This window comes from Poecilia reticulata, chromosome 20, assembly GCF_904066995.2.
Source record: "Poecilia reticulata chromosome 20, P_reticulata-male-v2, whole genome shotgun sequence".
In the NCBI taxonomy this organism is placed as follows: domain Eukaryota; kingdom Metazoa; phylum Chordata; class Actinopteri; order Cyprinodontiformes; family Poeciliidae; genus Poecilia; species Poecilia reticulata.
This window is the reverse complement of record NC_088849.1, coordinates 22,421,837-22,472,344: the sequence shown is the minus strand read 5'-3', so window position 1 is coordinate 22,472,344 and position 50,508 is coordinate 22,421,837. Positions and strand designations below refer to the sequence as shown.

At 39.1% G+C, this 50,508-nt stretch overlaps 3 protein-coding genes and 1 long non-coding RNA gene across 6 annotated transcripts; 3 read left to right on the top strand and 1 right to left on the bottom strand.

The window, feature by feature from the left end:
* Positions 1 to 2,105: 2,105 nt before the first annotated feature.
* Positions 2,106 to 3,870, top strand: LOC103456728 (uncharacterized). Its single transcript, XM_008396437.3, has 4 exons — positions 2,106 to 2,300; positions 2,379 to 2,487; positions 3,002 to 3,076; positions 3,240 to 3,870. The coding sequence occupies exons 1-4, from the start codon at positions 2,228 to 2,230 to the stop codon at positions 3,550 to 3,552; spliced, it is 570 nt and encodes a 189-aa protein (XP_008394659.1). The 5' UTR covers positions 2,106 to 2,227; the 3' UTR covers positions 3,553 to 3,870.
* A 3,765-nt stretch (positions 3,871 to 7,635) lies between these two features.
* On the top strand, positions 7,636 to 9,568 carry LOC103456727 (uncharacterized). The gene is made up of 4 exons (XM_008396436.2): positions 7,636 to 7,794; positions 7,878 to 7,986; positions 8,823 to 8,897; positions 8,986 to 9,568. The coding sequence occupies exons 1-4, from the start codon at positions 7,740 to 7,742 to the stop codon at positions 9,203 to 9,205; spliced, it is 459 nt and encodes a 152-aa protein (XP_008394658.1). The 5' UTR covers positions 7,636 to 7,739; the 3' UTR covers positions 9,206 to 9,568.
* Positions 9,569 to 16,524: 6,956 nt separating this feature from the next.
* Positions 16,525 to 18,627, top strand: LOC103456729 (uncharacterized). Its single transcript, XR_014085362.1, has 4 exons — positions 16,525 to 16,696; positions 17,793 to 17,919; positions 17,990 to 18,048; positions 18,136 to 18,627. It is a non-coding gene; the product is annotated as an uncharacterized LOC103456729 (long non-coding RNA).
* A 1,816-nt stretch (positions 18,628 to 20,443) lies between these two features.
* Positions 20,444 to 49,079, bottom strand: LOC103456933 (vasoactive intestinal polypeptide receptor 2-like). Of its 3 annotated transcripts, none has more exons than XM_081601393.1 (13): positions 48,689 to 49,079; positions 44,313 to 44,412; positions 41,624 to 41,731; positions 38,085 to 38,182; positions 30,474 to 30,571; positions 28,837 to 28,975; positions 27,570 to 27,720; positions 25,349 to 25,409; positions 25,198 to 25,267; positions 24,904 to 24,995; positions 22,646 to 22,784; positions 22,195 to 22,236; positions 20,444 to 22,088 (listed from the first exon to the last, which is right to left on the bottom strand). In XM_081601393.1, exons 1-13 carry the CDS (start codon positions 48,743 to 48,745, stop codon positions 21,927 to 21,929), a joined length of 1,317 nt encoding a protein of 438 aa, XP_081457519.1. In that variant the 5' UTR covers positions 48,746 to 49,079; the 3' UTR covers positions 20,444 to 21,926. The 3 variants fall into 3 exon arrangements, with proteins under 3 accessions (XP_081457519.1, XP_081457521.1, XP_081457520.1); XM_081601395.1 differs by lacking the exon at positions 48,689 to 49,079 and adding an exon at positions 45,202 to 46,365; XM_081601394.1 differs by lacking the exon at positions 48,689 to 49,079 and adding an exon at positions 45,206 to 46,365.
* Between the last annotated feature and the right edge of the window lie 1,429 nt (positions 49,080 to 50,508).

Sequence of the window (50,508 nt, the reverse complement as noted above, 5' to 3'; positions counted from 1 at the left end):
ACTTTTGCAGAGAAATCTTTCCCAACTTCGCGAAACCATCAATGACTGTTTTTCCTCTGAACTGTTCAGAGAGGAAATGATTTAATTTAATCACAATCAACAATTTCGATGAAATCCTTATTCGACAAAGTTCAATCTCAAATGAATCTGTAAGCATTTTAGCTAGAATATTGGACAGTTTGACAACCTGAATGTAAATCACGAGAACGGCTCTGCTGACCCGACGCCGAGTCATTTCCTGTCGCTTCTCTGAGGTTTTCCATTTAACCTCAGTGATGCCATTTCCTCCATTCTCCAAAGTTTCACTATGTCAGAGAGAAATAAAGGTTTTTACCTTTATTTTTACCTTTTTGCTCTTAAAAAAGAGCAAAAAGTAAAATATATCTGTAACGAACAGAAACAGGACATCAGAATGTAGCTGCAGTATTTATGTTTTTGTGGACATTTTGCAGAATAGAGAGGAAAAATAAAATTTGCAATTAAATTTTAATACTTAGGATATTTGATTCTGTTGTTTTTGACATTGATAGAATATTTATCATATTTCTTTGAGGCCTGTTTGTATGGTCATCCAGTTTTTAGCACATGCATTTGATCTCTGTAAACATGTTTTAATCGTTAAATGTTTAATTTCCTCACTAACTTGACCATAAGGATTTGTTAAATTGAGAAAATATTAGCTTAAAATTTGAAATATTGGTAAATTTATATTATTGTGGTAATATCATAACTTCATTCTCATAATATTATGATTTTATTCTTGTAATCTTATGATTTTGTTCTTGTAGGTACATTTTCTTTCTCTTAGTTTGGTCCTATATTCTGTCGTAGGGACGGGACTCTCTCATGTGAGGCTGTATTTAATTTTATGAGACATAACTATTTGATTTACTACTAAACTGCAAACCAATCCCACGTGTAAAGAAGGAAGGACTAATTTGGATTAAGAATCAGGTTTTTGGAACCAGACATAATCAGGCAATCAGCTTGGAGATCATGTTTAATAATCAAAAAGTTTCTCTACAATACTTAATAATAAATAAATGACAACAAAATATATATATTTTCTACTCATCTACAAGATAACTGAACTTTAGATGATCAGGAAACGACAGCAGCTGACTCAGGATCCTTTAGATTAGTTAGAAGAACAAGCCTGGAGAGTCACCAGTCCATCACAGAGACACTGAGACCAGAAGACACTTAGAGACCAATTAACCCAACAGAACCAGTAAAGGGAGTACCTGGAGAGAATCACCGCATGCACATGGAGACTCCCTGTATAAATACCAAAGGCTGGGATTTGAACCCGGAACCTTCTTGCTGCCTCAACGTCAAACAAAAAGGCCTAAATAAAGTAAAACAGCCATGAAATGACAGTGCTGATGAGAGTCCGACTGTTCAGCCCTAAAACTGCAACTTTTTTTTCCATCTCCAGCCGCTGTGGTTTTCTTTCTCTCTGCTGAGTCAAACCAACCTGTTCCCCTCCCCACCTGTGGGGGCGCTGCACCAAGAACCACTGAAGAAAACGACATGAAAACCTGTTCAGGAAGCGCAACTTTCAGATTTTAACGGTTGTTACTTTAGGATTTCTCTTTTGTTTTTGGTAAAAGACTAAGAACCATTTCTCCTGCTAGCGCTAGGTTAGCACGTTTGTTTTGGTTGTATTTACCCAGAATGCCCTGCTCTATGCATTCGAACCGCACCAGAGTTTACTTCAACCGAACTGAGACCGAGGTTTGTAAGACCAGATTCGATTTTTTTTGGTTCGATTACCCGTTCACACCTCCCCAAACGAACCGAATTTATGTTTCAGATAAATTATCTGGAGTTTGATTAAAGCGGACCAAGCAGGGCCAGTGTGAATGGCACCATAATTAAGTGCATGAAAGATGCTTTGACTATTTCCTAACCTCCGGTTCAAGGGTTCCTTCCACCCCCTCAGCGAGGAGCTCCCTATTTTTGACTCAACTTTCCGAATGAAACTTTCTGATGAAAGCGTTTCCGAACAGTAAAGATTTTGGGCCATTTGGTGGAATTCCCCTGAAGTCAGCATCTCCGTCCTTCACATGTCGGAATCGGAAGATGACTAACCAGGGAGCCACTTCTGCTTTCGGGCCGTTAATTAGAGGCGGTGTCCGTCCAGCCGTCAGTTCACAGCAGAGACTGACCAGAACCAGAACCAGAACCAGACACTTTCTCCTGCTTCTTCCCTCAGTCAGTGAAAATGATCCGGTTTGACGGTTTGTTGAAGGCGGCGCTGGTCACCGTCGTTTTGGTGGTCGCTTCTGGACACGCAGGTAAGACCGATTCAAAATGAAGCTGTTTGTTTTTGTGTGTGTGTTGAATTGGAAATGATTTTAAATCTTTATTTTCAGATGAGAAGTTGGCCACTTGCTGTGAAAAAGTGAACAGAAATGAGATCACAGAGCCGGTCCTGGGATTCCTGTTCCAGAAAGCCAATTATCCCTGCGTCCAGGCGATCATGTGAGTATTTTCAATCCAAAAACTACAAACTGCAAAGAAATGAGATCTTTAATGAGAGAATTTTACACTTTTTAATCAGAATATGCAAAATAATAAAAGGAGACTCAGCACTGCAAAAACATAAAACCTTAAATATTTTTTCTCTATTTTCTAGTGCAAATATTATAATACTTGAAATAATATTAAATTAACTTAAAGGTAACTTTAGAGCAAGAAATAAGAGTTTGTTTTAAGTCAATAATTTCATAAAATTGTTCCACTGGCAGATTATTTAACTTATAAGATGAAAAGCATCTTAAGTGGAACTAGTATTTATATTTAATAAACTCTTATTTCTTGGTGAAAAGTTACTTGTAAATTAATTTTGTCTTATTTTATGTGATCTAAGATATTTGCAATAAATCTAGACATAAATACTTGATCAGACGTGGTGGAATTTTAAGATGCAAACCTTCATTCTTAAATCTAATTATAAAATGTGGATTCTAATCATCTGTGTCTGTTTCCCCTGCAGCTTTCAGACAGAAAGCGGTTTGTACTGCAGCCAGCTCTCGGCTCCCTGGGTTAAAAGAAAGATCAGCAAATTCAGGTTTGTCAATCAATCAAATTTTATTTGTGTAGCACATTTCAGCAGCCAGGCATTTCAAGGTGCTTTACATTGTAACAAACACAAAGTCTTAAATAGACTTTCCTGGTGCTTATCCTTCTGTTTTACTCGTCTATAATCTGTATTTCTACGTTTCCTCTAACAGGGCAGCGAAGGCTCAGGCAAAGGCTGCGGACAGTTCCTCTCCATCAACGCCATCAACGCCATCAACGCCATCAACGCCATCTACCGTCTCCCTCCTTTCCATCATAACATCCACCGCCGCTGCTCCGCCTCCTTCCACTCTTCCTCCCTCCACTCTTCCTCCCTCCACTCTTCCTCCCTCCACCCTTCCTCCTTCCTCTTTCTCTTCTTTCTTCAGCTCCGCCTCCGGGTTTTCATCCGGCGATTCGTTTTCTGGTGAGGAGGAAGAGAGCTCCGCGACCTTCATGACCTCTGCCTCCGGCGAAAACAACTGAACATGTTTGATCAATACCGGAGCAAACAGCTTATTTATATTGAATTAATTTAGGATTTTTAGTTTCTTTCATTAGTTAAATTATTTATTTGGTAAAGCTAAATTTGCTGCTCTGACACAGTTAAGGTTAATATTTATTACCTTGTGTATTTATAAACATTTGGAGTAACTTATGAAGCAGTTCGGACATGTTGAATGTTTACTCATTTAGTTATTTGTGGAAATGTTTAGAATTTAAGAAACTTTAATGCTTGAACTTTGTACTCTGAAGGAAACATCTGGGAAAATAAGAACTTTATGCATTAATAAATATGATTTTATATAAAATATTTGTTCATTTTGGTTTCCATCTCATATTGTCAGTATCTGTTGGGTTTAAATCCCAGCCTGCACTGCAAAAACACAAAATCTTACCAAGTATTTATTGTCTAGTTTATAGTGCAAATGTCTTAGTGCATATGAAATAACAAAAAACTCACCAGTAACTTTTAGCAACATTTAAGAGCTTGTTTTATGTTAATCATTTCATTTACATAAAACAAGTACATTTAAAAAGTTCTAGTTCCACTTGAGCTCTGCTGCCTTGCAGCAAGAAGGTTCTGGGTTCGATTCCCGGCCCCGGTCTTTCTGCATGGAGTTTGCATGTTCTCCCTGTGCATGCGTGGGTTTTCTCTGGGTACTCTGGTTTCCTCCCACAGTCCAAAAACATGACTGTCAGGTTAATTGACCTCTCCAAATTGCTCCTAGGTGTGAGTGTGTGTGTGCATGGTTGTGTGTCTCTGTGATGTCTTGCGACAGACTGGTGACCTGTCCAGGTGACCTGTCCAGGTGACTCCGCCTCTTGCCTGGAACATTCGCTGCAGAGGCACCAGCACCTCCCGACCCCATTAAGGGACAAGGGTGTTAGAAAATGGATGGATGGATGGATGGATGGATGGATGGATGGATGGATGGATGGATGGATGGATGGATGGATGGATGGATGGATGGATGGATGGATGGATGGATGGATGGATGGATGGATGGATGGATAGTTCCACTTGCACGTAATTTTTCCTCCTAAAAAGGTAATTTTCTGAAAAAACAACATATTCAGAGCACTAATTAATCCAAAACTGTACAAAATATTTTTTACATTTTTAGCCAAAACCCATCAAGTTTTATAGTTTTGGGTTCACTTGGTTCAAATTCAGTACATGAAAGTAATGCTGTTGCGTTTTGGGCAATAAAAATGTACTTTTTAAATAAGAAAATAATATTTGTTTACTTGCATCTTTGTCTAATGTATTTTGAAAAGTTAAATGGAAAATCTGCTGAATGTAATTTTTTTAAAAAATTGATTAATCGTGAAAATAACTGATTACTAAAATAATGGTTCGTTGCAGCCCTAAAAATGTCTCAAACTCATTTAAAAATGTAAGTTTGTCTTAAATACAATAATCACAAGTATTAAATTTTGTCGTCACAGGAGTATTTAATATCATATATTCAGTGTAGTAGAAACGGTTTGAGTGTTGTGCAGAAAACTGCGATTTGTGACGGGAGGCAGTTGCAGCTACGATTGTCTTTTCTACATTTCTATCATTATAAAGGTCATTATAAAGATTTAATTCATAATGGTGTTAAAAAGGTTTAAAAATCTTACATTTGGGCTGGTGAAACCCACCAGGGGGCGCTGTGTGTGAGACGTTTCTATACCTAAACTTGGTACCGTTTGATGTGAGCAGTAGTTTTAAACAACCTGCTGAGGCACCGTTCGCCCTATAGAGGGCAGCACTGAGAAGATAATGTGGATATAAACGAATTTCTACAAAAATGTTAAAAGCATAAAAGATGAGTCATGAGTTAGTCGTAAGGCAGTTTGTTTATACCATATTTTCCGGACTATAAGCCGCAGGTATCTCTGCCGCTCCAGGTTTTCCACAACGATGCAGCAGCAGAGAGGGGCGGATACCCAACATTTGAGTCATAACAGGTCGATTGAATATCACATTTATTACGGTTGGAAAAGGTGCCAAGTTTAGATTTAACTGAACTGATTATGAGGGCGTCTGAGTTTGAAGAGAAGAATCTCCTTACTGTCTGCTACTAGCATGTGCTAAATGAAAATGGGCGCTTTCTTCTTCTGCTTCTTTAGATTTCAACGGCAGCTTGCATCCATTATTTCCATTATTGTTGCACTACTGCCATCTACTGGATCCTAATATCTATACCTCAAATTCTCATAATGATCTCAGTATTATTTAAAAAACAAAAAAATCTTCTTTTTCCCCTCAATGCTATTTAACCGATCAACAACATTCTCAAATTTCAATTCCCTATTAAAACCTAATTCCGTAATAATGGGCAATTTCTTCTTTTATTTCCAATTTTGACTTCCAGTCATTCACTTCCTGCTAAAGAGCCCCCTGGTGGTTGAAGAAAAATCCACATATAAGCCACAAGTTCCAAAGCTTAGGAAGAAAGTAGCAGCTTATAGTCGCTATATATACCCTATAAAATACGGTTTATATATTTAACTTTGTTTCCGTCATTTCTGCTGTAACACCTGAATTTCCCCACTATGTGACAACAAATGATATTTCTGTTCTATTGTACAATAATGATCAATGTGTGACTAATCCTGACTAGCAGGATTGTTATAGTTTTTATATCTATATATAGTTTTGCCTGAAGGTGTTCAGATATTGTGGCTTGTTTTTGTTACTGGGAGGGAAAACATTGTGACTTGTTGCATTAAGTCATGCTGAGACTTGTTGCTAAATCTGTTGAGACATAAATGCAACTTCCACAAAACAAGAACATCCTGACCTCAAAATCTTCCCTTTTTTACTTGTTTTCAACCTGAATTTAAAACACATCGAACCAAAATATAAACCAATTATTAAATAATGTTTCCTTATTGTAAGCAGTTATTACGTACGCTGATGTTGGTCCAATTAAATCAGTCCTGCTTTATTCTTTAGAGGAATTAATAACATTTGTTTAATGTTTTTGTGAAGTTGAAAAATGCATTTAAGTTGACTTCCCATTTAAAAATATTCATTTTTAGTTTATTGCCCTGGATTTTTATAAAATATGCCCTGATAAAGTTTTAGACTCATTTTGGGATTTTTTGTATAATTTATTAGCTTTACTTTTTAGTGTTAATTATAGCATGTTTATATTGATTTAAAAAAACATCCGTGAATCTCCAGTTCACGTTGGTTAGAAAACACAACCAAACACCAAATATGTCTTTATATTTACACTCAGAGACATTCAGCCAATCAGCACCAAGCAAAATAAACGCAGCTCCTGGATTGGCACCTTTGGCAGCCAATGGTAGATCAAGTAAGCCTAAATAGTTCAGCTTCCCAATCTGCATCTTGTTTTGAATATTTTAAATATATTCTATAAAAAATTCTCCAAATGGGTAAAATTTTCTGAAAATATTCTGACTTTCATTGATGCATTTAACTCTACACTGCAAAAACACAAAATCTTACAAAGTTTTTCGTCTAGAAAACATCAGTACACTTGAAATAAGACAAAACTAACTTACAAATAACTTTTTTTATCATAACATAGGTGCATATTTTAAGTCAATAATTCCTTAATATTAATTTAAAAAGTTCTTGTTCCACAGCAGATTATTTCACTTACAACAAGATGTTTTAAGTGAAATAATCTGCCAGTGGAACAAAAACGTTCTCACCAATATTAAGAAAGTATTTACTTAAAACAAGCTCCTGTATCTTCCTGTAACGTTATTTGTAAGTTAGTTTTGTCTTATTTCAAGATATTTTCACTAGAAACCCAAAACTTGTTAAGATATTGTGTTTTTGCAGTGCGTGAAGAGGTGAATCCACAGGTTCATGTCTGAACTCATGCCATCAGGTTGACCTCTTATTTCCCAGGGTTTCCATTCACCCACACAGTTTGGGATGAAATACGACAAAAACTCTAAATATAATTTAGTCACTTTGTGAAATCATCTACAAATCGTCGTCGTCTGAGTTAGTCAGACATTGAGTTGTTGCTGGATGACAAGCAGAAACTGAACTTCTGCTTTTCTCAGTTTAATAAATAGATGTTGTCTTCAGAGGGCTGTCAGTTCACCACCAGCTCTGTGGAGGGGAAGTGAGACGACTGACCGACCAGAAATACTTTCTTCTCTTTTTATTCTCCTGCTTTCTGACCATCAACATGCTGAAGATCGCGCTGGTCGCTGTCGTCATGGCGATTGTTTCTGCAAATCCAGGTCAGGTCAAACTTTAGCTGAATGTTAAGTATTAACATTTGTTCCTGTTAAAGACTAAATATTTGATTTTTTGTTGTTCTCAGGTGAGAAGTTGTTTAGTTGCTGTAAGAAAGTCAGCAAAGCTGAGATCAAAGAACCGATAATAAAGTTTGAGGTCCAGCGGCCGAATCCTCCGTGTGTGACAGCCGTCATGTACGTACCTGCAAAGTTTCTGATTCAAATGGGAACATGGAGACGACAGCTTTCAGGATCATTGTTTAGTTTACAGCTAAAAAAATAATGGTTTAGGCCAGCGGGGTCCAAAGTGCGGTCCGGGGGGCCATTTGTGTCCCTCAGGCTGACTTTGTGCGGCCATTGAAAATTATACAAATTTGTCCTGTAGATTCAGATGGAGGCTTTTAATTTGTAACCATGGTAAAAATTATTACATTTCTTACACAGAAAAAGAAAAATAGAACAGAAAAAAATGTGTCTTTTCACAACAAAGTTTGAATAAAAAGTTAAAGCAAAGCTTTTACTGAAAAGCCAAATTTCTTTCTTTTTTAAACTTGGCTAATATAGCAAACACTTTGAAACAAAGTGACCCAAATCCTGTTTTTATTAATTAAAATAAAGTTATTCAATAAAACCCAAAACAAACTTAAAACTGGATGTTTTACTTTTTACACATCAAACTTGCAGAATCTGCCGTGGCATTTTAGGGCCTTTGTGGAGAAAAAAGTAAATTTCTGACAAAAATTTGAGAGTAATCTCAGAAATTTTCTACAAAAACATATAAATTTTCAACAAAATAAAAATAGAATTTTTTTTTATTTTTCTAGAAAATTTCTGAGTCTTTGATTAAAATTTGCTAATTGTTTCCATCTGCAAGGTCCCTAATACACCCTGGGAAAAAAATCAGGATTTGGATCTACAGTGACATCAGTTTACTTAATTTGGCTGCATTTAGGTTGTTAGTGTGTTTGCTTCTGGTTTACAAAAGTTTGTACACCCCTGGTTGATGGTTTTCTTCTTTCTGTGTCCTGCAGCTTCACCACCCAGACGGGGCATTACTGCAGCCACCCTCAGGCTCCCTGGGTTTTCCAGAAGATCCAAGAACTGAGGTGAGTTTAAAACCTGAATTTATTCCTAAAAATTTCAATCTTTCATTTTTTAACTCATATTTTTATGTTTTAATTGTTTTTCCAACAGGAGAGCCAAAGCTCAGTCGTCCACTACTCAGGTTGTCGCTTCGACCCCTCCATCAACTTCATCTTCGTCTTCCGCGCTCCTCTCCATCATTACATCCTCCACTGCTCCGCCTTCATCATCGTCAGCCGGACCGTCTTCTCCCTCTTCATCTTCGTCTTCCTCCTCCTCTGCCTCCACAAACGCAGAAAGTGAGACGTTTTCTGCATCCACAGATCAGTAGATCTGCAGCTGATGCAGAAAAACAGAAAATATATTTGATTCATTTTTCTCTGTACAACTAAAAACTAAAGATAAAAATAACGAAAGAACAGAATTAAGCTAAATTACGATTCACGTTAAATATTCCGTTTTTCAGTGTTAATTTGGTAAAGTTATTTATTAAAGTATTTCACTGTGCAGGTACAGGATAAACTATATTTATATTTATTTACAAAGCTCCAAAGAGTTTAATAAATGATAAAATTGCCTGTAAAATATTTTAAGCTATCTGTCTACTTTAAGGCATTAACTTTTCACTCTGAAGTAAAACTGTAAAGACATAAAGATTGTTTTTAGAAATAAAAATATCTCATCTAAAACTTAATGTTTGGTTTTTTTCATCTTGGTTAATTTTCTGAAAATAAAAATCCAGATAAAAGTCAATGTTTTAAGTTTCATCAAACATTTTTATGGACAAAAATCATCAAACTTCAATTTAAAACAAAATAAATTCAATAAATGAAGATATTAATAAAAAGTCCAATTATTTTAGGATTTTTACCTCCAAGTTAAACATTATTAATTACCAGCAGATGTTTTAAAGCTTTTATTTCTGTTAACTATAATAATTTAAAATTAGAATATATCTTTAATGTAAAGTATGTTTAGTGTCGATTTTATGTCGATACTTTTAACCTGACAAATGAAACTCATTGGAAGTAAATTCTGATTTATTGAATTTGACTCTGCGGTATATAAATAAACTTTTCCTGGTTCAGGATTTTCTAAATCTGACTTTTAACTGACCAAGATTAAATGATATTTAACATCATGGCTTCATAAATAGCATTTAACAGCTTAATTCATAATGTTTAGTAAAAACAGAGACAGTTTCCATCATGAAAAAAGTAAAAACATAAGTTCAGGAAGGTGACTGGTCCATTGCTGGGAACCATTTCCGTGTTTCTGCAGGTGTCTAGTTAAAGTATTTGATCCGGTTTCTGGTCAGAGAGTGAAAGCAGTCCTTCGTCTCCTCAGAGTAAGAAGCCAAATGAAACTAAAACTGTTTGGTCACGATGCTGCAGCTGCAGGAAACGGGGAAGTTTGTCAAACGTTGTTGAAGAACGGCAGTGGCAGCATCATGCTGTGTTTTCTCAAAACAGATGGCATCATGGGAATAACATGTTACCCAGAAACGACATCACAAGACATCAGGTAGTGCAGTTAAAGCGGCATTAAGAAAGCTGGAAAGGATCAGGTCAGTAGGAGGAGGTCAAAGGTCAAACTAACTCCTAACCAAAACGCTCCAACTGTTTAAAGACAATCCTACCAAATATTTAACGTCTGAGTAAAAATCCACCCAAATGTTTTAGTTCTGTTGTAATGTGGTCATCTCGAGTAATTAGGAGCAGTCAGTATCTTATGTGCGTAAAGAATGAGGGAGGATTCCTGAACGAGGCGTCAAGCTAATAGCCGCCGCCGCGACTTCTGCTGATTCACAACTCAGAAATGTAACTTCCAGATCAACTACTGAAGATTTTATTGTTGTTTTATTAATTTAAAACAAAACAACAAAAGCATCAGGTCTGCTTCTGCAACAAAGTACAGGAGGAATTTACTCCAGAAGACGTTTGTGGTAGAATGAAGTAATTTTACATTTAGCAGGAAGTTTGTTTGGTTTTTAACCAAAGGAGAGGATTATGAATAACGTCTAGATAGATTATAATTCCTCCCAGAACCTTCCAAAGTTCCTACTTTTATTAACTTTACCTGTAAACATTTTGGAAGAAATATCTTATGAGTGAAATAATCTGCCAATGAAACCAGAACTTTTCATCAATACTAAGGAATTAAACAAGTTCATATATCTTGCTGAAAACTTACTTATAAGTTAGTTTTGTTTTATTTCAAGTGCACTGATATAAATAAAACCAGATAAAAATACCTGGTAATGTTTTTGTTTTTTGCAGTTTGGGGTTAAATGGATCCATGAAGGTTCAGGTTTGAACTTTATCAGGAAAACTGAACTTCCTGAAACGTTTCCTGAGCTGAAATCCTCTAAAAGTTTCGCTTTAATCTCAGAAAGCGATTCCGTTTCACAGTAAACCACATTTTAGGTTGAGAAACCAAGTGGCATTTCTTATACGTTTCCGTTTCTGCAATTTGTTACATCAGAAGCGTGTTGACATTTTGACTCAGGATGTTGTCTAACTCAATGTTTTCGTTGAACTTGTCCTAAGCTTAAAATTTCCTAATTTTCGTGCTTTAAATGTGACACGGTGTCTTCAGCCTAATGACTGACGTATTTCTTGATGCCGATCACGCCGAGTCACGGTGAAATCATTAAATTTCTCTCAGTCACATGATGCCTGAGGCGGCAGGATGTGGAAAGTTGCTGGCTAATCTTCCATTCTTCAGAAGTTGCCACAACTTCCTGATATTATAAAGCAACGCCCGTGATAAATATTGCCTGGTGAATTATTATGCTTCTGTGAACAGGTTAGGCTGCTTTATGGTCAAAACGTGACTAATACGTTTTTTTGAATAAAATCATCCTTAAACAATGAGATTTTATTCTGGTCAGTTCAGAATGAGCTGTTTTAGGGTTCTGTCACTTTAAACCTAAACAAGCTGCTGTTGGCCACGCCCACAACTCAACGTTTACAGCCACCTGTGAAAACAGACGCAAAGAGATGCAAAAATATTCAACCATACATCTTTGAAAAGCAGAAGTAGAGCCTCCTACACAACCAACAAGAATCCAGCAAATGGTTTCTGGATGTTAAGTCAACAACAAAACACTTTGTCTTTTCCAGCAGCCATTATACAGCATGAAACCGACTGACCACATATTTAATGTCAGAGGTGAATAAAGTACCCAAAAATTATATTTAACTAAGAGTAAAAAGTATCAATCCAACAGATTACTCAACAGTAAAAAAGTATTTGGTAAAAAAAAATAAAGTCCACTCAAGTACTGAATGAACAAATGATCAATCGTTTAAAATTTAAAAGTTACATCTTCAGACAGACCAAAATATGAAGTTAAGTGGAAATTTTGGTATTTTAAGGACCACCAAATTTTCAATAATTCATATAAGCAACAAAAATAAGAAAATCAGGCAAAACAAAATGTTTCAATTCAGTTTATTTCAATAAAAAACATATAAAACTTTAATAAAAACTGAAGGTGTGTGTCTGGTGGATTTTTGGTTTAAAACATCCTGAAATTTTACTCAACAGTAGAAATACTTCATAATAAAATTACTCAAGTAAAAGTAAAAAGCACAAAGAAGTAAAACTACCAAACCAACTTTATTTATAAAGCACTTTAAAACAACCACAGCTGATACAAAGTGCTGTACATTAAAACACAACATAATAAAAAAATAAAATAAAATAAAAACTTACAGTTTAAAAACAAACAAACATACAATTTAAAACTAGATCCTGCTGGAGCTGAAAGCCAAGTAAAATAGATGGTTTTAAGACGAGCTTTAAAAGTGGACAGTGAAGGGGCCCCTCTGACCTGCAAAGGCAAGTCGTTCCATAACTTTGGGCCAATGACAGAGAAGCTCTGTCCCCTCTGAGCTCCTCCTGGATCTCGGTACCTCCAAGAGCAGCTGATCTGCTGACCTGAGAGACCGACAGGGCATGTAGGGGTGAAGAAGCTCAGAGAGGTAAGCCGGGGCAAGATTATGTAGTGATTTAAAAACAATCATAAGAATTTTAAAATGAATCCTAAAATATACAAGTAGCCAGTGAAGTGAGGTCAGGACAGGGGTCACATGCTTCCCTCTTCCGAGTTCCTGTCAGAAGTCGTGCAGCAGCATCTGAACCAGCTGCAGATGTGAGAGCAGCTACTGACTGACTCCCAGATAAAGAGCGTTACAGTAATCCAATCCAGTTGAAATAAAAGCGTTGATCACTGTTTCAAAATGCTGCCTGGAAAGAAAAGATTTCACTGACGCCAATCGCCTTAAATGATAAAAGCTGGACTTAACCACGGCTCTGATTTGGCTGTCCAATTTAAAATCACTGTCCACCTTAAAACCAAGATCTGTAATAACAGGTTTAAAATATACCTCCAAAGGTCCCTAGTCAACAGAGGAGGACTCACAGGAGCCACTGGGCCCAAACACCATCACCTCTGTTTTGTTTTCATTAAAATTTTAAAAGTTCAGGGCCAACCAAACTTTAATATCACCTAGACATGCCAGGAGATGTTTGATTGAATGTACATCCTTTTGCTTCATGGGCAAATAAATCTGACAGTCATCAGCATAACAATGAAATGAGATCCCATGTTTTCTAAGTATGGAACCCAGAGGCAGTAAATAAAGAGAGAAAAGCAGTGGGCCCGGAATTGAGCCCTGAGGGACACCATAAGGCATTGAAGCAGCAGATGATTCAGAGTCACTAATTTTCACTCAAAATGTTCTCTCCTCCAGGTAAGACCTAAATCATTTAAGAACAGTACCACCAATACCTACATTGTGGTGTAATCGCGATATTAAAATGTCGTGGTCTACTGTATCAAAGGCAGCAGTTAGGTCAAGTAAAATCAGAACAACATGGTTACCAGAATCACATGCAAGAAGGATGTCATTAAAAACTCTTATTAAAGTAGATTCTGTACTATGAAGAGTTTTAAAACCTGACTGGAAAACCTCCAGAATGCCATTATCTTCTAAAAACAGTGTCAGCTGACAGAACACTATTTTTTCTAAAACCTTAGAAAGAAAAGGCAGCTTCGAAATAGGCCGATAATTTACCAGAACAGTATGATCAAGGCCAGGTTTTTTAAGCAGTGGCTGCACTACTGCATGTTTAAAACTAGCAGGGACCACACCTGAGGACAGACTGCTACTGATAATTGCAAGAACAGGCTGCCCTATGCTAGATAAAATATCTTTAAAAAATCGTGGAGGGACAGGATCACGTGGGGAACCTGTTGGCTTAATGTGGCCAACCACGTCCTCTAAAAGTGAGACAGTCACAGGCTCAAACTGAGTGAAAGCAGCAGAGCAAGGGACCGAAACAGAGGGGTCAGAGTCAGGAGCCGTGATAAGAGCCCTGGTTCTACCAACCTTTTCAATAAAGAAACACAAACAAATAATGCCTGTTTGGAAGGAGAAGCTTCCAAACAGGCATTATGTGGAATATTAAGTACAGAGTCAATGGTGTTAAATAAAACACGTGGGTTATGGCTGTTTGAGGAAATTATATTAGCCAAATATTCCCTTTTAGCCTCTTTAACCGTGCTCTGGTAGAGACGCCAACAGTCTATTAAAATCTGAAAAGTAACCTGCAATTTATCTTTTTTCCATCTGTGTTCAACACGATGACATTCCTTCCTTACAGCACGAGTTCCTTCATTAAACCAAGGCTCAGGTTTAATCCTTGGTTGCCTGGTTTTTAGTGGAGCAACCGAGTCCAGGATGGTTTGACAGGATGGTTTGCACAAAATCTTGAACCTTCGTGCATAAAACTACTGCTAAAAGTACAAAAAAAAAAGTTACTCAAGTAAATGTAACTAGTCTAATACCAGACTCTGCCAAACCAGCTGGAGCTCAACGGGGGTTGCTAGGTAACAACCTGGGCTGTGCTGGGGTTGCTAGGTAACGGGCTGGGCTTGGCTGGGGTTGCCAGGCAACATCTCATTGCCCTCTGAATGTGGCAGAGTTTTTTGAAACAGGTCGTTTCCTAGATACTAAAACCATGAACGTACTGCCTGTAAATGTCTGGATGATTTTAAAATCACTTTGGTGGCTTTTTAGAAGCAGCAGAAACTCAAAGTGGGAAATAAAAACTGAACTTTGCTTCACGTTGTGCTGCTCTTTTAGACGTGTAGGGAGGTGAACACTAACAGTGACGGGGATCCGAGTCGCCAAACCGCAGAACGTTACGAAACACAAAACTTTAGTTTCTGCAACATCGTTTTTACCTAAGAAGGAAGCGGCCTGAGCTGACCACAGCTGAGTGGTTGATGCAAACCGTTTCAGCTGTTTACCTACTGGTAGAGTTTAACATTTACAGACAGTTACAAAACCTTCACTGAGCTTTTAAAATCCTGGAAGAAAACCAGGATTTTAGCGATCAAATGTGTTCAAATGGTCTAGTCAAAGTACAAAAAAAACCCCACCAGAACAAATTTAGATGTGTTGTTCTGGAACAAAAGGTGTGAACTCATTACAGCGACTGACTGTGGGAAATCCATGTGTGACTTCCTGTGCAGTCAGAACAGGAAATCCTGAAAATGTCAAATTATAATGTTTTCCTCACTGTAGAGCATAAATCTGATTTAAAACAGAGCAACACTCTGTAACTCTGTGTTTATGCATCAGACTGAGATGACAGAGTTTCATAAATGTTTACGACTGCTGACATGAAGCATCATTTGTAAATAATGACACTTCTGATGTAAAGATGCACTAAAAGTTACATTAAAAGTGTCAACTTTGCGGGCTGCACAGTGGTGCAGTTGGTAGAGCTGTTGCCTTGCAGCAAGAAGGTTCTGGGTTTGATTCCCGGCCCTGGTCTTTCTGCATGGAGTTTGCATGTTCTCCCTGTGCATGGTGGGTTTTCTCCAGATACTCCGGTTTCCTCCCACAGTCCAAAAACATGACTGTCAGGTTAATTGGTCTCTCTAAATTGTCCCTAGGTGTGAGTGTGTGTGTGCATGGTTGTTTGTCCTGCCCAGGGTGACCCCGCCTCTCGCCCGGAACATTAGCTGAAGAGGCACCAGCACCTCCTGACCCCACTAAGGGACAAGGGTGCAAGAAAATGGATGGATGGATGGATGGTGTCAACTTTGCATTATTCAGTAAATAATGGGAATTTTAATGCAAAGATCCGTTAAAAGTTTCTTTATGGCATTTCATGTCAACAGTCATAAATATTCTTAAAGCCTCCTTCATGTTCATAAGTCATTGTGTCATGTTTATGTCAGATCCCTTCAAATAAAGAGTTACAAACTCTAAAGGTTTCTGTTTCCGCTCTGATTGGAAGTTAAAGGAAGTTTGTCGTAAGCGTCGCAGAAATGAGTCCATTTAAAAGGAGACATTTTTGTGCAAATTTGAAAAACAAACTGTTGATTATCCTCAGCCTTTGTGTTTATTAGAATTAGCCGTCAGATTGAAACAGAAATCCTGTTTTGTTGTGTGAAGTTGCCACCATGACAAAGCGAAACAGGCGACGTGTTTTCTGACGACGTGTGAAGCCGTTTCTCAGAAACATGTCACTGAGATGAAGTTTGTGGTCGGAGGGGCGAACAGCCGCTGATGTGAGGGGCGGAGGTGAGAAACGCTGACCACGAAACAATCACACCACCTGCAGAAGCATGAAGGCATGAGCGTCACGGGGCCACAGGGGCCCCGCTGATGGCACCGATAAAAACCAGAGCGGAGATCAGCTGCCGTCAGTCCGACCGATCAGCTGATGATCAAAATGAAGATCCTGCTCCTGCTGCTCCTCCTGCTCGCTGCGTGCCCATGCAGCCGCTCCTCTGCAGGTAGATTCTCCTCACCGCACATCTGCATTTCATCCATCGGCTACAGACACTTCAGTTTATTAACAGTTTATTTACCGCTGCAAAAACACAAAATATTACCAAGGGTTTTTGGTTTCTGCACTTGAAATAAGACTAAACTAACTGCAGGTTTTGTGTTTGTGCAAAGGATATTTTTGGTGTTTTGGCCAAATCTCCTGTTGGAAACCTTTAAATGATGCATCTGCTCTTGTCCTGAACTGGAAAAATTAATTCATGCTTTTGTTTCATTTCGATTATTGTAATGCATTCTGCACAAAACAAAATTCGGACCGGTTGAAGTCAAACTGTTCTCATGTGACTCCATCGACTAAAACAAATTTTAAGATCCGATACCCATACAGGCCCGTATCGCCTTGGACGAGGCATCTAAAAACCTTTTAAAGAAATATCGACACGATAAACAGAAACAACAGATAAACAAAACAAATTTATATCCATAGAACAATCATCAGAATATCTTCGTAATCGAAATTACAGAAAAAACTTTGCTTAATGAAAAGGTGCCAACTTAAACAAAACTCAAGTTTTTCAATAAAATGTTATTTTTAACATTTTATTGACATCTGGGGAAAACCTTGGATTATTTATTTATGTAACTTTACATGTAGGAGCATATTTACTTATTATTCTGGAAAACATGAAAATACTGCCAGGCGTTATCAAAAAGAGACTCTATGATGGTGCTGCATGTTTTCTAATGATTTATCACATAAACTCGTGTTTGATTTTAATTATGTTTCTTATTTAATGGAAATACTGCAATTGAGAAATTGTGTTTTTAGGACATTAGTGGAATATTGGCAAGTTTTACACACATTTGTAATGGAAACCAGTAAAACCCAACAACATGCAGGACAGAAAGATTACATTTTTTATGTCAATATTAATGAATTATTGACTTAAAAAGCTCCTGTATCTTTATGAAAAGATATTTTTATGCAATTTTTGTCCCATATCAAGTGTAGGGAGATATTTGCATTGGAAACTAGAGAGAAATACTTGTTCATGTTTTGTGTTTTTGCAGTTTAAACTCTAATCCCCTTTCTGTCGTTCGCAGCTCACTATCCAACCGGGAAGAACCGGCCGTGCTGCCTCCACGTCTCCAGGAAGAACCTCAGCCGTCAAGTCGCCGGGTCGGTTTTCCATAAGCAGCCGGCCCGGTTTCCCTGTGTGAACGCCGTGATGTGAGTTCACTCTGATTCATTTCAACACGCAGAATCACGCCATAATTAACGAGCTTGTTTACACCTCCAGATTCTACACAAAGAAAGGACCCATATGTGTTCATCCCAACAACTCCTGGGTCCAACAAGGTATGAGCTCTTCGAATGCAAACACAGGAAACAATGCAGCATTTATAAATTAACTCTGATTTTCACTTTCCTTCTTTTTCTCTTCAGTCATTGCAAATATTACGATGAAGGACTAAAGCGAACATGTGAACCCACTGCTGGACATGAAGCTTCATTTAAAATATGAATCATCCTCAGACCTGATGCTTACAGATGAGCTCTATTGGTTCTTATATTTATTTTTCTTCTACATGAAAAATAAAATATTAATTTGACTAATAAAATTGCTGCATTTGCTTTCAACACTTAAAATAATTGTATTTTTCCACTCGTCTCATTTTTGTACCTGTTTTAATGCATTATTTCCTGTGAAATGCTTTATGAAATATAAATAAAGTTGCTTACATATTCACACAAATTGTGCTGCTGAAAATTAAATAAATATATTTTTGTCAATAATTATGATTTTGAACATTTTTACACTGAATCTTCAATGCAAACGACAGAAATATAAAAATTACAGAGGTGAAATTCCAGGACTTTACTGACATCTTGTGGCCAAAGCTGGTATGAAAAACAGCGATTGGCCTAAAAGCGTTTGAATTTCTCACTGAAATCCTGATGAAGTTGTTTGTTTTTAACTGTCTGAATGCACTGACCAAAAAATAAAGTTTTATTTAGTTATTAGTATCTAATTATTGGTCATTACAAACTGAAAATGTGTTGGAAATCACATGAACATTGTCTCAAATATGAGTCAGTGACCATAAAATATATCATAACTCAGTTCAGTTCACAGAAAACCAAAACTAACCCAGTTTTTATGTCTCTATTAAGAGCCATAAGAAGTGTATTGTATAAAAGTGATAAATTATTCTTTAGTCATTTTAAAGATTCAGGATTTTATTTACTTTAAGTAGCAGTTAAAATAAATAAAGTATTTCTTCATAAAACAGATGTTTTATGCTTTCATTCTTATCTTGTTTTTAATGTCTGTATTGTTTTCATCCTTGAACTCTAAATAGAAACATGCTGTTTGTAAAATTATTGAATGTTCCCCCATTTTGCAAAGTTACAGCTTCAGCTCATCAGAATGGCCTAATCAAAGTCCAGAGCTAAACCAAACTTCTGGAGCAAGACTTCATCCAACCTGATAAAGTTTAAACAGATTTTCTTACTCTTCATGTTCAAAGTCAATAAAGAAAAACCCCAGGAGGATTTTTAGCATCAAATCATAAATCAAACCTTTCGGCTGCCCAGCGGTGCAGAAAGTCCGGATGTGTCGTTATTACAGCTGAACAGGAAAGAAAAGGAGTTCAGAAAAACTTTCATTTTCTTTGACTGAGTGCTGCTCCGGGCCGCCGGCACGATATCACCGCCTCTGATCCACACGAACACAGAGCCGCAAACCGAACCGAACCGAACCGCACTGATAGGGCACAAAACTCGATGCACACAGAAACTGCGGATCTGATCCACAGAAGGCCCAACTGAGCGGACAACGACACACACACACACACACACACACACACACACACACACACACACACACACACACACACACACACACACACACACTTATATGTCAACAAATTATAATAAATAATTAAGACAGGGGAGCAAATTAGCCTACCCGTGTGAGGAGGTCGCTGATTCCAGAGGACGTGAAGCGACATTTGCTTCATTTCTTCTCTGTGTGACAAACATTTGACCAGATTTTACTGTTTAACTCTCCGAGTCCAGCGTGACGCTGAGGAAGAGCGCGGAAGATGCCAGTGGAGAATCTCTGAGGTGTCAGTTCCCGGAACCACACACACACACACACACACACACACACACACACACACACACACACACACACACACACACACACACACACACACACACACACACACACACACACACACACACACAGCATATAACTGCGTCAGGGTTAAAGGTCCAGTAATAAACAAAACGGACCAACATTCAGGTTTAGGATGGACACCGTCCAGTCACAGGTTCACACAGATGAGAGCTACAACACAAAAGACCATTTTTATTTTTTCCCACAATTTTGTAAACAGCAAATGGGGAAAATAATAAAAAGTACAATAACTCATTCTTTTAAGTCTGAGGAAAATTTCACAGCAGCTGCAGGCGCCCTGATGCTAACAGTTAGCACCACGGATACAGTGACTGGTCTGATGTGAAAGTCTAATAATTATTAAAATTCAAAAATAAGCTGAAATATCAACTCTGTGTAAAAAGAATCTCTAAAAAAAATGAGCTAAAATGGCCAAACAGAAGTATTTTAGATTAAAAATCATTTCAGAACATATTTAATCATATTCAATCTGAAATCAGATTGTTTTCAAACATTACATTTTACAAAGCTTCAGTAATCGTCATAAAGTGAAAAACAGTTAAACAGAAAGAGACTTTATATTAAGTTTTTATTTTTTTAAAATCCAGATGTTTACATTGTGTCTAAAAGCTTCCATATTTTTATACATCCATGTTTAATATGATGCAGATAAAAATATTATAAACAGTGAGTCCATTTTACAAAGAAGGAAAATAATTTTCATTTATTTAAATAAAAACGAGCCATAAGCTTGAAAAATTATATAAAAATATAAAACCTGGCTGTAGTAATCGGCCCCTCAGACACTCAGAGGAAGCAATTTAAAATAAAACTTATGAAAAATAAATCAAACATAACAGACGCCATAAACAAAGCAGGTTCTATGAATCTCTGATGCTTAAATGTGGTAATAACTTCATATCGGCTGCAGTTTGGAGGATTTTTCTATCATGTTTTCCAGTAAATTAAATTCATTTTTTGAAACATGATTTTTACATCCTGAATTTTTAAAACGCTGCTGGTTTATACTGGATTTAATGCATAAAAAGCTAAACAATAACGGGAGCTGTTTTCACCAGTAAAACCTAAAATGGCCACTAGGAGGAGGATTTCTTAAATTCTGGATGTATCAAAATATTTGAAATAAAATGATTTAAGATCCTGGAATCAGAGACAATTTGCAGCATTTAAACCTGAAAGGTAAAGTTTTGTTTCATTCTGTGGTTTAAAAAAAGGAAACAAGTCAAACGTTTGTTCAGAAACAGGAATTACAATCAACCTGGAAGGAGAAACAAGCCCACAGCACCACAGATCCTCCACCATGCCTGATGTGTTTCCTTCCCCCATTAGTGGAGTTTTGCATTGCGTGGTTTCTGTTCCACCAGGTGCAGCGCATTTTCACCATTTCCATATTTTTGTGCAGCTGAAGGAGCCGAGAGCAGACTGAGTGAGAGTTAGTGAGATTTAAAGGTAAACGAATCAAACTATTGTTCCCTCACATAGATATATGAGCTCAGATCAGTCTGACTGTGCGCTCCGCCTGCTGCTGGGGCAGGTTTCATCCTCCGTAACGACCCGTTGACCAGTAACCTCGCTCCTCCTCCGGCCTTCTCTCACGTTTAATAATCGCTCCTTCTGCAGATATGAAGTTTCAGAGGAGCAGCTGTTTCTGTACTTGTGTAGGAATAGATACAATTTATACAAGTTATATCTCGCTTTTCTTCTCCATGAGGAATTATACAATCTTCTATATTTTTACTGTAATTTTATTCTGTTGAAACTAAACATTCATTCATTTTCAAACATTTTTACAGTGACGTTAAGTGAGGAGGGATCTGCTGGGAGCTGAAGTGTCCAGGTGGGAAAAACCTTCCAGAGGTTAAAGGTCAATGCAAACCGGTGTTTCCATGTTTGGCACTTTCTTGGTTTTTCTTCCAGTCAGTTTCTTTCAATCTGTTTCTCTCTGATTAACATGTGGTTTCTTCCCCAGCTGGGGGCGCTGTGGCAGAACCCGGCTGTTGGTTTAAATGTTTGAGTTTCCAGCCGGTTCTGGTCAGAGCATGGTGGTCTCAGTCTGCAGGATGGACTGGGCCCGGGTGTTTCTGGGAAACTGAGTGCCGGTGTGGTTTGTTGACAGGCGGCGGAGACTGTAGTCCTGCAACACGCAGCGCTTCGTCGATAAACTCCTCCATGTTCTACGCAGCTCTGCCTGAACCTGCAGAGAGGAGGAGGTAGAGGAGGAGGAAGAGGAAGAGGAAGACGAGACGAGAGAATTGCTGACTGAATCGTTTCCACAGACAGAAATGGTCAGGAAGTCTCACCTCGCTGTTGAGGAAGCAGTAGAGGACGGCGACGATGAGGCCCTGAAACACACAGAACAACACAATTATAAACCTGCAGACGTAAGTTTTAAGCCCCGGTCTGTCAGTCAAACCTTCATCACTGAACAGCAAAAGAGGACAGTGGTTGATTCTTAGATCAAGATGGATAAGATCGGCTTCATGTGTAAAAATCGGCAGATCACCGATCTCCTAAAATCAAGGAAATCTGCATCGATAAATCAGGTGGCTGACAAATCGGTGCACCCGTAGTTAGTTACATTTTATTTTCTGTCTGTTTTCTGCTCCTGATGTCCAGCTGAACACAGTCAACAGTTAAAACGAAATTCATAAATTGTTAAAACAAAAAAACAATTAACAATAAAAAATGTTAATGAGTTCAAATCAGCTCCAGTTATTTAGATTCTAAAAGGTTCTGAAAACGTTTCCTGACCTGGAAGGAGCCGAGTCCGAGGTCGAAGAAGATCTTGATCTGCTTCAGCGTTTCATCGTCCGGCTCCATCAGGTAGAAGAAAACTACGTAGTTTACTCCGAACAGAGGGATCAGCAGCAGCGTGGACTTGGCCAACCGCCTGGACAGCAGGTCAGAAACAAGGAAACTACAGCAGGAACTACAGCAAGAACTACAACAAGAACTACAGCAAGAACTACAGCTGGAACTACAGCAAGAACTACAACAAAAACTACAGCTGGAACTACAGCAAGAACTACAACAAAAACTACAGCAGGAACTACAGCAAGAACTACAACAAGAACTACAGCAGGAACTACAGCAGGAACTACAGCAGGAACTACAACAGAAACTACAGCTGGAACTACAGCAAGAACTACAACAAAAACTACAGCAGGAACTACAGCAAGAACTACAACAAGAACTACAGCAGGAACTACAGCTGGAACTACAGCAAGAACTACAACAAAAACTACAGCTGGAACTACAACAAAAACTACAGCTGGAACTACAGCAAGAACTACAACAGGAACTACAACAGGAACTACAGCAAGAACTACAACAAAAACTACAGCAGGAACTACAGCAAGAACTACAACAAGAACTACAGCAAGAACTACAGCAAGAACTACAACAAGAACTACAGCAGGAACTACAGCTGGAACTACAGCAAGAACTACAACAAAAACTACAGCTGGAACTACAACAAAAACTACAGCAGGAACTACAGCAAGAACTACAACAGGAACTACAACAGGAACTACAGCAAGAACTACAACAAGAACTACAGCAGGAACTACAGCAAGAACTACAACAAGAACTACAGCAAGAACTACAGCTGGAACTACAACAAAAACTACAGCAGGAACTACAGCAAGAACTACAACAGGAACTACAACAGGAACTACAGCAAGAACTACAACAAGAACTACAGCAGGAACTACAGCAAGAACTACAACAAGAACTACAGCAAGAACTACAGCAAGAACTACAACAAGAACTACAGCAGGAACTACAGCAAGAACTACAACAGGAACTACAACATAAACTACAGCAGGAACTACAACAAGAACTACAACAGGAACTACAGCAGGAACTACAACAGGAACTACAACAGGAACTACAGCAGAAACTACAGCAAGAACTACAGCAGGAACTACAACAGGAACTACAACAGGAACTACAGCAAGAACTACAGCAGGAACTACAGCAGGAACTACAACAGGAACTACAACAGGAACTACAGCAGAAACTACAGCAAGAACTACAACAGGAACTACAACAGGAACTACAACAGGGACTACAACAGGAACTACAGCAAGAACTACAGCAGAAACTACAGCAAGAACTACAGCAGGAACTACAGCAAGAACTACAACAAGAACTACAGCAAGAACTACAGCTGGAACTACAACAAAAACTACAGCAGGAACTACAGCAAGAACTACAACAGGAACTACAACAGGAACTACAGCAAGAACTACAACAAGAACTACAGCAGGAACTACAGCAAGAACTACAACAAGAACTACAGCAAGAACTACAGCAAGAACTACAACAAGAACTACAGCAGGAACTACAGCAAGAACTACAACAGGAACTACAACATAAACTACAGCAGGAACTACAACAAGAACTACAACAGGAACTACAGCAGGAACTACAACAGGAACTACAACAGGAACTACAGCAGAAACTACAGCAAGAACTACAGCAGGAACTACAACAGGAACTACAACAGGAACTACAGCAAGAACTACAGCAGGAACTACAGCAGGAACTACAACAGGAACTACAACAGGAACTACAGCAGAAACTACAGCAAGAACTACAACAGGAACTACAACAGGAACTACAACAGGGACTACAACAGGAACTACAGCAAGAACTACAGCAGGAACTACAACAGGAACTACAACAGGAACTACAGCAGAAACTACAGCAAGAACTACAACAGGAACTACAACAGGAACTACAACAGGAACTACAACAGGAACTACAGCAAGAACTACAGCAGGAACTACAACAGGAACTACAACAGGAACTACAGCAAGAACTACAGCAGGAACTACAACAGGAACTACAACAGGAACTACAGCAGGAACTACAGCAGGAACTACAGCAGGAACTACAGCAGGAACTACAACAGGAACTACAGCAGGAACTACAACACTGACAGGACAAACTCAGAACAATGAAATCCAGCTGAGTTTAACGATAAAAATGATTTTTTACAGTACCTGTACTGTGATTGGTCGTTTCCTCCGATGTGTGAGCTGCGTAGTTTCTGCACCAGGATCCGAATGATGCTGATGAACAGCAGGAAGTTTATCTTCAGGGGAAACAGAGCAGACACAAACGGAGCTTTTATTACATAAATAAGTAATTTTTTATAGTGCAAAATATAAATAAATACAGTTTTTAAGAGAACAAAAGCAGACATTTAACAGTGCAGGAGGAGCGCTGACAGAAAACACATTTCAACCAGGTAAAGGTCTAAAAACCTTTAAAACAGATAAATAAATAAATCTCACGATGACGGACGCCATGATGGGCCAGTTGATCAGCCGGTCAGGAACAGGATTATCGTTTATCTCCCAGCACCTGACAACAAATACAAACCGTTTTCAAATCTTCCCTGAAGTCAAATTCATTTCACCAGGTGTGATGGCCGTCCAAACCCACCTGGTGTCCTCCAGGTTGATCCGGCTGACGATCCAGGCCACGGTGAAGACAGACGGGATCCCTGAGAGAGAGAGAGAGAGGGAGGGGGAGAGAGAGAGAGAGAGAGGGAGAGAGAGAGAGGGGGAGGAGAGAGAGAGACAGAGGGAGAGAGAGAGAGAGGGGGAGAGAGAGAGAGACAGAAGGAGAGAGAGGGAGAGAGGGAGGGAGGGAGACAGAGGGAGAGAGCGAGAGGGAGGGTGGGTGGGGGAGAGAGAGAGAGAGACAGAGGGAGGGAGAGAGACAGAAGGAGAGAGAGGGGAAGAGAGAGAGACAGAAGGAGAGAGAGAGAGAGAGAGAGAGGGAGGGAGAGAGAGGGAGGGTGGGTGGGGGAGAGAGAGAGAGAGACAGAGAGAGAGACAGAGGGAGGGAGAGAGACAGAAGGAGAGAGAGGGGAAGAGAGAGAGAGAAGGAGAGAGAGAGAGGGGAAGAGAGAGAGACAGAGAAAGAGAAAAGGAAAGAGAAAGAGAGAGAGAGAGGGAGGGGGAGAGAGAGAGAGAGTGGTTCTGTTCAGGTTCTGCCAGATGGAGAGCGTCTCACCGTGGTGCGTTCAGGAAGCGCAGCGTTTAACAGGGCTGGTGATGCATCGGCTGCTGGGGACGTTTTGATAGATGGAGGAACGGAGAACGGAGCAGCCGGAACAAAACGGACCGGGAGGCATGGGAATGTTTACAGGATGACGCACCGTCTGCGGCTCCGCCGTAAGACGGCCTATTTAAAGGCTGTTTGGCGATGTATTCACCCCAGGAAGCAAAGGAGAGAGCTGACCCAGGAGATTAGAACAAAAATTATAGACTAGCACACTGCAAAAACACAAAATCATGAAAATTATTTTTGGTCTATTGCAAATATCTCAGTAAATTTGAAATAAGACAAAACTAACTTATAAGTAACTTTTCATCAAGACATCAGAGCTTAAGTCACTAATTCCTTAACATTGATGAAAAGGTAAAAATTCCACTAATAAATTACAACAACATGAGAAAAATATCTCATCATTAGTGAAATAATCTGCCAGTTTAACTAGTTCTATTTTTTTAATTATTGACATAAAACCAGCTCTTATAACTTGCTGAAAGGTTACGTGTAAGTTAGTTTTGTCTTTTTAAGCGTACTAAGATATTCCCACCATAAACTAAATTTAAAAAAATCCTTGGCAGGTTTTTGTGTGTTTGCAGTGCAGCTCTTCAGGAAACAGAAAGTTCACGATGAGAGGAATGTAAACATTTCGACAGAACCACGAAATAAAAACGTCATCGTTTGTGGAGGAATGGCAGAAAGCCAAGAGTTTGAACAGAAATAGTTGGAAATCAGCCGAGGATCCCTGAGCTGCTGGTCCAGCAGTTCATCACCGAGGAGAGAAAACCTTCAGGTTTATAACTTTACATCCAGACGTAAAGTCAAACACGACACAGAGACGCTTCAGGGCCGATCAGAATGATTTCCTCCCTTAAACCAGAAATTCCAGAAGATGGAATTTATTCAGGGCTGCACAGTGGCGCAGTTGGTAGAGCTGTTGCCTTGCAGCAAGAAGGTTCTGGGTTCGATTCCCGGCCTGGGGTCTTTCTGCATGGAGTTTGCATGTTCTCCCTGTGCATGCGTGGGTTTTCTCTGGGTACTCCGGTTTCCTCCCACAGTCCAAAAACATGACTGTCAGGTTAATTGGCCTCTCTAAATTGCCCCTAGTTGTGAGTGTGTGTGTGCATGGTTGTGTGTCTCTGTGTTGCCCTGCGACAGACTGGCGACCTGTCCAGGGTGACCCCGCCTCTCGCCCGAAACGTCAGCTGGAGATAGGCACCAGCACCCCTCCCGACCCCATTAAGGGACAAGGGTGCAAGAAAATGGATGGATGGAATTTATTCAGAAATTATTTAACTCCAATAAATAAATACAACTTTTGAGAGGAACTTACAGTCGGGTTCAAAATATATGTTTAAAGTAAAACTCCTAAAATTTGCATCAGAGAACCTATTTAGTTTTTTAAAAAGCTCCTATTTCTCACTTTTAAGTTAGTTGTGTCTTTTTTAAAGTGTACTGAGATGTTTCCAACATAAACTAGACTAAAATACTTGGCTAGACTTTGTGTTTTTGCAGGGTAGATCTTCTCTGACCACCCTGGACTACATGGAGCTGATCGTTCAGCCGGTGCGGTCCACTGGGACGGACGGACGTACGTCCAGCTCACCCCAGCCAATCAGCATGTAGACGGAGAGGTGGCCGCAGTAGGTCCAGATGACCAGCAGCAGCATGTGCAGGTACAGACCCTCCACCAGCAGCCAGAAGAAGTTCGCCATGACGAAGTAGTTGAAGAAAACCAGGCTGGCCTTACAGCCCACCTGGAACAGAAACCAGGACACGAATACGGAGGTGAAAAACTGAAAAACATTTACCTGCTTTATTATTTTTAGTTTTTTACCTTCAATGCAAATTATCTGCTTTGTTCAATCATAAACACTGTTAAACCATTAAGCACAGCAACGCTCTCACTTCCGCCAACACCTACGCTGTTTATGCTAAGCTAAGCTAAAAGACTTTAAGCTAAACCAAAAAGACACAAGCCCATCCTCCATGTTGGAGCAGCTGAACAGAAAACACCCGATAAACACATCAAACTTGTCCAACAGGCATCATTTATGTTCCCTTTGCAACACAATCTTAGCTAAATGTGTGAAAATCTGCTGCAGATTAACAATGAGGCATATTTTGCTGAACGCTACATGTAAACTCCTCGTAAAGATACCTCGAAGGATATTAGGTAACAGTCAGTATGTTGAGCCAAAAAAACTTACTTTTACCAAATACTCAATAGACAACGATGAAGCACTTGGTGCTAATGTGTCAAATAAAGAGTAAAGCACAGGAACAAAATGGCGGCATGAGAAGAGTCACATTTATTAGTTTCTCTGCTTCGATCCTGACTTAAATGAGATACAAATAGTAAATATTTCTAATAACATTTTTGCTAGATGAAAACAGATTCATAATTGTCTTCTAGTGAAGAGCAAAAACTGGGCAGAAAGTCGATAAAAAGAAGCCAAAGTCCAAAGATAAACTTCAGAAAAATTTCCAGAAAACTGAAGAACAGTTTGAAGGAGTAAACAAAGTTTAAAGAACTGAATCGAGACTTTTAGAGTCAAAAACTCTGAGATCAAAATGAGAACTTCTTCTAACATACCGGGGTAAATGAGACCCAAGAGTGTTTTCTATATGTTTTCTGTGAGTTTAGTGTTTTGTGTTTTCCATCTGTTCTGTGTGTTATCCATCTGTTCTGTGTGTTATCCATCTGTTTTCTGTGTGTTATCCATCTGTTTTCTGTGTGTTTTCCATCTGTTTTCTGTGTTTTCTCTGTGTTTTATTTTTTCTGTGTTTTCCATCTGTTTTCTGTCTGCTTTCCATCTGTTTTCTGTGTGTTTTCTATCTGTTTTCTGTGTGTTTTCCGTGTGTGGAGTCACCAGAGACGGCTGTGTGCTGCAGTCGGTGCTCTGGTCCTCTGAGAAGAGCAGAGTGTCTTTGGTCAGCACGGCCACGGCTCGCAGCATGAAGGACACAAACAGGTTCAGATGGATGTAGTTCCTCATGCAGTGGAGCCTCCTGCCCACACACACACACACACACACACACACACACACACACACGCACACACACGGAGTGTCAGGAGGAGTGTTTAAAGGGAGAGTCGACCCGGTGGGTGACATGTTGTCCAAACAGCAGCTGAAGTTCCTCCTAACCGAGTCACACACACCAACACGGCGAGCTGCTTCGACTCACTGGGAAACGAAGGATCCCAGTTTAGAACTTCTGCTGTTAATTGGTTCATCTTATCTCCATGTTCCTGAGTTTCTTCACAGAGAAACCGTTCTGGGAGTAAACGCTGAGACTCCCACATGCTGGACGCGTCGTCATAAATGTCTACACTATAAATAAAACCTCTTAAGAAGATAAATGCAGATTTAATAAACTGTGCAGCGACCTAACATGATTTATAAACCCTCTGTTTTTAGAGGATTTTCCCAGAAATGTTTCAAATTCCAAAAATATTTTCATGCTTGGACAAACGGAAAAGTGAAAACATAAACTTCATGTTTTTGCTGCATAAAAACGCTGCATGAGTCAAAACAGCATCTCTGGTGAAGACAAATTAAACATCCAGATGTGTGTAGATTCTTACAAAATCTGCATTTATGGGCAGAAAATGATTTAAACACATAAAAATCATCCAGTTAAAAGAACAGGAGGGCCAAAAAGTTCATTTTAACCTATTTATAATGAGCTAAGCTCGTAATATTTTTATTAAACAAAGTAGTCAGATTTAGGAATGTGTCAATTATTCTAGATCCAAAACTTATCAAGTTTCTGTAGATCTGCGTTATTAGAAGTAATTTTCCAGATTTTCTAGGTATTAATTGGGAAAAAGAACAATTTTAGTCACTTCTGATCAATGAAATCAGGATTTCAGTCACACTTTCTTTGAAAATGCTTGCTGCATTTTGCCAAATTAATTAAAAGCATTTGAAAGCAGCAAAGCAAAGTTTGGTTTGGAGTGAAAATCACGGGGAAAATCTGACTTATCTGTCATCGTTTTGCCCTAATTAGAAATAGAAAGTCTCCATTTATCAAATTTGTATTATTCTTAAACTGAAGAAGTCAGGGCCACACACAGTCAGTGAGGGGCCACAAATGGCCCCCTGGCCACACTTTGGACACCCTGAACTCGACCAAAATACTTGGTAAGATGAAAATGTCCAGCATTTCTTCATTAATGTTATTAGAAAAGATTATTTTCTCATCTTTGCAGCCACATAAAACTGAATGAACAGCAGGTCGTGATGGAACATCTGCTGGAAGGCAGACGACCCGATTCTGGTCCAGACCTTCTCATCCCGAAAACGTTCATCAGGTTATCCAACAAAACAATCAGATTAAACTGGCACTGAGCAGAAGAAGAAGAAAAATTTTCTTCTTCTTCTGCAGCTTTCAACAGGCTGCTGGTCCAAAATATCCCATTTCAGCTTTTATTTGAGTTTTTATGAGCTGCAGACTCAGAGTGTTGAATGTAAACAGGAGATGTGATGCTTTGGCAGCGCTGTACCTGAAGGAGCAGATGATGGCGGTGCTGGTGATCAGAGCGCCGAGCGACAGGCTGTGACCCAGAGTGGACAGGATGTGGACCACTCTGTAGAAGACCAGCTGCACACAGACATCACTGGATGAGGAACAATGAGGCCGTTCATCAAAGCCGCTCATAAAACACGAGGCGCAGCTGGGCTGGCCTCCGTTGAACCGCATTATCTTTCATAAACACAAGTGAAAATGGATTACGAGACGCAAACCGAGGCCAGCGCCGCTGTTTATAAAAAACAGATTCTTCTGTTCAAATAAATCTCATCTGAGTGCAAAAATGTTTATGAGAAAAGACACAAATTCAACCAAATATTTGTGAAGACTGAAGAAGAATAAGGAGGTTTCACAAAGCGCTGAACAATGCAACGTTTTTACTGAAGCAGCTTAAAAAACACAAACGTTCTCTTGTTTTAAACGAGATGTGAAGCAGAGGAACGTTTCCCTCCTCAAGACAGGAAAGACGATAGAACATGTAAGACAACATGATGATTTGGAAACAGAATTACTCATTTAAATCAGCAGAGGTAGCTAAAAATATACTGAGGTGAGAGTAGAACTACTTCAACTACGACTAGAGTAAAAGTAAAGAAGTTACTCAAGAGTAACAAAGTATTTGGTCTATTCAAGTACTGCGTAACTGATCAAATTATCAATCAGTTAATATTTAAAAATTACATCATCAGATGGAGAAAAATTTTAAATTAAGTGGAAATTTTGGTATTTTAAGAACCGAAATGACATTAATTCATATAAGTAACAAAAAAATAAAGGAAAATGTTTCCGAATCTGTTTTTTTTCAATAAAAAACTTATGAAACTTTAACAGAAACTGCAGGTCTGTGTCTGTCTGGTGAGTTTCTGGTTAAAACATGTTTGTTTTTCATTCAGAGGGAAGAAAATACAGAAAATTTACTCAAGTAAGAGAAGAAATACTTCATAATAAAATGACTGAAGTAACAAGAGCAGCATGGTAAAAATACTCCTGAAAGTACATTTTTCAAAAAAGTTACTCAAGTGAATGTAACTAGTTACTACTTAACCCTGGCTGTGAAACAAAGATGCACCTCTCCTGTCACTCAGTGTTAAGTACAGTGGAGGTTCCGTCATGCTGTGTTTTCCCCCTGGCTGAGGTGAAAACCTCTTCCAGATGCATTTAAACTCTTTACATGAAGAGTTTTAACTCTCCAGTGAACTGAAGTGAGTCTCTTCTTTCTGCAACGGGAGGAGGCTCTTTCAGAATAAGAGCGGGGTCTGCTCCGTCTCAGCATCTTCTGCGCCTGGCGTTCGTCGCTCTCTGGTCAGCTGTAAACAACATTCCCCACGGCTCACACGCCATCGCACAATTAACTCCACACACACACACACACACACACACGCACACACGCACACACGCACACACACACGCACAACCACCAAAACACTCAATATATAGCAGCACGAGTAAAAATAGCTGCATGCATGTCTGTCTCTGAAACCCTGAACACGGCGCAGAGCAGAACTGTTAGAGTCTGAACTGGTAGAGTTTGAACTGGTCGAGTCTGATCTGGTATAGTCTGAACTGGTAGAGTCTGAACTGGTAGAGTCTGAACTGGTTGAGTCTGAACTGGTCGACTTTGAACTGGTCGACTTTGAACTGGTCGAGTCTGAACTGGTAGAGTCTGAACTGGTTGAGTCTGAACTGGTTGAGTCTGAACTGGTTGAGTCTGAACTGGTCGACTTTGAACTGGTCGACTTTGAACTGGTCGAGTCTGAACTGGTAGAGTCTGAACTGGTTGAGTCTGAACTGGTCGAGTCTGAACTGGTCGAGTCTGAACTGGTAGAGTCTGAACTGGTTGAGTCTGAACTGGTCGAGTCTGAACTGGTCGAGTCTGATCTGGTTGAGTCTGAACTGGTAGAGTCTGAACTGGTTGAGTCTGAACTGGTCGAGTCTGAACTGGTCGAGTCTGATCTGGTATAGTCTGAACTGGTCGAGTCTGATCTGGTATAGTCTGAACTGGTCGAGTCTGAACTGGTCGAGTCTGAACTGGTTCCCGTGACGACAGATTCCAGTAGGAGATCCAGGCGAAGCGTGTTGGATATTTACAGCGACATTCCTCGTTTTCCTTAAATATTTCCTTATTTGGAAACTCACAGCTCTTCTCTGCTTTTTGTCTCAGCCATTCATCTCATTTCAGCTGAAATATTCTCAAATCAAAAAGTATTTTGCTTTCTGACAGCCACATCGCCTTCACGCTTCGCTCGGCTTAATTGCTGTTTACAGTTGAAACCAGATATTTACATGAACGGAGTGAAAAGTCAAAGTTCATTGATTTACAATTTATACCAACCTCAGCTGACTGAAGAAGACAAATGACATAAAATTAAGTTAAACGACAATAAAATTGAAAGGAAAATACCAGAAATAATACAAATAAAAAAATGTGAATCAATTAAGTACTGTTTTTTTATTTGAGCCAATAAGTGATAAGAGACAAACATTTTTCTTGTACTGTCTGAAGTTAAATCAGACCAAACTTTTCTTGTTTTAGTTTCGTTAAAATAACTAAAATTATTGTTATTTGCTAAATAACAGAAAACTTGGCAATAAAATATTTTTGGGAATTTTTTTTGCAGCTTTTCTCAAATTCATTCCAAAGTTGGTACCAATTTGGTCAGAGTCCAGATAAATAAATGTCTTTTAAAACGTTTCAAGTCTTTTGGGTTTCCTGCCACATTTTCATTTAGATCTGTTTCAGAGGGAAACCGCTGTGAGGAAAACCTAAATAAAACACAGGAAAAGCTTTTCACAGCTGCAGTTTGGTTCGACTTTTCACCACTTTGGAAGCTTTTTTGACAGAAAAGTTAGAATTTACTCTGGTTCATGTAACCACTACAGATTTGTGTTTGAAAACATTAATTGTGCAGCAGGACTTGAGAAAAGCTTTAACTGTTTTGTTAGTTTTCTGCTGAAAGCAGCAGACGTCCCTGCAGGCTGCGGCTCTGAGGATCGAGCCTCTGTCGTTTACGTTCGCGGCCCCGGAGTGTAAACTCACACAGCAAACAGCGCAGGCGAGTCGGAGCGCGTCTGAGATGACCTCAAAGGTTTGGACCAGAGTTCTGCGATCCAGACGATAAATCCTGCAGAGTGCTAAAGCGTGAAGCGTCTCTAACAGCTTTATGGCTTTACTTCCTCCAGCGTCTCTGTGTTTGCTGCACATAATCAAACCCAAACAGGCAGAAACGATCAAACTGGGAGACGTGAAGAGCTGCTGGGTCTGAGCAAAACTTTCATCTCAAACACTTTAAAATTAAAGTTTCACAGAAATAATTTACAGGATTATCTTTCCTGTGCCGATTTCTCCTGCTTTCCCTTAACGTCCTTCCTCTGCGTCTCCTGAAGGTTCAGTTCCTGTTTTACATGCAGAATGAGGATCAGCAGCCGAGACGGAGTTACGCTGGTTTCAGGAGACGTGGTGCTGAAAGATGTGCAGGGACAAATCTGACCCACGCTGACCGCAGCTCGGACTGACAGGACTTAACGGACCTGCTGACTGGGAGCGTGACACCGCAGGGCTCGGTCCGAGGTCCTACAGAGTCCAGCCGTCACATCAAGAACCGCTAACTGCAGGCCGACCGGCCGGTACGCTTCAGAGCATTTCTACAGCTCAGAATATCCTCAGACTGATTCGTTTTCTGGTTTTTAATGCTGCTGATCAGCTGGGATTTTTGTTTCTCTAATGGCTGAAGCCAAACTAAACGTAGTGATAAAAACAGCAGAAATGCTGAGCAAAAAGGATGATTAAAATAAATCAATATTTTTTATTTAAAACAAATAAAATTATTACAAGTTGAAATAAGAAACCAGGAAATATGTCAAACATGAAGAAAATCAAAATCTAGTTTTTAAAGGTCTTAAGATTTAAAGATGGCCGATGACTTTTCTTATTCGAATCATGAAACCTAAAAGCTTCCAGAAACATCAGTGGTTGCTTTCTGTCATTAGCTGCTTTTCCATTCACCATGAAAACTGAATAAATTGGAAATACAAAAATAAATTCACTTCATGGAAACACAGCAATTTAGAAAAAACTCACGTTTTTTTGCTAAAAGGTTTTTGCTTTAGGAAGAAGTGTTTTTTTCCCAGCCGTATCAGAATGAAAGTATTTTGCAAAACTGCAATTGAAACACGTTTTTTGCATCATGTGATCAACAACCAGAGGTTACTACTGGCAGAAACGAAGAGGAAGACGACAGGAAGTGGTTTTAGGATGATGGAGTTGCATGTTTTTAATGATTTATCGTGTAAACAAACTTATTCATGTGTGATTTTATTTGTTTCTCTTTTAAAGGAAACATCAAAACTGTGTTTTTTGGACATTAGCTGGTGAAGGAATCGCAGCTGAGGCTCCATTCTGCTTCAGTTCTCTGACGTTTCCAGACATTTGTTTCTGCACAGCTTTCTGAAAACTCAGATGTGTAGAAGATAAGAAACAGCAATAAAAACCTTTTAATCACGTTTAAAAACTAAAGCCAGGATGTGTGTTTGCATGGAGACAATAAAGATTTCGGCTTTCTGCTTAAACCGCTTGTTCAAAGCTATAAAGCAACAGAATCCTGGAATGCAGTAAGTAATAACTGGAAGGTCAGAGTTGAGCTGCATGGCATCGGACTGGAGGCCTCCGGGTTAAAAACGGGGTTCACTCAGGCTGCGGCCGGAACCGCAGACGACACGGAGAAAAGGTGAAGAACGGACCTGAAACACGCAGGATGAACCTGCAGCAGCGTCACTCTGCTGATAATCCTCCAGAATCGGGCGGAGGCAGGAAGCTGCAGGACCTGCGTCAGGTCAGCAGGCAGAAACGGATCCAAACCAACCCAAACGGACCGAGACGAAGGCAGACGAGGTGGGATTAGAGAACAGAGCGCCTCGACCGCGAACTGAACCCCTCAACTGGGAGGTAAAGCCAGCGTCTCGCCACAAACTACCTGACTAATAACCTGAAATCCAACCAGAGCAATCAAAGGAATCCTGAGCCCTCATGACCTCTGACCTCTGCATCCTGACACTCCAGCAAGTCACCAAAGTCTCACCACAACAATCTACCACATCAATCTAGAGTAGTGAAGCTTGTACTGCCATCAACCGTGACGTTGCGCTGCTCTGTACTCGGCCTTGACGGATCAATTCGCTCCTTAAAGCCTGTCAAAACATCTGATAGCCTGATATCTCTCTTATTTAGTTGGTTTCACGCTATAAATGGCTTTATGGTGTTGCACGGTCAGCGGCACAAACAGACAAGGACAGAAACCACACTTGTCATTTTATTGTATAAGTTTTACTGAGGAAACAGACGGCAGCGATGACGGCAGCTGACGACCACAACGACTGTCAGCCGTCTGTGTGAACACGGATCTACAGCAAACACTTTTTACAAGAAGATTAACGTTCATGTTTTATAAGTATGATTAGAAAGACATCAAACACTGCATTATGGAGAAGGTACGCGGCTAACTATTAATAACCATGGAGACAATCTGGTAGCAATAGCATGTATGATAAAAACAGGTCAGCATCTGGTATTTTGTATGTTTTTAATGCTGCTTCGGTGTAAATGGAAGGACCGTTTAGACACAGTGACATAAATCATGAGGTGTGAATTCAAGGAAAGTCAGTAATTTGATCAATAGGTCAGGAGGGAGGAGGTTCGGGTCGGTTTCTAGGCTAGCTAGCGCCGTCTATGAGCTCCAACCAGGTGTGTTACGTTCAGACAAATCAGCTCGACTCGAACAAGAAAAATCCACGAATAAACTGACAAAAATAACTTGGAAAACATTTTCAGTTCTTACTCCAGTCCTTCACTTCTGACGTCCAGCAAAAACAGAAACACGGCTCATCAAATCAAAGAGAAGTAACACAGAAATGAACAAAACCAACTCAAACAACCAAAGATGATGGCAGTTATGGGTTTGCAAACCCTGAATCTGCTGATCCAGGTTGAAGTAAAGAGACTGAAACCACCGAGCAACACAAGTTCAACCATCAGGAATCAACAGGTAGCATCTGGCAGCTTCAAACTAACATCCTGTAAAAAACAAACCAAACCAACAAAGATTAGTCCAGGAAGAACATTAAAGTCAGTCACCATCGAGTGAAAGGTCACGTAGATCCTGTTTGTGTTTCAGTCCTTGCAGCCCAATTCACAGGAAAACTCTGATTTATCAGTAAAAATGTGCCACTGAAGACAGAACCTGAAACAACTCTAGAAATCCTGCAGGTTAAAACTGGGTCTGTGGTTTGTTTGCTACCTGCAGCAGCTTTTCAAAAGTGGGTCAAACTAGAGATTTAATGCAGTTTTCCTCCTATTAGAGCAAATTTACCGCCTCTGATCTGTAACCGTTTCCCCTCTGGAACAGGACGGGATTTTTCAGCTCCTTGGTTGAAGCTCACAAAAGAGCAAAACTGTGGTTTGAATGTTTTTCACTTCAAGACTGAAAAATTAAATTCAGCTGGTTTTTCAATAACAACCATAAATATTTCATAAAATGCTTAATTTTTAGTTTATTAATCCTCTTGACTTGGATCTATGAATCAGTCAAACATAGGAAGGTATGAGATAACTTTGGACAAAGGAAAGTTTAAATGGCAAAAAAAAACTTTGAAAGGAAAAAAAAACTGTCCAATATGGCCGCCATTCACCTGAAACACAACAAATGTAGCAGGATAAACCATTTACTGCTCTCAGTAAACCCACAGTGCTGCAGAAATATATATCTGTAAACATGTTTAGTATTTGAACGCACCACAGGGAGAGAATTTCACTATTAGCTTGTATTGCTAACAGTTGTTAGCATAGCGATGAGCTAACCCCCCTGCTTTTATTTTTACCTTCCAACTACAAACAAACTCAACTTGGGTGGATCTGAGATCCAACAAACCCAAATTCACCCCATTATGCTACTTAGCATGGTAGCATGGTTAGCATGCTAACTTACAGGAGCACTGGTGACTTGTTTTGGACTCTAGGGTTTTTTTTACCAGCAACGTGCTACAGAAATAAGTTAATTTAGCTGAATATATAAAACAACATGATGAATTCCCCACAGTTTGGCAGAAAGTAGGAGTTTTACTCTGAAAGAGCTGTTAGCTGAAAACCAAATCCCATGTCATGTTTCTTAAAATGTGAGTTTTACGCACTGTTTATCATCTGGAGACAGTTTTATCAGATCTGGCACTTTTCCACTTTCCTCTGGACTGACAGACAAATAGCAGCTGCAGTTCAGAGCAAAACTTTGGAAAGTCAGAAAAACTTTAATATCACTGAAGCTGACTTCAGTCTGGTGTTTCAGAAAGGAAAACATGCCGAATAACTAAAATCTGTAAAACAATCTTCCAGTGAGTACTCGCCACTGAGGTTTCCTTTTATAATTTGTAAAGAGTTAAAGTTTCTGCAGAGAAAAGCTTGATATGAAACCAATCAGAACCCGAACAAAGCAGTTTTCGGGTCACCAGTGAGCATCAGAGCTGCTGCAGGAACGCTGACTCTCATGGTTTCCAGGCTGCGGCTGCAGGATGCGGAGCAGATTCAGGGTTTTGAACGCACCTCGTTGGGTTTGTCGCTGACGTCCGATGAGCAGGCGAAGCCGATGTCGGGATAAACCAACGACCAGCCGTCCTCCGTGCAGTTCCTGCTCAGGTTACCTGACAGAAACAGAAACAGTTCAGTCTTTTACGTTTCAGTTGGGTCTACTATCTTCTAAGTCAAATAAATTTAGCGGGTTTTAGATTTTTAACCTAAATGTGAGTTTGTGAAAGATAAACTGACAGTAGCAAGATGTGCTGACTTTTATTAATTTCATCAAACCTTCAAGAGTTGAATAAACTGGAGTTTTTAGGTTTAGCACTTAAAAAAAACTGAAAGAAAAAGACAGGAGAGCGAACTATTTCCCAGAATGCTTAGCGACATGTTTTTCTAACTCCTTGATTTCCTCAGATCATATAAGTATTTTCCTTCCATCGGTATCTTCAGTCTTTCTTTTGAAAGTTTTATCCATTGTTATTTTTAACCACAATCCTTCGGTAAGCTAACTGTAGCGCTTTGAGGCGACGTCACGGTAAACAAAGGTCAGTTACATGCAGTACCCTGCGGGCCACTGGGGGGCGCCGGCGGACCACCAGAGGACCAAAGTTTGATAAAAACCGCTCCATGTGGATTAGAGAGGCTTTAACTTGAAATGTAATCTTGTCTTTCTAACTGATTGTTCCGCCGTGAGAACAGAGCAGTTCCTATAAATCATTAGGAGAATAATTGCGCCTGTCCTCCAGCGTCCAGCAGGGCGGGGACATTTTGGAGACACAGCTGCTGCTGTGAAAGCTGCTGATGACTCCATGTTTCATCACTTCAGCAGCTGAGCCGACGCTTCCTTTGTTGCTTTCTGCTGCAGCATCGAGGCGGATGAACCACCCAGAGATAACGACACTTTACCGCGATCGAAAACAAGCTTAGAGGGAAAAACGCAGCAGAAAACAAGATTTTAATGAACAGAGCAGAGAAAAAGACCCAGAAATAAAAATATAAAACCACAGAAACAAATAAATGTAATTACTAACACAGCTAATCAACCTGACGGAGGAAGGAGACTGAATCCTTTAGATGATAAAATATGGAGCACTCAAACTGCCAAAATCAACAACAAATAAAATAATTTAGAAAAGAAAAACAATAATCATTTAAATTATGTCTCAACTATTTTCTCTTTGTTTTTGCCATGATTATGTAAAGTATTAAGCAGAGTAATCACTATAAAACTTCTTATTTTAGTGATGTTGTCTCCAAAAGAAAGGACGCTGGAGCCCTGTCACAATCAATCAATCAATCAATCAATCAATCAATCAATCAATCAATCAATCAATCAATCAATCAATCATTTCCATGATTTATTATTTTTCTGTTTTCTCTCTTTTTGCCAAAAACTGGATGGTAAAAGTTTCCAGTCAACCAGGATCATTTTGTTTTATTTGTCGTTTCTGTTGATTATTTTATTTTGAATATTTAAAATGTCTTCCAGTTCCAGAGTTAAATGTTAGAATTTAAAGCTTATTGATCTTTGAGAATGTCTTCTTGAATTATTAACCATTTTTATCACTATATTGCTTGAAAATGTTGTCAAAACTACAATATTATCTTTTATTGCGATAACTTAATAGAATTTATCGTCTATTAATGTTTGTTATGGTGACATCATCACTTTGCATCAAGATGCAGGAAACGAGGAATAATGTTTTTCTGGATCATCAAGAAGCTGAAATTCATCTGTACATTAAATTCACATCAACAATATCCATCCATCCATCTTCTTTACACCCTTGTCCCTTAGTGGGGTCAGGAGGTGCTGGTGCCCATCTCCAGCTAACGTTCCGGGCGAGAGGCGGGGTCACCTGGACAGGTCGCCAGTCTGTCGCAGGGCAACACAGAGACACACAGGACACACAACCATGCACACACACTCACACCTAGGGACAATTTGGAAAGGAAAATTAACCTGACAGTCATGTTTTTGGACTGTGGGAGGAAACCAGAGAACCCGGAGAAAACCCACCATGCACAGGGAGGACATGCAAACTCCATGCAGAAAGACCGGGGCCGGGAATCGAACCCAGAACCTTCTTGCTGCAAGGCAACAGCTCTACCAACTGCGCCACTGTGCAGCCCACACCAACAATATTTTATGAATATTAAACATCGTTGCAACTTTCATATCAGAGAATCACAGGAGGAAGGGGAATAATAAAAACATTTGACCATAAAAAGTAACTTTGCAACCTGGTGGGTCAGAAAATCACCAAAACAGTAAAACTCATGGGATTCCTGACAGAAGATGGAGAAATTGAGTTCAGGAGGCTGAGATTTCATCAGAAAGTAAAGTTTCACGTTATTCAAAGTCGGGATAATCATCATCTCGGTTCCCTAATCTCATTACCGGATTAGGATCCTCAGAAATGTTTGTGCAGAGAAGAGAAAAGGCTCCGAGGTCGGAGTGAACTCTGAAGCTATGAGCTCCTCATCCGTCCTGACAGGAATCTGATCCTCATGGAGATTTTATCCTCCTTATCCAAACACCTTCCCAACATTTCTGCCATTTTTATTCACGGCGTCTCTATTATCACCAGGTTTTCATGCATTTTTTATCATAAATTAGATTATAATCCTTGGTGAGCTTTAGCACTCACAACTCTATTGGTATCAATATAACTGGCAGGAAAACAGTTTCTGTTTTTTATTCATATAATTCAATAAGGATCCAAATCCATTATATATGTTTGTACTGAAGTTTCATCTTCAATTCTGTTTGTTTTGTCTTTTAATTCAGATTTTTTTTCTCCCCGTCTGAAGTGAAATCAGAACAAATTTTTCTAGTTTCAGGTCCGTTAGAATCAACAAAATTATTTTTATTTGCTAAATAAGTTTGATTTTTACCAGACTAATTAAATTAAATATCTGGATGGATTACAGCAAATCTGATGCCTCATTAGAGACAGCCATTTTTTTTTATTTACTGGAGTTTGGTTCTAAAAAGTTATATTTTTTATATTTGTGGAAGAAAAATACAAAAAATACTTTTATCTGTTTATTTTTAAGAAATAGACAGAAGAGACAATATTTCTTCATCTAAAAATGAATCAAAACTTTTATTTGTTTGTTATTTAGTTTGAATAATAAATTTATCTTACCAATTAACTAGGATTATATTGGGATTTTATGTAAACAACATTGTATGACTGGATTTATTGTTAAACAGACAATATTTAAATAAACTGAAACCAGTTCAGTTTCCAGATGTTTTAATGGTTTCCTGTTTGAACTTTACGCCTCGTAGATTTAATCGGGTCGGATCTGATCGTTTTGAAGAACAGTTTCAGATTTCTGCTGAACATCTGATATGACTGTGTGTCAGATTATAATCTAGAATAAAATAATGGTATTTTATTTAATCCACCGACTGCAGACGGACTGCAGAGATGTTTGTTTTAATCTGGAAGCTCGTCCAGGTTTTTCCTTTAACTTCTAGTAGCGTTTTCTGAGAGATGAATAAGGAAAGGAGGAAGTGTGTGTGTGGGTGAGTGTGCGTGTGTGTGTCTCACCATTTTTACCAAACAGAAGCAGAAAGGGGGAGGGACATGGGAGGGTCAGCACTTCCCCGACAGCAGCGCTGCGCCAACAAGAAACGTTGTTCCACTCACCTTCACATCCTGCACAGAGACACACACACACACACACACACACACACACACACACGTTTGCGTGGTTATTTTTGTGGGGACTTTCCATTGACTTCCATTCATTTCTACAGACTAAACCTTACGTTTACTCTTTTCCTAACCCCAACCAAAACTCAATTCACACCTTAGTCCTAACTCTGACCCCTGACCCAAAAACAGGGTTTCCCCTTGTGGGGGCCAGGCTTCGGTCCCCACAAGGAGCAATTGGTCCCCACAACGTAGAGTCAGGAAAATCGTCCCCACAAGTTATTACAAACAAACGGACGCACACACACACCCACGCACACACAGTGAGAGCTTCCTGTTTAGCTGAGCTACTGGTTTCAGACTCTCATCAGCCATAAATCGAGGAACATGAAAGTTTTCCGGCGCTCAGGAATGTTTTGACACTCAGAGAATGAAAACCTCTTGTGATGTCATCGAACGCTGATTTAAGAAGTTGCAATAAATACCTGGAAACACGAAGCTTTTAATACTGCAGCTGCTTCTTCTGTTCTGTTTTTAGATCTGCTTCTCTTTAGGAAATATTTAACTACTTACAGGTTCAGAAGCGTCACGCTTACACTTTTTAAAATTAAAATGTATCCGAGTTTTATTAGTTATTAAAGCAGATTTAATGTACAAAATGAAGTTTCCTGGGTCTGTCCGTCCATCACGATGTAATTAAAGTTTAAATAAAATGGTTCCTATTGCTGAGCCCTGTAATAACCATGTTATTTTCCTCTGCTGCCTTTATACTCTTTATTTCTCTCCGTTTCTCATTTACTGCTCAGTTTATATAATTTAGTTTTTCAAGTAAAAAAAAGTTGGATAAAAAATGAGATTCTGTTCTCATCAGTGATTCTTCCAGATGAACAGACGGCCGTCAGATGTAATCTGAACAGTGTGGATTATTTCTTGACTGTGAAACTGGCAGAATTAAAATCTGGCCTCAGGTTTCACAGAAATCCTTCGTATCAGGTTGACCTTCTGGGATCGACACGTTTCTGAGAGGAGAGCGTGATAAAAACGCAGCGTTGCTCAATCTGTTTGATTATCAGTCAGGAAACGTTTGACCAGACCAGTGCTGGGGGAATGAGCCTTTAGCTTGTGGTTTATCTAATCCATATTCACACAAAAAGACAGATTATCAAACTTTAAATCTTAAATTTCAGTTTTTATTCTCAAGGCTGAGGTGAAGTTCAGGTAGGAGCTCAGACATTTAGTTCACTCTGTGAAAACATTGCTTCATTCATTCGTTTCTGCAGCTCTCTCACAATCCCACTACAGCATTTTGATTAGTTTGAGGTCCAGACTTTGACTAGGCCATTGCAACACATTCTCATTCGCAACAATTCTGCTGCAGATTTGCTGCTGTGTTTGGGTTTATTGTCCTGTTGACCCAGTTTGGGCCAAACGTTTGACTTTATGGTCCAATTAATGACCGTGGAACAAGCCCCGATCATTACTCCTCCACCTCTGTGCTCAGCAGTTGTGATTATATGATTTTATTCTCTACATAGTCTAAAAATTTACTTTTATTCCTAGACTTATGTGCAGCAACAACTGTTTCTTTAAAACACTGCTCACCTTCAACAGTTTAGAGGAAAATGTTTATTAGTAAAGTCTGAACTCCAAGAATGTCCTTGGAGAAAAGTGGCTGGATAAGAGGGGACACTTTCCCAGAAGAGCTCTGAGCAAAAACACATGAAGAGTTTCGGATTTCAAGTTTCTTTAACTTTCCTGTGGTCTAAAGAGACGAGGTTGTTTGGATCCGGCGGGTTTTCACTCTACGGTCTGATCGGGTCGCACTGACCCTGCGTGCGCTTTTACGAGGTTTATTTTCTTTGTGTGTGGTTCCAGGAACTGACGGTCTGACGGGACTAAAGGACTTCAGATTTACTCCTACAGATCATTGTGTGCTTTAAGACATTTTTAACAAGCTGTTTCTTTAACTTTATGACTTCAAACTAATATTTTTGTGACCTTTTCTTTTATATTTTTCACAAATTACAAATATATTCACTGTCAACAAGTTGCATTTTACTAGTTTTATCTTTACTTTACCCTCACAATATTATAGGATACACTTAATATTTGTGTAATAGGCTTCTTGATTGAATTCTTTGTTTTATTTCCTGTTTTAACAAGTAATTAACCATCTGCGGACTTTACAAATCCATTTTTATAAATCTATAACATTTCAGTCATCTAAACAATAAAAATGTTACTTTTATGTTCGTTTTAATGTTCTACTTGCTTCGCTTTTTGTAGATTTTGTGGGGACGTTTTAACACCTCATTCCATTTGTTGTTTATTTAACAGAAACAAATAAAAACAAAGTTTATGTTTAACATCTCTGAGGCGTTTCTCCGTCTGCTGCTGTGGGAGGTGTGAGGGAAAGTGTGAATTAGAGGAGATAAAAGATGCATTTCTGTGTTATTAATAAATCACTAATATCTTAAGTGTTGAGACAACATTCAGCACATCCTCCTCCTCATATAAACCATGAAAACTAATTTCAGTTCATGTTTTCAGGGTTTTTAGTGAGGTTTTTTTGAAGCAGTTTTACCTTCAGCGCCTGGCGTCTGCTGCTGTAGTTGTGTCTGACACTCTCCTCTGGCTCGCTCCATCTCCCAGTACAGCCAGCAGTAAGGAAACCTCCCATCAACCTGTCAGGGAGAGGAGGACATAAACATAACGGACATCAACACCAACGTTAACAAACCTGCCGTCTGTTAAATTCATGCTTCAGCTCTCTGGAAGAGAGTTCGTGTTCGTGAAACCCGTTCACCTCTGGCTGCTTTCTGCAGCTCAGGGAGGAAAGTTAAGATGAACAGGAGCTTAAAAAATCCTCAGTGAGCTCATTCTGGTTTTATTTAACACTCTGAGAAGCTGCAGAGGGAAAAACACTAAACCTTACCAAGCATTTCAGGTCTAGTTTCTAGTGCAAACATCTTAGCACAATTAAGACAAAACTATCTTAGAAATAACTCTTCAGTAAAATATAGAAGCTCGTTTTAAGTCCATAATTTCTTAATATTGATCAAGAAATTTTAGCTGTATATAAGTGAAATAATCTACCATTGGAATAAGACATTTTTCCCAATTATTTCACTTATAGCTAGTACTTTTTCATCAATATTCAGAAATTATTGACTTAAAACAAACTCCTATGTCTTATTGAAAAGTTACTTGTTACTTTTGTTGTATTTTGAGAAGTTTAGAACAAAGATTATTGGTAATGTGTTTTTGCAGTGTAATTACACATAAACCTGATGTGTTAACGCGATGAGCCTACCAATATGAAAAAAAGCATTTTTTTAGTTTAATTAATAGTTCAGATGTCACATAGTTTGTTTTTAACAGCGGCCATCTTGTCTTCCCACCCACCCTGTTTGGTCCGTTATAAACACACTTCAGTCTGTCTAGAAAGACCAAAATAGTGAACAGTGGTTCACCTACAAGCCTCGGTCTCTGTCCGGTTGAGGTGAACTCTGGTGCGGTTTGACTGGATATGTAACCAAACGGACCGCAGACTGCTCCAAAAGCAGGAAGTGGACTAAATCGCAGGACATTCTGGAAAATACAAGCGAAACAACCGCGCTAGCCTAGGGCCACAAGGAGAAATAGCTACTTTTTTTTTTAGCTAGAAATAACAACAGAAATCCTACAACCGCTAAAATCTGAAAGCTACTCCATTTTTGTTTACATTTTAAGAACAAGGAAGCTACGCTTAGTTTCTTCGTTGTGGGTTTTCGTGTTGTTTCCTTGTTGGTGCAGCGCCCCCACAGGCGAGGAGGGGAACAGGTTTTCCAAAAGGTTTAGTTCATCTAACACAGTGCAGCGGGAAAGAGATCCACAGCAGCTGAAAATGTAGCACATGTTGCATATTTGCTGACAAATTAAACCAAGTCTTTAGTAAAAGTCTAATATGGAACTACTTTAGATAAAAATACCTTCAGTTGGATAAAAAAAACTGGATTGGACAGTCTTGAATTTTTGCATGCTTTGAAGAATCCATTCTCCAGATGCTTTTTTCATCGTGTTGCCACATGTTGCTGCCTAACCTCACCGTTTTTCAGGCTGCAGATAAATGGCTGCCACCTCCGTGTTTAACCTGTGTGTGTCCTGGTACGACTGAAGGTAACCAAGGATACGCTCTCAAACACGGCGTACACAAACGGCAGAGCTTACAGTATGGATGAAGGGAAAAACTCTCCAACAGAGCGAGTTCACACACCAAACCTGACTCCATTGATGTAGTGAGTGTGTGTAAGTGTGCTGGGAGGTCTGTTTACACTGAGGTACTGCCAACATGTCAGTGCTGTCGGCTCGCTCAGAACGCACATTTTTCTTCTGCTTTCCTCACTTCCTGCTGGGACTGTTATCACTTTGAACCAACCTGCCAACTTCACGTGTTAAAAAATAGTTTTTCTATCTGCGTTTTCCATGTTTTGCAGCTCATATTCCTGCCGCACTGCAAAAACACAAAATCTTAACACATATTCTAGTGTAAATGTTAGTTCACTTGAAATGAGGCAAAACTAACTTACAAATATTTTGTGGAAACCCAGAAAATTTCCCAAAGTCAATTTTTTTTTACATTTGAAACTCAGAAATGTAATAGTTTTTATTGTTTTCAATAAAAATTGTAAAATTAATCTAAATTTTTTTGAATTTTTTTATAGCAATTTTTTATTTTTATTTTCAGGCTCAGAAAATTAAATGTGCTTTCTTAAAAATGTATGAGATTAGTGTCAAAATTTCTGGATTTTTCTAGCAAATCTTTTGTATTCAAGCTGAAAAAATACACACATTTTTTCTAGAACATTTCTGAGATTAATGTAAAAATTTCTGAGTTTTTTGGCAGAAATGAACTCTTCCTTTCTTTGTTTCGTATCTGCAATGACCCTAATGCACAGTCGTAGTTTTGAGGTAGTTTTCCTCAAACGTAAGCATCAACATTTTCCACATTGCCTTCTGTGTCCTTCTTTACATGACGACGAATATTTAAATGATTCTGCAGGTAAATATGCTGCACATTTTTAAGGGATTTAAAGCTGTGATGTTGGAGAATAACAACAATTTTATTTTAATGAACATTAACAAGGGCTGCACAGTGGCGCAGTTGGTAGAGCTGTTGCCTTGCAGCAAGAAGGTTCTGGGTTCGCTTCCCGGCTCCGGTCTTTCTGCATGGAGTTTGCATGTTCTCCCTGTGCATGGTGGGTTTTCTCCGGGTACTCCGGTTTCCTCCCACAGTCCAAAAACATGACTGTCAGGTTAATTGATCTGTCTAAATTGTCCCTTGGTGTGAGTGTGTGTGTGCATGGTTGTTTGTCCTGTGTGTCTCTGTGTTGCCCTGTGACAGACTGGCGACCTGTCCAGGTGACCCCGCCTCTCGCCCAGAACATCAGCTGGAGAGGAACCAGCACCTCCTGACCCCACTAAGGGACAAGGGTGTAAGAAAATGGATGGATGGATGAACATTAACAATACAAGCCTACATTTTCTACATTCCTACATTTTTTTATCTGTAAACTGTAAAGCAACTTTATCTATCTCTCCTGAGGAGTTTAATGTTTTTGGATCAATAATAAAGAGAAAAAATGAAGACATTTCCAGTCTGCAGACTCTTCTTCTGCAGAAAGACGAATCAGAAGGAAACATGAGCGATCTGACTGTAACTCTCATCAGACATCGATTCTATTTCTAAGACGTTTAAACTTCTCAGATTTCAGATTTCATCGCTGCACAGAGACGACGCATCAGCAGCAATAAAATTATTAGATTCGATTGGCAAAGTGATGCTGTGAGGTTTCTAAAAGCTTTATAAGCTAATGCACTAAACATGACCGAAATACCTCCTCACACTGCAAAAACACAAAATATTACCAAGAATTTTTATTTAGTTTCTACTGCAAATATATTTTTACACTTGAAACAGGACAAAACTAGCAAGTCAGTTTTCAGCAAGAAATGGGAGTTTGTTTTAAGTCAATAATTCTTCATTTTCATGAATAAAAACTAGTTATGCTGGCAGATTATTTAACTAAATACAAAACATTTTCCCAGGTCATAAGTGGAATAATCTGTTGGTGGAACTAGTGCTTTTATTATTATCAATATTAAGGAAACAAGACAAAAATATTTGGTAAGAATTTGTGTTTTTGAGGTGTAAATCTTGACCTGTCACACAATCGGTGTCATGAGTGGATTTCTGGACGCCTGACATTCACCTTGGATGCGTCTACTGAAGCAAAAAGCCACTTAGAAAGTCAACTGTTCCATCCAAACCCTGGAAGGAACAAATCAGGTTTTTAGTTTCCAGATTTGAGCCAAAAGAAAATCTTAAAATGTTCCTCCGGCAGACAGAAAGTGAATCTGCTCATATTTTTTTAGAAAAATGCAGCAGAAGTGTCCAAAAAAAAAAGTGCCGGTTGATCATTAATGTGTTTCCTTGACTGGCAGCGTTTCACAAAGAGGAAGAAGATTCACAACTTACACCGAAAATGTGGAGAAATCCCAAATAAACCATGTCTCACTGCAAAAACACAATATTACCAAGTAACTTTGTTCTAGTTTTTAGTGCAAATATCTTAATACACTAGAAATAAGACGAAACAAACTTAAAGTAACTTTTCAGGAAGATATGAGCTTGTCAATAATCAATCAGTCAATAATATTAATGGAAATACTTGTACCATTAGCAGATTACTAAAAAAAAAAATTCTGCCAGTGGAAGTAAAACGTTTAATCAATACTAAGGAGTTATTGACCTAAAACAAGATCGTCTCTTATTTCAAGTGTTAAGATTTAGAGGTTTTCTGATGTATTTATGAAAGAAAATGAAAAAAGTTGTAGAAACTGACGGAACAAATAAGTTTCAGTTGTATTTACAAACAGACGTCATGCAGCATCAGACGTGCCGGCTGAGTTTGGACTGACCGTGTGGATGAGGGAGCCGCCGAGCAGCAGCAGAGCGAGGCGCTGCGGAAAGAACATGGTCGCATCTCATACACCTGCACTTCACCTGGCTGCTGTCATCCTGAGCGGGAACACGTCCGAACCGAACCGAACCGAACCGAAGCGCAGGCTGACAGGTGAGGAAAAGCCGCTCCTGAATCCCGGTCCTCACCTTTACGCGCGGTTTGGTCCAGGTCGCTCTTCTGTTCACCAGCGTCTCAGACCGAACCGAACCGAACCGAGCCGAGACGGGAGAGTTTATTAAATCGCAGAAAAGTTCAGCTGAATGTGCATAAAGTCCCGAAGAGGCGGAACTCTGTGGTTCTGCTGGTTCCGGTTCACCTTCTGCATTTAAAGCGCGTCACCGACAAATGGCCCTCGCTGGGCCCGGGGACCAGAGCGGACCCAGATGTCAGAGCAGTGAAGTCCGACAGCGCCCTCATGTGGCGCCTTCTGCTAACAGCAATGTTGTTTTAAATCAAATAAATACAGAAAATAAAAGCAAAGTACAATTTTATTTAGAATATCAGTTAATTAAGAAACAATATGGTCAAAAAGGAAGAAAAATAAATAAATACATTAAAAAGTACAACAAATAATCAGCAAAAGATGATTTAGTAAAAAAAAAAAAGAATGTTTGTTAATAAGCTGCCAGTGGAACTAGAACTTTTAAGAATCTGTATTAAGTAATTATTGACTTAAATTAATCCCCTTTATCTGGTTGAAAAGTTACTTTTAAGTTAGTTTTGTCTTATTTCCGGTGCACTGAGATGTTTGCAGTAGAAACTGAGATTGAGTGTTTTTGCAGTGCTCAGTACTTCACCTCTCACCATGTTCCGATACAGGAACATAATATTTACTCTTTTAGGGAAAATTCCACTTCTCAATAGAAATTTCACCTTTCACGGAGGACATAATGCATCTGCATTAATCCGTTTGCATTTGAACCATTCTGATTGTGGATGCAAACTGATTTTAACGAGAACACAATATTCTAAAATGGCCTAGTTAAAGCCCAAACCTAATTCCACCTGAGAATCTATGCCAAGACTTTTAATACCGATTGTCCCAGACTCCAATCAGATTGAGTTCCAGCTGCTTTGGAACGAAGAATTGGTACAAATTTGAGTTTCTAGATGTTAAAAAGCTGCTAGAACCGATTTTGTCAGAACAAAATCTTTCTACAAAGTTCTGCAAGCAAATGTTGTCATGTGTACAACCTTTGAACTCTGCTGTTGCAAAACCCAATCAGTGAGTTATTTTCAGACAGAAATAAACTTTATCATTCGTGTTTTTATCCCTCCGGATACAAAAATAACTTCAGGAAATTTTTGACTACACAGAGAGGACAGCAAATCTAAAACATGTTTTATGCTTCAGGCCTCCATCTGGGTCAGTTTTAATGGTGTTTATCTGGCCCAGACTGTTTTGTGATCACATTTTAACAAGTTTGTATCTATAAACTTTTCTCTTTCATGTGCAAAGTCAAACAATTTACAGCAGGAGGGAAAGAGTGGTATTTGAGCTAAAAGTCTATTCGCAGTAGCAAACAACTGTCCTCGAGCAAAAAGAAAACAGTGAAAATGAACATGGAAAGTTACTACAAAAAGAAAAAAAAACTTGAAATAATTACATTTTTTAGTGATATTTTACCCAACCATGCTACTTTTAAAGTATTTTTTCAAATACTGTCAAGTAGAAACATTTATTTTAGTATCAATTATGCTATGTAGCAAAAATTCTGCTTAGCATACTTAAAATATGTCTAAAAATTAATTTAATTAGGATGCTAATTGAATAAC

Coding starts and splice junctions, on each gene's coding strand:
- LOC103456728 (XM_008396437.3), top strand. CDS start 2,228: ATGATCCGGTTTGACGGTTTGTTGAAGGCGGCGCTGGTCACCGTCGTT. Junction 2,488..3,001: donor CCCTGCGTCCAGGCGATCAT/GTGAGTATTTTC, acceptor TTTCCCCTGCAG/CTTTCAGACAGAAAGCGGTT. Junction 3,077..3,239: donor AGAAAGATCAGCAAATTCAG/GTTTGTCAATCA, acceptor TTCCTCTAACAG/GGCAGCGAAGGCTCAGGCAA.
- LOC103456727 (XM_008396436.2), top strand. CDS start 7,740: ATGCTGAAGATCGCGCTGGTCGCTGTCGTCATGGCGATTGTTTCTGCA. Junction 7,987..8,822: donor CCGTGTGTGACAGCCGTCAT/GTACGTACCTGC, acceptor TGTGTCCTGCAG/CTTCACCACCCAGACGGGGC. Junction 8,898..8,985: donor CAGAAGATCCAAGAACTGAG/GTGAGTTTAAAA, acceptor TTTTTCCAACAG/GAGAGCCAAAGCTCAGTCGT.
- LOC103456933 (XM_081601393.1), bottom strand. CDS start 48,745: ATGTTCTTTCCGCAGCGCCTCGCTCTGCTGCTGCTCGGCGGCTCCCTC. Junction 44,413..48,688: donor GCGGCTCCCTCATCCACACG/GTCAGTCCAAAC, acceptor TCTCCCTGACAG/GTTGATGGGAGGTTTCCTTA. Junction 25,410..27,569: donor CTACATGCTGATTGGCTGGG/GTGAGCTGGACG, acceptor TCTCTCTCTCAG/GGATCCCGTCTGTCTTCACC.